This window comes from Gallinula chloropus (genome assembly GCF_964237585.1).
Source record: "Gallinula chloropus genome assembly, contig: HAP1_SCAFFOLD_104, whole genome shotgun sequence".
NCBI classification, from domain to species: Eukaryota; Metazoa; Chordata; class Aves; order Gruiformes; family Rallidae; genus Gallinula; species Gallinula chloropus.
The window spans coordinates 376,448-447,550 of NW_028168341.1; the positions used below are offsets into that span (position 1 = coordinate 376,448).

Consider the following 71,103-nt stretch of genomic DNA (forward strand, 5'->3'; position numbering starts at 1 on the left):
CTTAACTGTTCCTCACAGTACTGAGAGCTCAGCTCGTGCATCTGGTCACATCCTGGTGATGTTCCCTGCCCGGTCATCGTTTGTCCGAGGACTTGGCTGTTTTCTGTTCTGCTTTTTGCTCCAGAGAGGAGCTCGTCAGTGAATGTGTGGGGCCAATTCAGCATCTTCGATAGCTTCCAGAAAACGTGGTCGCATTTTGGCCATGATTTGACTGCTTTTTCATGAAAAAACCCCAGCCAGCCCCCCCAGCACTGCCCATTCTTCAGTGTGCTCTGTGCCTGCCCTCCCTCCGCAGCAGGGCCGTGCCCAGCCCCTAACCGCAGCGCTTGGGAATAAAAATCCCAGGAGGCTAAATCCAGTAAGTCTCTTCCCATTGCTCTTGTGGTTCAGGCAGGAGAATGAGTTCCTTCTCCGTGACATTGGCAGAGAGAAATGTCATTCCAATAGGTTTAAGATGAAAATGGTGTCTGGGAGCAGACAAGGCGCAGCGCTGCCTTTTCCTGCGGCGATGGACGTTGTGCTCTGCTGTGCTCCAGGGACAGAGAGGGTCGGTCTGGGATTAGATCCCTCTAGGAGTGTCCCCACCCAGCTCGGAAAGCTCGGGAGATGATCCTCCAAGGCAGAGCGCTCAGCGATCCCCTGTGGTACCCATACACTACAGGGAGGTGTGGGGATGCACAAAGACCACCCGAGGTTCTGAAATTAGGGCGGAGGTGTAGGAAAAGGGGGGAAGGGAGGTGCTGAGTGTACCTGGGATTTTTCAGTGCAGTCTGGGATGCTTTGTCCTGAGGGACTGGGTTTGCTGGGATGGTTACGCTGCTTGACTTTGGCTGTTCTACTGCTGCCACAAAGTAGCATGTGCAAAGGTTAAGCCTTTGGGTTTGGTGGGGTTTTCCCTGCTGTAGGTCTGGGTGGACAGGGTGGGGCATTTCAGTCCCCAGTAACTTTGCTGTCTGCCTTGGGGCTGGAGGTAGCTTTTAATGAACTAGGTTCTCCCCAACTCAACTGGTTTTAGGATGCCAATTAAGGCAGCAGTAGACCAAAGAAAGCTTGGCTGTTAGAAGATGAAGGTAGCCCGGGACTCGCAGTATAGTGCAGCCTCCTTGCACGCTGTGTTTACTGAGCATGTGGCTGCAGCAGAGAAGCCAACGTGGTGCTTTGAGGGCCTGTGTCACAGACTTGCCAGCTTCTTTCACTTGTCAGCTGCCTTTCTGCATTATGTCAGGAGTATGATGGCCCTTGGTATCCTCGTGGGACATAACTTGAGCCCACTTCTGTCAAGATGGGGAAGCTTGACCCCTGGTGAGAGTAAGCAAGCCCTAAATACCAAGGTAGATAATTATCAGAGTGCTTACAGGTCTAGTGTTGCTCTCTTGCTGAAGGGCCATAATGGGCAAGATTTCAGCAGGTCCTGGTGTGAAGGAGTCTCCTGGGTTGGTGTGCCTAGATGAGGTTATAGGAGTTGGGGACTGCAAGGTGCTGCTGGGAGATCAGGCCCTGCGAAACTTCAGACATTGTGCAACAAAGCAAGCGGACAGCTGGATGTAGTAAAAGCATGCCAGAAGAAAAGGAGCTATTAACCCCCCTCCAAACCTTCTCTCCTGTCTTTCAGGAGTAGCAGGTTTATAGGTGGCAGAAAAAAACCGGATGTCCCAGGGACATCAGGGTCAAGCTGTGCATGCAAACACCTCTTACCTGCTCTGGGCTCTTCAAAACCCATTCTCTGATGGTATGGTCCAGACTGGAGCCTGGCTGCAGAATCTGGGGGGGATGAAGTCATTTCATACTCTCTGGACTTCGGAGAGCGAGGGTAGCCAGCCGTGTTTCTGACCCCCTGTGTTCTGGGTTGCTGCTGCCAGCTGCTTGTTTGCTCCTCACACAAGCGAGCTGCCGGGAACTAGACTGCAAAAGAGCCCCCAGAGCTCCCACCACAGTCCTGATGAGTGTGTGTGTCTCTGTTGCAGCCCTTTCTCTGTCGATCGCTCCAGCGGTACGCTCGGCATCGGTGAGGCCATGCAAGTAAGAGTGGACTTCCACCCGCTGAAGTCTGGGGATTATTGCGGTTCCCTGATAGTTCACTACGACACAGGTGAGTGTCCTATCTGCAGGTCTGCGTCCTTCAAAGCAGAACAAGGCTGAACTTCCTTTGCAATCTACTTGTAAACCCTTTTGTTTCAAAACCTCTGTGTATTTTGGTGCTTAGAAGGGCAAAGGCTGAGTCTGTCCTTATTCTGTCTGTCTGGTGTCCTGGCCCATCCCCGGGTGTTCCCTGCTGTCAGCACAGTAGCCAGCACCCCACACCCCTGTGACAGTCATCTGCCATCATTGCCTATTGTCCCAAGCACCCAAATTCCCTTGCTGGGTGCTATCCCCCAGCTTTACCTCCAAGAAAAGTGAAAACCAGCTGGTGTTTGGGGGCTGTTAGAGTGCATCCCCCTCAACAGGAAGGAGAATGCTTTGGGAATCTGTTTTCCTGGGAGCTGCTGGGTGGAGGAAGGATGAACCTTGAATCTGGGTGACCGCGTGCGTACGCGCGTGTGATGTTCCATTCCGAACCAGTGCTGGATTTGGTCCTGTAAGCGTAACGTGTGTGGGGGGGTGTGTGTCTCTATGGGATGCTGTCACATGCCCACTGTCCCTTACACACCTCTGTCCCATATGCCGCTTCCCCGTGGTCTTGCTCCAGCCCCTTTTTCTACGCCGCCCTCTAAATCCCACTCTTGACAACATCAGGACTAAAGCAGCCAGGACATGGGGGCTCCTGGGATTTGTCAGGAAGAGACAGGTAGGAAATCTTTACGAGGGTCCGAGGTGCCACCGAAGTGCCATCAGCTTCATAAGTGGCTTTAAGAACAAGTTGAGGGGGGGAAAACTCAAGGAGAAGGTGAGATGTGAAACAGCTTCTGTCAGGATCTTCGTGGCTTTCTTGAAAAACCTGAGTCTTGTTCTCACTGAAGCAGCTGGTTCCTCCCCAGCTTACATGGGGTTGGGTTTCTGCAGTGAAGCTTAATGTTTGCTGCAACTGGGACAAGCCTGTCCCTGTCCCTGCTTGAGCAAATGTAGAGGAAGTCACAGTTCTCCCTCTGCCCGATATTGGGTGGATTGAAGTGGCAGCTCTTCAGACTGTCCTGATCCAGGAGTACGGGCACTGCTTCTACAACACAGGGAAGCTCTTGTCTGCATCCCATCCTGCCATGGGCTGTCGCTTTGCTCCTTGCTCTGCCACCTTCTTTTCTGGCCCACACGCTGCAGGCATCTTTTGGGGGGGATCAGTGAGAGACTGGGAGAGACTTGACACTTGTGGTGGGCCTGGAGGAGATGCTGTGTGAGCTGTGGCTGAGGTGGGACTCCCCTGGGAATGAGGGGTAATAAAAGCTGTAGCCCTTTCTTCTGTGAGCTGAGGCTCGCTGCGTTCCTCGTACTTCCATCGGCAAGTGAGAGGAGTAAAGAGTCCCCTTTGCTTTCTTCCAGGTGAAGACATGAACACACACCTTCATGGAGTGGCTGTAGACGTCAACATCTGTCTGGATGAGGAGCCTGTGACCATTGAGAAGACCTACCTCACGCTGTCGAAGCGCAGATGCGTGGCCATCCACAACCGCAGTGACATCATCGCCCGCTTCCAGTGGAAGGCTTGTGGCACGCAGGAGGAGGAGGATCAGCGGGAGAGAAGGTCCGTTTCAAAGATGCCTTTGGTTAGGTACCCTGCCCAAGGGGAACGCTACCGTCTGGCCTCGAGGTGGGTTGGTGCTTTTAGGACAAGTCAGCCATCCACAGCATCAGGGTGGGTGTCCCTGGGCTTTAGGGTAATGGAGCTGGGTGCTTCCCATCCCAGTTCCATCCACCCTCTGGCTGAGGGTGATGTTTTGGGGAGGAAAGCTTGATTGCAGTGAGTGGATTTCCTCTGAGAGCGAGCTCTGGTGTTTGTGGGAGCTGCAGACTGCTGAGAGCCAGTGTCTCCCGGGCTGCAGAGAGTCTGTGAAGCTTCATTGGCCCAGGAGGATGAGGCCATCTCCTGAATAGGTTTGGGCTGTCCAGGTTTCCAGCACGGGGTGTTTCTGCCTTTCCTTCGAGCCTGGGGAGAGTTTGTAGGTGGAAGGGTCTGCAGGGAAGGAAGGTAGGGCAGCATGGGACTTGGAAGTGCATTTGGGCTTCAGAACCCCCTGTCTTCATGGTGGTGAGAGATGGGGCTGGATCTTCAAAGGACGTCTTTGGGGAAGCTTTGAAAGGCCTCTCTCAGGTGGCAGAGACACACTCGGAGCCCGGGAGGTGGAATGAGGAATGGGAGATTGCACTTCAAAGCTTGGGTGATTTGGGAATCCTTTCTCAGAGTGGGGTGGATGTAGGAGTTAGCGTGACCGTGGAGCTGATGAGGAACCTGCCACAAACTGGAGGCTTTGTGAGGGCTTCTGAGCAAATAAAGGTGAAGGGAATTAGGTGAGAAATGCCTTGAAGGCCAAAAGTAGTTTTCCACTGTTACCTCTTTTTAATTGCACAGTGTGTGACTTGTGTGTGAGCTCAGTGTGTTAAAAGAAAACCTCATGACCTCCTCTTGGTAAAGGAATAGTCCAGGGAAGTGCCCCCTCTCCCCACCTGCCTGTCTCAGACTGGGCCCTGAGTGATGCTCTGCCCCTCAGAAGCCATCTTTTTCCCCAATTAGATTTGATCTCCTGCCAGCTTGTCCCCTAGACACTTCCCAGGATGTTTGGGGATGGTCGTAGCTCCAGGGCCGCTGACCTGCTGTCAGAGGAGCTGTTGAGGTCTTGGATCAGGGAGGATGTTTTCATGGGAGAAAGCAACACAGGACCCCAGTTTGTGCCCCAAGAAGACCTGGGTCATTGGAAGCTCTATCCAGAGGTTTGTCCTGCAGGACTCTCTGGGATGTAAGGGTGGAATTCCTGTCTGCTGATGGAGGTTGAGTTGAGGGTCGCTCATCTCGGGCTGGCAGCCCCCGCTAAACGCGCAGCGTTGCAGGTCAGCCGTGGAGGAACGTCTGCCCTTGCGCTCTACGGGGAGCTGGCCAACGCAAGGAGTTTTGGTGCTGGTGAGGGCACTCGCCCCAGGCTCTGTCTGTGTGCAGCCAGGAACGGCCAGGACTGTGTTTCCTTTCCAGTTGTGTTTGAATTGAGCCGGGTGACGATTGCCGTGTGGTTTCTACCCCGCGGCCTCGATGTGCTGCATACAGAGCCGTCTGCTTCCCCCCTCCCTGAGTTGTCAGCTGCTGGTTCCTCGTGGCTGTGGGACTGGAGCGTGAAGGGGGACAGCAGTGCACCCGCTCGGAAGTTCTGCTCCCTTCCCATCTCTGGCTTGTCATCCTTCAAGTCCGGGATGATTTTGGCAACTACTCCCAAGTGAGGATTAACTGTGTCAGAGCTCTGAGGAGAAGGGGAAAAGGAAAAAAGCAGGTGGTTTAGGGCCAGGCTGAAGGGTTTGGGCTCAGAGGTGCCAGTCCTGACGTCTTCATCAGGTGATGTTAGGCTTCCTTTCTCACAGCCTCTGTATTTCTGCACCTACCCACTGATTTCACTGGGATGCTGTGGTGCCTGAATGCCGGAGCCCTGGGATCCTCTGGTGGAGGCGGGGTGGGGAGCAGAGGGGCTGTGGTTGTTCCTTACACCTGCGGGTCTGAAAGGGAAGAGAAGACAGTGATGCTGGGAACCTGCAGCCCAGAGCAGGGGTCTGATGCCCTGCCTGGTGATACGCTGCCCTGGTGCTCCTCATCCTCCTCTGCCTCCCCTGAGCATCCTGGGGGTAGGAGAAGCCAGTTTGAGGATGGAGATGGATTCCCCATTGGTTGTGGCAGCAGCTTTGAGCTAGGTCGCTCTCCTGAGGGCTGCTCACTTGTGTAAGACCCCAGGACGCAAGATCACCTTTCCCGCCTCCTCTTCTGCAGCATCCCCGACCAGAGTGCCAAGGTGCAAGGAGAATCCCTGCTTTCCTCCGACGGGATCTTCAGCATTGAGCCAGCGGTAAGTGAGAGCTTTGAAAGCTCCCTTTCTCTTCTTCCTCCTCCTCTTCCTCCCTGAATGAGGTCACTCAGCAGATCCCTGCTTGATGTGCTGGGAGGAAACATTGGGTTTCTGGTGGGGCCGGGAGAGCTGGTGGCAAAAAGCGTTTCCCAACTCGTGATGGGCACCGGGAGCCTAAAGCTGGGCTTTGCTCCCAGGGCTATAAATGAAGAGCTGCCCAAGTGTCCTGACCACGTTCAGAGGGATGGAGCCTTACATGTAAAGGCACACCTTCCACAGGGCTAACGCAGGGTGTGGGACCATGTCAGTTGAGATGCTGACCCGAAGAGCGAAGCGCTCCTCTGTGGGAAGGAGGGCAAATTCAGCCCCCGGAACTTTGTCACTGTGAGGGTGATGGAGCCCTGGAACAGGCTGCCCAGAGAGGCTGGGGAGTCTCCTTCTCTGGAGACATTGAAGCCCCCCTGGATGCATTCCTGTAGGATTTACCATGTGTGACCCTGCTCTGGCAGGGGGTGGGACTGGATGAGCTTTGGAGGTCCCTTTCAGCTCCTAACGGTCTGTGAGTCCGTGACTGGCCAGCACCTCTGAAGCGATCCTGCTGGACTCGCTGGAGTGTGAGCTGGGCTGGTTGCTCCGCTATAGCCCTAATTTAAGAAAATGCCTCTCCCAGGTGCCAGTAAAGGTCAGGGACTGGGAAAGTTTTTCGTAGCTGCTTCCAAACTCCCTTATAAATATTGTTGATCAGTGTTACTGGCTCTTTCCTCTTCCCTGGTGCTCTAAATATCGGCTCATGGGGCCACGGTTGGAACGAAGGGATGTGACGTTTGAAGATAAATGGTTTGCTGTCTGCTTCTGTTTTAGGAGGGAGAGATTTGGCCAAATTGTTCAGCTGAAATTAGTGTGACCTTTAAGCCTGAAGAAGCCAGAGTGTATCAACAAAAGTTCTACTGCGACATCTCAGGTACGGCTCCTGTCCCCTCCTGCTCTTGCCCGTGGTGGGGAGGAGCCTGGCTGAGGTATTATGGTGGGAATTTGGGGAGTTGCTTCTCCCTAGACATCCTAAAGCCCTGTGGTGGTTAGATGCTGCTGCAGGTGGCGAGCCCTGGAGCACCCAGGTGTGGAGCTGTATGTTGGGTGCAGGTGGTGCTGAGCTGCATCAGTATAAACAGCAGATTTTTGTCTTGGGTTGTGTTTTCCTGAGCTTTACACCTTCCTTGAGTGGATTTCAAAGCTCATCTTAGCACATGGGAAGAGATTCAGAGGTGGCGTTGGAAACTCAGCATCACCCCAAATCCTGTGTTCAGTTTGGGCACCTGACTCCAAGAAGGACATGGAGGTCCTGGAGCGTGTCTAGAGAAGGGCAGTGGGGCTGGGGAAGGGGCTGGAGGGCAAATCCTCTGAGGAGCGGCTGAGGGAGCTGGGGGCGTTCAGCCTGGAGAAGAGGAGGCGGAGGGGAGACGTTATTGCTCTCTCTAGCTCCCTGAAAGGAGGCTGTGGGGAGCTGGGGCTCAGCCTCTTCTCACAGCTAAGTAGCGAGAGGACGAGAGGGAATGGCTGCAAGTTGTGCCAGGGGAGGTTCGGGTTAGAAAGGAGGAGAAATTTCTTCTCCAAAAGAGCCATTGGGCATTGGAAGGGGCTGCCCAGGGAGGTGGTGGAGTCACCGTCCCTCAGGAAAGGTTGGATGAGGTACTTAGGGACATGGTTTAGTGAGTAATAGAGGTGGTGGGGGGATGGTTGGGCTGGATGATCTTGGAGGTCTTTTCCAGCCTTAATGATTGTGTGATTGTTTCAGGCTGCAAAGTGATGGCTCAATTAGAAAGCAGCCCAAGGGTTTGGTCAGAAAGGAGAAAGCAGCCCAAAGGCATATCTGCCAAGGGAAGGGTCCTGTACCTTTCCCTGGATCTTCCTGGGCTGATCTCTGCCAGCCCCAAGTCGGAGGCTAGAGCCTGGAAAATGCGGGATCAGAGGGAATTGCTGTTCTGACATTGAATTCTCTCCCCAGGCCGTGAGACCAGGCTGCCCCTGTGCATCCAAGGGGAAGGCATAGGGCCTCAGCTGCGCTCCAGCTTTGAGCGTCTGGACATCGGGGATGTCTTCATGGGAGCAGCACACAAGTACGAGGTGAGCTGTGAGAGCTAGCAGGGCTTGGGCTGGAGCCTGGTGGCTCCTTGTGGGATTTCTGGCAGCTCAGGAGTTGTGAGCAGGGCAGTTCTGTGCCAGCTGGACAAAGGCAGAGGTTCTATGGAGTTATCACTGCTTTGCCTGGAAAAAACCCAAAGGCAGAACTTGTCCCGTTGTATTTCCTTTGCCTTCTGCCTTGCAGGTGTTCATTGTTGAATTAGAAAGCAAATGGGTCTTCTCTAAAGGAAATGTCCTTCTGTGTTTGCATTTTGCCTTCCTGCTGCAGGTGGTGCTGTTTAACAAAGGACTCATCCAAGCTGCCTTCAGCTTGGTTTCTCCAGCTACAGCTCTGGGCTCCTGCTTCACCTTTCTCCCCAGCGAGGGGGAGATTTTGCCAGACGATCTCCAGGTCATCCAGATCTCCTTCAGTTCCACCATCCTGGGGAAGTTCACAGAAGAATTCAAGTTCAATGTGAATGGATCCCCTGAGCCCGTGACCTTGTCTATCAGGTGAGTGGGGAGGTTACAGGAGCTTGGTGGGCACCTCTGGAGTTATCTCTGGGTAGTGATCTCCCACCTGCCTCATTTTCTGGTGAAGCAGAGAGAAAAAGGTGTTGTGGGAGGTCTTGGCATGGGGATGCTAGGTTAAGAGCTGAGAGCCTTTAACCTTGGCTCCAGTTTGAACCTTGCAACCCAGGGGTGATGACCTTCCTTCCTTCCTACGCCCTCAATATACCCTGTTTAACTCTGAAAGACTTGGGTGCCTGTGGGAAGTACCTTGGCCTTCTTGGTGGAGCTTTCCAGGACACTCTTGGCACGGAGTTTGGCAGCGACAGGTTCCTATCGTGAGCCTTTGACACCCCAGTGTGATGATCCTGGGTCTGGAAGTGACTACCCATGCTGGGAAAAGTTTAACTGGAAAGGTGTGGAGATGCCTGCTGCCCAGGGTGGGTACCAGGAGCTGGTAGCTCCTTCCCCCTTTGGGTTGCGGCAGGCGTGTGATGGGCTGTAGATGGGTCTGTGATGTCCCACGTGAAGGCACAGCGAGGCCAAAAGCACTTTGGAGACCCTTGAGCAACAGGCCAGCCTGGGTGATTTTGTGTTTTATAATCGTCTGTTAAGAATCCACCCAACCTGGGTAGCAGCAGGCTCAGTGTCATCCCTCGCACTCCTGTGTTGGGACAAGGTGTCCTCCCAGCTCCTGTGCAGCGAGTGCTGTGCTGCCTCCTTCCTGCAGCTGGAAAAGCGCCGATGCAGGAGCCTGGGAGCTCTCTGCAGCAAGAACTCGGGCATCATCCTGTGGGCCGGTGCTGGTGCAGAAGACAATGTGCACCGAGCCGAGGGGGGAAAGAGAAAAGGCTGCTAAGAGAGTCAAAGCTCCTTTCTCAGGCTCTCAGCAGCGGATAAACTTGTCCCAGTGGGTCATAACCATGGGCTGTTGGGATAGTGTGGTGTAGGCAGGCAAGCTGTGGGGCTGGCTGTGCCTCCTCGGCCAGCAGCCTCCTGCTAGATCAAGGTAGCCAAGAAATGAAAGGAATCTGCAGTGGGTTTTGCTGGTGAGGCAAGAGAAACCGGTAAAAACAGAACAAGAAGTTTATTGCTTGAAGAGAGAGCGGGGAGTCGGTGTGACCAACTGGAGCTTCAAGACACCCACCCACCCGCTCGAGCTGAGCGCCCCGCTCCTCGGGAGGCTTTGAATGCTGGATTGAGTCCCGTGCGGAGAACAACTCCCATTTGGATGTGAGCTGGCTGGTGGGACACTGGGCTATGAAGAAGGGAACGAGGATGAGTGTTTGAGCAGTTCTTTGTTATCCTTCCCACTCAGCAAGAACCCCCGAGTCCACTAATGCTGCCATAGATGTGATCGTTCCCAAAACATCCGCGTTTCCCCCCCAGGTGGAGCTGGGCTCGGGTGGCATCAGCCATGAGGTGAATTCATGAATGGTGTGTGGCTCCAAGGGCCGATTTCAGGCAGTGATGGCGAGTTTCAGAGTTTGGAGCTGATTTTAGGGACAGGAGAGGAGGTGTGGTGGGTTCAGGGCCCCGTGTTTGGTTTAAGATGTGTTGTTCTTGGCTGTGTCAGCAGTGAGAAGCTGATACATTCCTGTGTAGAATTGTTGGTGATCTTGTTGTGGTTGGTGGGTGTCTGTGCGCTCCCTAGGATTCTGATAATTGTGTGGATCCAGATCTCCTGAGAAGACGCTCAGCCACTCAATGGAAACGCTGGCTCCATCTGAGAAGAAGGGAACCTGAGGAGGGTTACTCCATTGAGTCCGCTTTTGTGTGGGCATCTCTACCCATGCGTTAGAGATGGGGAAACTGAGTCACGGAGCCATCGCTTGTTTGGGGCCCCTCATTGAGCCAACTTGGGGGCATAGCTTTGCCCTATCCTGCCTGACACTGTGCCCTAAGCCCCATCTGATAGCTGCTGGCCACCTCCTGTCCCCTTGAATGAGGGCAAGGGTGTGAGGGGCTGGTTTGAAACCCGCCGTGGTTCTGACACCGGCTCTTACCCGCCCGAGCAGCAGGGAGAGCTGAAAGCTCTGCAGTTCTCTAACTCAGCCAGTGCCTTGTCTGTCTGTCCTCACAGTGGCTGCGTCATTGGACCAACGCTCCACTTCGATGTGCCTGCCCTCTGCTTCGGTGACGTCTCCTTCGGTGAGTGCGCCCTGGGCTTGGACCGCGGGCCGAGAGGTCCATGCGTTACCGAAACAGGGCGCTTGGAACCTCAGAGCACCCAGAATGTGTGTTCCTCTGCAGCAGCAGCCTTCAGGGTGTTAAAAGCAGGACTGATACCCTTGGCAGCAGAATGGCCGCGAGGGTATCAGTCCCTGAAATGCCCCGGGAATGGGAGATGGGGAAAAAAGGGTGATGCTGGCGGGGGAAAGAAGGGCGGTGCCTGGGAGGGGGAGAAGGGCGACACTGGGGTTGGGGGAAAAGGGAGACGTTGGAGGGGGAGAAGGGTGATGGAGCTGTGAACCAGCCTGAAGCTGCTCTGGATAAATGTTGGGAGGACAGGAGCCATTCAGTCCCCTGAGCCTTAGTGTGAAATGTTAATTAGTGCTGGGAGGGCACCTTGTTATCACCTACCCCATAATATGCCCAAGCCATAGCTCTGCGCAGAGCTCCTTCCCTGTGTCCCCCCACCCCGAAAGCCCAGTTCTGCTGAGCCAGCAGTGCTGGTGGCTGAGCATCCAGAGCTCCATTGAAATGCAGGTTCTGGTTCTCCATCTCTGCCTCACAAAAGGCTTTTTACTGAGATGAGGTGAAGTTTTTAATGGGAAATCAGTTGTGGATTGATGGAAGGGCCATTATCGAGATGGGCCAGCCAAACCAGATGTCTTCTCCTGGGCTGGTCTCCTGCCTCTGCAGAACATCCCCACTGAGTGGGGTTATGCCACTGGTGCGGCAGGGAAAGCTGGTGTCAGAGCTTTTTGAGCAGTAATGAGACGTCGCCGTTCGTTAGGGAAGGTGAGACACGGCTTCTGCTGATTTCTCAGCCAGTGTCAGGCTCAGCTCCTGCCAAGTGGGCTGCAAACCTTCACGTGCTCCATCTGGTCACCCTGAAACAGGAGATGCCGTAAGGCTCCAGCTAACAAAACTGCATCAGAGGGCTTTGCATCGGGCTGTAGCTCCCCATTTCATCCATCCCTGCTTTTACTGCAGCTTCTCCTTGGTGCCAACCTGCTCTTCCGTATTGCAAACCACGGGGGGTGTTCATGGGGAGTTTTACGGATCCGATTCTGGGAGTAAATGCTCTGTCTGGCTGCTCACTCTTACGTGAGACGTAACCGGTGCTGGTGTCGGGGCAGCTGAGAGAGAAAAACTGATGGCTTTGGGCATCAGAGCTGCCAAGGAGGGATCTCCATCACCAGCCTGGCACAGAGCTTCCATGGCAATTAATTCCTTGCTGGGCTTCTCAATTAGCTGCAGTTGAGATTGAAGAGAGCCAAAGTCCAGGCGCAGTTTTACCGTGAGAGGCTGTTCAGCCCAGGAATGGTGGGATAACGGGGGCATAAATCCCTCTGTGTGTCTCTTCCCCAGGCTTCCCTCACACCTTGTCGTGTCGCCTCAAAAACACCTCCTTGGTGCCCATGACTTTCCACCTTCGCATCCCCGGGGACGGCTCGGGAGGGCCCAGCGTTACCAGTGCTGCTTGGCTGTCGAACAACGATCCTGAGCCCTGGAGATGGGGAGTTGAAGGTTCCATCAGGCCGTCCGAATTTACCATCGAGCCTTGCAGCGGGACCATCCGCGCCCTGGGATCCAGGAATATCAAGGTGTGGGGAGAATCCGTCCGGCCGTGCTTCAGCAGATGGAGCTGAAGCTTCACTGGTGGGGAGGGTCCGGGGGGGCTTTAGTGATGGGAGGCAGATAGATGCACTTGTGTTGTCTGGGTTGGTCCGGGATGTTTGTGAAGGGGCATCGGTTTGTTTCCAGAACCATCCGCTGAGCATCCTGTGCCCTATGGTCAGGTGCGGAAGCCACGTGTGTGCTTGAGCGCTGCGTGGAGCTGTGGCTTTGGCTTAACCGTGGGCAGAGGAAGGATGAGGACAGCGGGTGGCCATTAGAGAGATGCCCTTGTGTAAAGCAGTTTGCTTTTCTTCCCGGACTTGTTTTCCCTCTCCCAGTGAGCAGAGGAGCTGCATTCACTGCAGCCATCCCTAGGGGGGGCTGAAGCAGCTCTGCCAGGTGTGACCTGCACCCAACTTCTGGGGCCCTTGGCATTTGGCCCTGGCTGTAAAGCTGAACTCGCTGGGTTTGAGGCAATGCATTGCCCCGGGATTTACGCTGTTGTAGCTGAGATTAGAACTGAGATTAATTTTAATACAGTGGTGAGCAGAGCAGTTGTCTGATTAGGCTTTAATTCAGCTTACACACACCCTGTTAACCACACAGGGTGTTGAACCAAGCAGATGCTGTCAGGAGACCTTTATTGCTCTCAGACTCTGCTCTACACATGGAGCAGCAGAAGGATTAGGGGAAAATCCTTCTCCTTACCATGGAAGGAGAATCAGGGGACGCCACACACGGAACGATAGTTTTTGGGGGTGGTGAAGGTCTTTGATGCTCTTCTCTGTCACCAGGTCACCCTGTGCTCCAACACCGTGAAGAAGTACAAGCTGGCGCTGGTGGTGGATGTGGACGGTGTCGGCAAGGAGGTGCTGGGGCTGCTCCTCACAGCCAGGTATCGGCGCTTTCCTTTGCGGCGTGTCCTCTCTCCTGGTGCATCGTCTCTCCTCCCCTCACACAAAGGCCAGCTCCAAACGAGAAGTATTACTTAATGAGCTCGTTAAGCAGGGCTTTGAAAGCAGCCAGTGTTGAGGAGCATCTGTGCTCACCAGACAGGCACAGCCCCCAGCCTTTTCCTAATTATATTAATTAGATTAATTATAGACCTATTTCTTTGGTGGGTGAGGTGTAACAGACTTTCAAAGGGCTGTCTCTCTCCTCCTTCCTGCAAGCAGTCAGTGGGGGAACTGTGTCTGTGTTGCCACCAAAGCACAGTTTTCCTTTGGGATGTGGGAAGCAGCCTGGTGTCTGTCTGGCTTAACAAAGGCACGTGCTAATGGGGAAGGGGCTTAGGGCAGGACTGGTGCAGGAAAAATAACAGTAAGATCTTCCGAAGGAGAAACAGAGTCCTTGATGCTGAGGAGAGCTCAGGTTTTGCTGCTTCCCTCTGGTCCTTTTGAGCATGAATGTTCTCACACTTAAGCTGGAAGTCATCCCTGCTGCAGCCAGGCTGGATCCCGCTGTGCTGTGGGTGTTGGTGTCATTACCAGTAGGATGCAGCTCACTGGTGCTTTTCCACCGTCTGGTCAGTGTCTGGGCTGTGATTTTCTTTTTAACAACCACCCACTGCGTAAGGCAGGGGCTGGCTCGGACCTTCCATCGCCACAGCAAGCAGTTGAGGCTCTTCAGGCCCCTTTTCTGGAGAGGAGGGAGTAGTTTCTGCTGAGATACTGGGCCATACTGCACCAATCCTTGGTGGGAAGGTTCCTCCAGAGCTCAGGGCTTGCTGTGGGAATCAAAGGGAATACAGGAAGCTGAAGGCGATTTATTGCTGTCGGGGTAATACATGTCTGTCTGACAGTGACAAATGTGTTCCGCTCCTCTGTGCCCTATTCAAGGAGGAAACAAATTCTACGTTCTCTCAGTATCTCTAATTCCCTTTGGGACATCTCTTTGCCTAGATGCATCGCTCCTGAGCTGGAAGTGCGGGACCCCACTGTGACATTTGGCCGGTGCTTCCTAAACTTCCAGTACGAGCGGCCGCTGACCCTGGTGAACAAGAGCCGCGTTCCAGCCTGCTACAGGCTCCTTCCTCAGGTTTGGCATCGCATCTGCCCTCAAGAGTTATCCAGGGGTTTATTAAGGGGATGAAAAATAATAACAAAGGGGTGGGGTAAGACCTTGCTGGTTTATATTCAGATGGGTTCTTGTTTTCAGCAAAGCTTTGGGTGTAGAAGAACCGCGCCCCTCCCCCCCCCCCCCCCCCCCCCCCGACTATATACTTTGGGAAGAGGTTTGTATTCTAGTCTTTAGGTTGATTTTATGCAGGGTGGTGAAAAGCTGCTGTGAGGAGGCTGCTGGCATGGGTGTGTATGCCTGTGGGTGCAGCAGCTTTTGGACCCCCTTGGGATTCAAAGCCCATCCCACTCTCCTAGCTGGGTTCCAATGGTAGATGTTAAGGAGTGCAGGTTTCTTCGGAGGTCGCTCTGAATTTGGGTTTGATTCTGTCTCTTACAGAAGCACAAGCAGGGTGATGCTGTGCTGTACTCCAGCCCCGTGTTCTCTGGGGTCATCAAGCCTTACAGCACTGTCAGGGTCCCGTTGGTGCTGGAAGCCCAGAAGTTGGGACATCAGTCTGCTTCTGCTGTGCTCGCTGTGCTTGGGAACAAGAAATCCCCATTGGTGAGTCCTCGAGGTTCCTAATTCCAGGGATCCTTCCCGGGGCTGCAGTACGCAGCCAGGGTGGACAAGGAAAGGGGTTCGTGGTACAAGCAACAGTCAAGGTCTAGAGGAGAGGAAGGCTGGTGGGACTTCTTGGGCAGGTGACAGTCTGAGAGTCCGATGTGGCACAATTATAGATAGGGGAGACAGGATAACGAGCGCAGTCTGCAACCCAGCATGGTCCCTGGAGCTGAGACTCTGCTGCGTGATTAGGTGAGCAGGAGCTGCTGCTTCAGAGCAGGAACTTTTGTTCAGGAGGGCACTGGGACAGCCTGTGTGAGAAACCACGCTGAGAGCTTGGCCCATCACGTCGAGAAGTATCTGTCTTATCTCTGCGTAAAGCCCTGTGCATCTCCACACCCCTGGCATCTGCAAGGCAGGGACTCTTCCTTTTTCCAGCACAGGCTTGGAAATGGTGAAGCATTCCTGACGATGTTTCTGGAGCCTCCTGAAAGATGCTGTTAGCGTTCAGGCATGCACAGCAGCAGCAGTGACAGCAAGATGTAGGCAGGAGAATGCCTTGTGTAGTGTCCTGGCTTCATCTAGCTGAAATCTAGAACAAATGTAGTTAATTAAATTTAAGTTTAGAATGATATTAACTTTGGAAGCGGCTGTTTCAGGATGTCTTGCCATCTCTCTGAGCATGAAGTAGGATGCTACAGGAACCTTAAGCTTTCTGTACCCGAAAGGGAGGCTGGCCTTTTGAAAGCAGGCTGGGGATTGAAACTGTCATTAAAAGAGATGGAAACAATGCTGCTCAATCCCTGGATGCCAGGGAACATCTCAAGCCTGGCCTTTGTGGCTGTGCTGGTAGGAGAGACAGGCAAGCCTGAAGTGGGACAAACCAGTTGCTTGGGCGTAGACGGGGTGTTTCCCTGGAAAAGGGGGATTTCTGCCCTCTAGAACCAGCCTGCTGTTTAACTGCAGGTTCCTTGCAAAGCTTTTCTCCTTGAGCTAACAGCTTCTGGGTTCAAAGCTTCACCTTGCCTAAAGTATTTGCCTTTGGAAGTGAACGTCATCTTCATTTTCCTTGTGCTTCAGCTGGAGGATCCCAGCTCTCCCTGGCAGGGGGTTGAGTGGCTCCACAAGCCCGTGAAGTCGGTCTTTAACATGCAGCATTTACGCTCCCTTGCCGCGAGCGCCGGTAGAGGCTTCCCTGGGTGTACTGAGCGCAGGGATGGGAGTTTCTGGCCGTGGGGCGGCATTCTCCCTGTTTCCTATAGTCTAAGCAGAGTAGTGGATTCATCTGAAGTTTTCTGGGCTAGCAGAGCATCAACTTGCACATGCTGCACTGGTGGCAAATCCTCCCCATAGGGATCCTGTGACCTCAGCCTGACCCCGGGGGAATGGCTGCAGTGCGTCACGATGGAGCAGAGCGCGAGCTGGCTCTGAAGTCACCCCGTCAGCGCGGATACCGAGTCTGCGGCCGCACCTTGCATTGCGTTGAGTCCCTCTGGGTGTCTGTCGCTTGGTGTTGGGCTTGCAGTGGCTGCGTGCCAGCTTTGGTGTGGTGTATTCTGTCATCCTCTGTGGGAAGGAGCTGGTAAAACCCAGACCTGGGGTTACTGGTGGTCACTTGGACCACGGCTGTCTGCCAGGGACAGATGCTCTTCTTTCCTAAAGGATCTACCGTGACGTTATGGTACCCAGAAGCAAAGCCAGAGTGGTGCTGGGGTTTGTATGTGCAGCAGTATTACCCAGAGCAAAACTCCCATCTCTTTTCACGGGTGTCACATTGCCCGTCACGCTGTTGAACAGGGTTTTTCTTTCCCCCTTTAAGAAGACAGCAGATGAAGAGTTTCGTTGGCTTTTTAATAAGCCTTGGTGAGGATTCATTGTGTTAGTGCACGTTCCCTTGTTAAAACCAGCTAGCCTGAGCATCTTCCAGATGTTATTGTGTCCACCTCCAGAGGGCTCTGCCCTGCCTTTGCTGCTTCCACCCCACTGCCACTGGGAAGCCAAGGCAGCTGGTGAGACACAGCTCTTCCCTCCAGCTCCTTCTTCCTGGCAGCTCTGGGCAAGCATCAGTAAGACCTCAGCTCTCCCTACCTCCCTCCTCCCGGAGCGATGAAACATCTATCATCACACAGCTTTAGCTTCCTATTTTTGAGGTACCAGCCTTGGTACGTGGCTTGTTGGGGGTTTTTTGGCTCTTGCACAGTGCGCTGTCAAGAGATGAGTGTTTACAGATGCTGCTCCTTCTGCCTGAACTGGACTAGTGATTCTGACAGCTGTCAGTGCCTTTTCCTCGAGTGGGCCATCGTTAAAGGTTTTCCATCACAGAGGCTGATTTGTCCTGAGGTTAAATCCCACTCCGTGTCCTCTGGTGAATCGCACAGTGATTGTCAGTGCTGGGAGTTCTGTGTGTTCGGGTTCTGTTGAAAGGTTGAAGTGTTCTTAGGAGCTGGGCTTGTTCAGCCTGGAGAAGAGAAGGCTTTGAGGGGACCTCATTGCAGCCTTCCTGTCCCTGAAGGGAGCAGAGGAACAGGAGGGAATCAGCTGTTCCAAAGGGCAGACACTGGCAGGACAAGGGGGATGGAGTGAAACTGAAGGAGGGAAGGGTTAGATGAGATATCGGGGGAAGTTCTTTCCAGAGAGAGTGGTGAGGGGCTGGAAGGAGCTGCCCAGAGAAGGGGTGGGTGCCCCATCCTTGGGAGTGTTCAAGGGAGTGTTGGATGGGGCCCTGGGCAACCTTGTGTAGCTCCAGTCATGGAGGTTGTTGGCCCTGCCTGTGGCAGGGTGTTGGAGCTCTCTGGTCCTTGAGGTCCCTTCCAAGCCAGACCGTTCTATGATTCGGAACTGGTGAAGTCCAACCAGAGCAGATGAAGTTCCCTGGTTTTTAGCACTGTGAGAAGGTGGCTCAGCACAGGAACCCGTCTTCCTCCTCCTACCATGGCCTTTACAAGAAGAAAACTTGGAGGGTCTCAGGCTCTGGAGAGAAAAGCAATCCTGCTTGAGGGACAGAATGAATAATGAATCTCTTGTTCCTGTAGTACTGGGAGTGCCCAGAGGCAGCACCGAGAGGCAGCCAACGGACGTGATCTCTGCTGCCAAGAGCCTGCTTTGCTGGGGGCTCGCGCTGGTTTTCAGGGGGCAGCTTTGTGGGGGATGCGGAAGAAGTTACCGGCCAAGTGTGGCTGTCTGGAAGTCCTAGAGGACAGTTTGGGGCAAGATCCAGCGGGAAAAGGAGCGGGAGCAAGAAAAGGGGCAGGAGCAGGCATGGGGTAGAGGAAGGAGAGCTGAGCAAGGGGGAAAATACAAGTGTGGGGAGCTGGTTTTCTTTATCCCCCAGTAACAGGGGCCTGTGGCTTCCTGATGGGATCACTGTAGATCCCACACTTGCTCCAGGCCTTCTGCATCAGTGTTACAACACCTCAAACGACCGACAGCCGTAATCACCCTCCAGTCTAGGGGTGCCCTGAGAGCCATCTCTTCTTTAAACTTTCCCTTGCCTTTGTTTTTTTAATCTTCCCTACCTGGACAGGACATCAGCTTGAAGGCCGTTGGAGAGGGACCAGTTGTCCACGTGTATCCCAGCAAGATCGATTTTGGCGATATCCAAGTTCTGGCGGACGCTTCTCGCACTCTCTACCTCTCCAACCAGAGTGTTATCCCTGCGTCCTTCCGGGCAGAGGTGGTAAGTATCTGTGGGGATATTTCCCTACAGAAATGATGGCTCCATAGCAGCCTGGGACTTGATTTTTGCACGTGATGTTTCCATGTCGCTATCTGAGAGAGCAGCAAGGTATTCCACCGCAGCGCAGCAAGAGAAGCCCAGCACTGGGGGACCCCTCAGGGAGGCAGGGAGTTTTCCTGGATGGTTGAGCAGAAATTGATGCCAGGTCCTTTCCACAAGTTCTGGCTTTACATTGTGGGAGGTGTTTTGCTCTGAGCTGTGTATTTGGAGCTCTGAGATGAAGAGAAGCCCGTAGCCTTTTTCTCCTGAAAGGAGCATGGGTTTCCTGATCATCTCCCTGCTCTCTCTGCGTCTGTTTCAAGCTCCTCCTGGTGATGGAGACCATTGCTCTGCTGCCAGCTTGCTCCCTGTGAATGTGACTTTAGAAGGACTGGGGGGTCCAGTGCCCTGATCGCCCCATCTGTAAAGGGCAATCTGGAATAAACAAGAGGAAGAGAGAGGAAGCTGGGGCCGTGCCCACAGGGCACAGCTGGCAGGTTTCTTCCTGCTTGTTTCTTCATTGCCCCTCTGTAAACATTCAGAGCTGGATTTCCCGAAGCAGAGAGTGCCAGGGCACCTCACTGCGGCTGATGATCAGTGGGAACGGAGTGCTTCAGTCCTGGGGGGGCTGTTGGGAAGCACTGCCCAACTCTTGGGGAAAGAAGACTTTGGGCATCAGGATTTTGCTCAATCCGTTTGGCAGAGTTTATCCTTCAGGCTCTCGGCCGTATCCCCCGGCTGCGTGGCTGCTGCAGTGGGGTTTGAGCAGTCCTGGCCTTGAGCCTTTGTGCAAACCCATCTGTGGGGAAGCCAGGAGAGATGCAGCTTGCCTTGGTGTGCTCTCCCAAGGGGAGGCTGGAGGGGAATAAAGCTTCTCCCGAGGATGAGCATCCCTTGGGCTGGGCAAAACAGGGTTAAAGAAGTGGGTCCGTTAAAGGAGGGTGCAATACAAGCTCCAGCATAGTTGCTGTTTCCAGACGCTTGGATTTAGGGAAACGAAGCCTTTATGGATTTACCCTCATGTCTTTAGTCCTTTCTCCTGCACCCCAGAAGAGAGCAGGGTCCGTGGTGTCCGTGCTCACTTAGCGTCTGCCGTGTCTTACAGGCTGGCAAACGCTCGCGCTGCAGGATTGAGCCCAGTAAAGGAGTGATCCCCCCTGAGACCAAGGTGGCTGTGACTGTCATAGCAAACTTGGATGACATTGAACAATTCAAGGACAAGGTGATCGTGTCCATAGAGAACAGCCACAGCTACAACGTCCTGATCCGGGCTTTCGGCATTGGCACCACCATCGTCACGGACAAACCACTTGCTCCGGAGCTCAACTTGGGCCCCCACTTCAGGTAAGTTATCTCTCTGCTCCGGGCTCTGCCGTGGGCCCAGCAAGGAGGAGTTCTGCTGAAATCCTTGGGGCCGGTTCTCCTCCAGCACTCCAAGTTCTGGCTCGGTGCCACTGAAGCCCCAGGAACTCCTTTAGAAATGTTTTCTGGGCGGTTTTCAAGTTGTTAGATTCCCTCAGAAAGCCACTGAGCCAGACACCAGTTGGGAAATGGTTCCCGACTTGCCCTGGGTCAGAATCCATGTATTTTCTGGCTTGATGGAGTAAAGATTTGGAAGAAAACAGCAGGTTCCAGAAGCCTCCAGCAGGGAAACGTGACATTACAAGTAGAAACACAGTACTTTTGCAGTAGCCTTGCTGGCTTCTTCACTGGCTGTGGAGTATCGTCTGGCAGCGGGAGAGAACCTTGGCAGTAGCTTGTTAGCAACTCCTTGGCTAAGTTACCAGCACTGTTTGGTTTCCCTTCTGCCCCAGGGAGTCCGGGAGGAGCAGCAGAATTTGTCTTTGCCCTGTATCATCTCTGAGCTTGCTGTCTCTCTCCTGTCCCCTGCCAGGCTGCTCTCTATCAGATGTAGATACTCTTTCCTCCCTTCTCCTGCCTGTTTTCCTTGCTGTCTCTTCCGCCAGCTGCCACAGCACGGAGCAGCCATGGTGGCTGCAGGACCGGCCCTGAATGGAGGAGAAGTCTCCTGAGGTTGGGTGGGTTGGTCTGCGCAAACAGACCGGCTGCTGGATGCTGATAAACTTAGGGGCAACCAGGGTCTGGCTCTTGGTGTAACTTTGAGCTGGGTCAGTGTTTTTGGAGGTGGATTTGTTGCTGGGTGAGTGGTCAGATAAGGCCAGCGGGGCACTGAAGCCAGGTGGGTGCTGGGAAGAGGCAGTTCCTGAGCCATTTTCCATCTCTGCTTCTCTTCTAGCCTACGTCCCTGTTGTTACCGCTTCAAGATAACAAACGCAGGACGACGCATCCATCAGCTCTATTGGAGAATGGAAGGTTCCCCCCCATCTCCCCGTCGTGATTGTCTCCCTGCCATCCAAACCAAGGGCAAAGGTTCCTCCAGACCTGCCAGTCCCGTGTTTAAGATTCAACCTCTGACAGTGGAGCTGATGCCAGGCCAGACTGTGGAGATGACTCTGGAAGGCTCCTCCAGCACTCCTCAGGTGAGGTCCCCCCCGGGTGCTGAGCTTTCCCCATCGCATCACCTCCACTGGGGCTTCTCCTGCAGCCCCTTGACTTCTCCCTGGGAAGATGAACAAGTGCTTTCAAGAAAATATCTCAACGCCCCGAGTGACCATGTCAGCACCAGTTGCACTCCTTGCTGGCCACCATCAGTTCCCAAGGGGTTTTTTTGGGGTGTTTCTATAGCTACCATCAAGCCAACTTGCCCATACCAAAATAGGGGCTGAAGGAACAGGGGCAAACGGTGGGTTACAGGGAAGGAAGGGCAGAGAAAATAAGTTAGGCTTAGCCTAGGAGCAGAGGCAGGGAGTGGATTGAGAAACCGCGAGGTAATTTCTCTGGGGGAAGCAGGGAGTAAAACAAAGGCCCTGGGAAGGGAGGGGAGCGTCTGGGAGCAGCGTTTTTTTCCCTCTGCAGACAAACATGGGCAGAGGGCTTGCTTAGAGCCCAGTCCTGGAGGAGAAAAACGAGCCCAGCGCAGCAGCCAGAATGGTGGGAGTGATGTTCTCCATGGGGGAAGCTGCTCCCAGGGATCATTAGAAGTGACAGTTCCACTTGTATCAGTATTCCCAGAACAGCTCACCCCAGGCTCTCGGCCGGCCCCGTGTCCCAAGGGCGGTCAGGTCCGGCAGCGCCCTTGGATGGCAGCTCAGAGCGGGGGTAGCTCAGCGGGATCGCTGTGTCGTCTTCTTCCTGGCCCCTTCTTTCCAGGGGAAGCTCTGCAGAGGAGCTGCCAGCTAAGCCTGGGGCGCATTCCCTTGCTCCAGGCTCACTGGGCACAGATGTTTAGGCGAAGGTGGAATAAATCTGCATGAAGCTCCTGCTGTGTTTTGAAAGGTGTTTTGAAAGGGTTGCCTCGGCGGAGGCTCCAAGATGTGATTCCCGGCTCAGTTGGTTGTGGTGGGACTGTCCCCGTGCAGTTGTGAGTCCCGAGGTTTTGCTGAGGTGGAGAAAAAGGTCCAAGAAAGAAACTAAAATGCTTAGGGCATTGGAGAGGGTGTCTTGCCTGGAAATCTTGAGAAGGGCACTGGGAAGCCCTGTGAAGGGCACCTGTGAGGCAAGAGCATGGGGAGCAGATGTAGCTTTGGGTCTTGAGAAGTTGGTACTCTTGAGGTTGGTCAGAAGCCCAACTCCCTGCGGTGCACGTAGAACCCAAGAGTTGTGAAGGCTGTAGGCTCCCGGGAGGAGCTGGCTTGTGGAGCTGTACCAGAGGGGGAAGAGTGCAGAGAAGGGCAACCAGGCTAGTGAAGGGGCTGGAGGGCAAATCATACGAGGAATGGCTGAGGGAGCTGGGGATGTTTAGCCTGGAGAAGAGGAGGCTGAGGGGAGACCTTATCACCACCTACAACTACCTGAAGGGAGGTTGTAGAGAGGTGTGCAATGGTCTCTTCAGCCAGGTGACAGAAGATAGAACAAGGGGAAATGACATGAAGCTGTGCCAGGGCAGGTTTAGATTGGATATTAGAAAAAAATATTTTACTGAAAGAGTTGTCAGGGCCTGCAACAGGCTGCCCAGGGAGGTGGTTGAGTCACCATCCCTGGATGTGTTCAAAAAAAGGGTAGATGAGGTACTTAGGGATATGGTTTAGCATAGGATGGGAATGGTTGGACTCGATGATCTTCAAAGGTCTCTTCCAACCTTGAGATTCTTGTGATTCTTGTGAAGAGTGGAGGGGGAGGAACCTGGGGAAGTAGAACCATGAGAAATCAAGGGAATGGGTTACCCAGCAAGGCTGTGTAAGCCCCTGGATCCCTGGCAGGGTTCAAGGCCAGGTTGGATGGGGCTTTGGCCTGCCTGGTCTAGGGAGGGTGTCCCTGCCCATGGCAGCGGCTTGGACCTAGATGATGTTTTTCAGCATGATGATCATGCTGAGCAGCAGGGCACATCGTGGCGATAACAGTTTGCGGGAGGGGGGGGATTATTCCAGTTCCACCTGACTTTGTGGGTGCCTTTTGTGGACGTTGGGGTGTAGCACTAAGGATTTTGGGAGAGCAGAATAAGTAGGATGGAGCATGAAGAGAGGACTAGCAAGGAGACCAGTGACTGTAGCTTTATGGCAGTGTAATAGTTGTGGAGGGTTGATGGCCAAGATCCCATGGCATGGGTTTATCCAGGCTATCAAATTCCTTCTGTGTCCACGGCTTGCAAATTCCATGGTGTTTTCTGGGCTCCCTGCTGGCACTTGGTGGGTGACGTGTGACTCTTGCCCACAGGTAGTGAAGGAGCGGCTGGTGTGTCATGCCATCGTGGGGAACCAGTTTGGGAAGAGACGGATAATGCAAGTGGCTGTCACGTGCGAGTTCATTGCTCCCACCCTGCAAGTGTCGCCCAGAGCAATGTCTTTCCGGGTGGAGAAGGTAGGTCTCTGGGTTGGGTCCTGGTGTTTAGTAGCATGGCTGAGGACTGAAAGCCCACGGAGGGGTGTGATGGCCTTCAGGGAAGGAAGTTAAACATCTTCTCCAAGTCCTCAGGGCTTTGCCATTGGTTTGAGCAGGACCAAGCTATTGCCATCAACACTGAGATCATCATTTCTCCCCTGTGGGGTTGGGTCCATCTCTCCAGCTCTATTTTGCCTTTCTTGAGCTGGAGGCAGAATCGAGCTGCTGAGCCCATGGCCAGGTGTGTGGGACCCACAAGAACAGCATGGGCCTCTCACAGCCATCCTCCTGTGTAGGGACTGGGGCGGGAGAGCAGGTCGCTGTGGCCGAGCGATGCCAAGCGCCCTCCTCACCCCCCAACCCCCCCATGAGGGGGTCTGTGAGCAAAGCAACCATGTTTTTAGAGGTGGGACTGCTTAACTTCACCGAAGGGCGGTGAGTCACCCCCCTCCCTGTTTTTTCCCCTTGTCTTTAGCAACCCAGCGATGTCCTGAGCCTTCAGTACAAGCCTCTCTCTTTAAAAAACACCTCCTCCCTGCCGCTCAGCATCGTCCTGATGGTAGAGCAACCCTTCTGGGTCTGCAGTGCGTCCCAGCAGCCCCTGCCAGACCAGGTGAGCAGCCCCAGACCTTCCCGCTGGTGGGGTTTGAAGAAGGAGGGGGATGGGGATGCGTTTCCTTTGGGAAGCCCTCCAGGAGAGGTGGTTATTCCTTTGAATTGGCAGTCAGTTGGCATGAACAGCATCAGGTTTGAAAAGGAGAGAAAAGACCACCTCAGTTGGGGAAATACCTCCTGGCTCTAAGACAACTCGGAGCAGGAACTGTCGCCGTTCACGGCGTGGCGACCTGGTTCAGTAACGGCACGGCAGCCACACTCTGGCCACTCGGGCCATCAGCATGCAGACACCAATGTGGTGGACAGCAAAATGGCGTTTAATGGTCGTTGCAACAGCCTTATATAGCTTACATTCATGACATCACTTCCTCCTGCTTACATCATAGGCTTAACACTATTGGCTACCTAAGAAATTCCTGAGAAGGTCCTAGCAGGGTTCTAGCAGTGTCCTAAAAGGTCCTAGATTTCCGTACAGCACGACATCTTCCGAACGCCAGACCCTAACTACCTACATCTCCCCCCCCCCTTTATGCTTACTTGATCTACTGAAAGTGCAAAGTGGCTTACAACACTAATAGCTTATAGTAATGACAGCTTATAACACTGATAGCTTATAACACTGACAGTATAAGGCACACTAGGTAAAGGATAGAGGTAATTTGGATAGTAGTTCATACTAAGTACAACTAGATAGTGCAAAATAGTAAAGATAGTAGTTATTAGTTCATACTAAAAACAGCTAGATAGTACAATATAGTAAAGATAGTAGTTATAAGTTCATTCTTAAAGCATCTGTTGGTTGTCTAGGAAGAAAATATTAACCTTCTCTAACCGACTCTTAACAAATGATGCGAGCTTGTTGAGTATACAGGGTCCAAAAATTAACGCTATTATGACCATTGTGATAGGCCCGATTAGAGTAGATATTAAAGTGGTCAGCCACGGTGAATAATTAAACCACGATTCTAACCATCCTTGTTGGGCCTCTCTTTCTCTTTTTCTCTGAGCCAACCTTTCTTTTAGCTGGGCCATCGAATCTCTAACCACCCCAGTGTGGTCAGCATAAAAGCAACATTCCTCTTTCAAGGTGGCACAAAGGCCTCCTTGTTGCATGAACAGGAGGTCTAAACCCCGTCTGTTCTGCAAAACAACCTCTGAGAGTGAGGAGACAGACTGTTCTAGAAAGGTTATAGATTGCTCGATTTTTTGCAGATCTTCATCGATGGCGTTTTGTAGTTGAGACAGGTCTCGCTGTCTCGTCACCAGAGAGGCCACTCCCGTGGCTGTGCCGGCTGCTCCCAGGCCGAGCAGTGTTGCTATTGTCACAGCTGTCAGTACTTCTCTCTTTTGGAGTCTGTCGTCAGGTTCTCCCCAATGATAGTACATTTCTTCATCCGAGTGATATAGGACCCTGGGAACAATCAAAATTTGTACACAAAAGTCAGTTGCAGGGTTGAAACGCTCAAGGGACACACAGGGGGTCAGACCTGTCTGATGACAGATCCACATCCCTGATGCGGACGGAATTGCCCACTTAGAGCTCTTATCGATTGCAACCGTTTCTGCACAAACTGCACTGTTCCAGCTCGCTAAGGTGGCATTGCCAAAGCATATGCCTTGGCCTCTAACCTGGTTCAAAGTGATTCCTCTCCGTGGTGTATCCCACTTGCACTGAGTCGGATTATCGTCCGACGAATAGCTAAAAGGAGTGTCGAGGGCAATACCCTCATAGAAAGGAGGATAGACATCATAACACAACCAACATGACTTTGTGAGATTTGGGTTGGATTGATTCAATGATCTAAAGGTAGCATCCAACACACCAAAGAATGGTTTGTCGGTCAGATGGTGAGAATGCATGACCGATTCACCTGAGAAGACCATTTGTTTAGGTGGTAGGGAACTGGTTGGGGCAGAGGTAGGACTTGGTAAATTGTCTTTTCCTTGTTGATTATTGCTTTTGATTACGACATTGGGACCGATTGCTGAAACGCTTTTTAACTCCTGTTTTTTAATAAAAAACAGTCCCCCTCTATCCTTGCCAGATTCCCAATACCTAAATCCCCAGGTCTTACCGATAGTCCATCCCAGGTCATTTTCATTGGTTACATTCAACACAAGATATTCACATAACTCTCTATCCTTAGGTTTTATTGCTAACTGAATTCTCGAAGTTCTCACCCATGTTTGATCTTTGTACCTAAGGCATTTGTGAGGTCCAAATTGAACCTTTAGGTACTTATCCGGTCCTGCTCCTGGTTTCCAATCAGAGGCTATGGACTCACATCCCCAAGAAGGACAGTAGTAGTGACTTGGGGAGTTGCAATGAGATTTGCCAGGATTAAAGCTAGGACACAAATAGTACCTCACATCGCTTAAGCAAGGCTTCACTGGGACTAGATCACAGGGGGACACCTCAAAGCTCGGGGGCCCTGAGGTGACGATCTTTTGTAATATTTTCTGATCCTCCCATCTTCCTAGCACCCATTCCCATGGTTGATGTTCATACAGACCCATAGTTGGTGCGACAAACCCAAAAAGTAAAAGCACAGAGAACCATCTCTGCACTTCCCTACGGAGGTTGCTTCGCCGTTGTTTTGATTCTGCCAGCGTGGAACCTCCAAGTGCGAGCAGGGTGTTTGCCGACTTGTTGTCCTCCTTTGTCACCAGGGTGCATGGGTCACAAGGGCATCCGATGATCTGATCCTGTGGATAAAAACTCACAGTTTTCATTAGTTTTATTCCGGAGGTCTGGCTTAATGGATTTAAGTGGACACCATTTAACTCTACCATCTTTTTTCACAGCAGCATAGCCTCGTCCCGTAAGGACCAACCTCCACCCTTGTTCCCATTCCCCTAGTTCATTCCTGATTATAACCAGTGGGCCTTCTTCTAACGCTCGCGTGGCCCAATGTTTTTGAGTGGGGCTATTCACTTCCTCTCCCCTGGGGAATTGGTTTAGTGCTAATAGAGCAGTTGCCAACAGGCGTGCTTGATCTCCTGAAGGAATGGTATTTGTAAATCCTTCTGCTTTTGCTAACACTTCTAACTTAGACTTTAGTGTTTGATTTGCTCGCTCGACTATGGCTTGACCTGTGCTGTTATACGGAATTCCGTATGTTAGGGTGATACCCCATTTGTGAGCGAATGCCTGAACTGATTTAGAGACAAAGTTTGAGCCATTGTCTGTCTTAATTTGACTAGGAATGCCGAGCCATGCCATGGCTGTTAGCCAATGCTGGATGGTCGCTTTGGAGTCGACCTTAGAGTGTTGTGTAGCTACAATTACTCCACTGTATGTGTCCACAGTTACCGCTAGCCACGCTCGAGGTTTCAGCAGCTGGCAGAGCGTAAAATCCGTCTGCCACACCTCAGAGGCTTTAAGGCCTCTGGGATTGACTCCACTGCACCACAGTGGTGATTTCTGGCAGTAAGGGCACGTGGCTACTACGTGTTTCGCGTCCGCCACTGAGATCCCGCATCTCCTCGCTAGTGCTTTAGCTCCAATATGGAGAGATTCATGTAGCTGGCGAGCGTCTCTTAGCGTCCATAGTCCTTTTGCAGCGGTGTCTGCTTTGTCATTGCCTGTTTGGAAGAACCCTTTTATCGGGCTGTGGCTGTTGATGTGGATGACTGATATGGTGCCCTCTCGGGAAGAAAGTGCTTCTTCTAGCATTAAAGCTATTGCAGACGTTGACACACCAGGTCCTGACATGGCTAAGCAAAGCTTGGCTGCAAACATTGAGTCAGTCACTATATTAAGGTGCTCTGTTGGAAACAGTCCGCATGCCAGTACGATGGCCATTGCTTCTAGCTGCTGTACTGAAAGTGCATAGTCAGTCATTTTAATGCAGTGCCATTTTTCTTCTACTTGCCATACCGCAGCTGCTGTTGAGGTTGCTGAGGATGCATCTGTAAAAACCGTTGGTCCCTGTTGGGGTCGGTCCAAGACTTTTTGTGGAAGATCAATGTCAACAATTTTCAGCATTTGAGTCCAAGGGGGCTTTGCGGCGTACCCGATTTCCCCACTGAATCCAACCAGGGCTATAGCTAGACACTCTGACATTGCCACTGATTGTGTTGAGAGCTGTTTGCGGAAGGGTAGGTATATCTTGGCTGGTTCGATGCCCAAGTGCCTTAGGGCGAGTTTTCTGCCTTTCATGATAAGGTTACCAAGGCACTCAACTCCTGGAGCGAATGCACGCGACGGCTTCCCCAGGACTACCCATTGTATCGGTTGGGCTTTTTCAGGGGGGCCTTGAGCTAATGCTCCTACACCCCCTCCCTCTGTGAAATGTACATACAGGTCGAGTGGTACCTCCGGGTTCCATCTGTTGAGCGTACTTGATGGTATCTGTTGCTCGATAAAGTCGAGAGAGTTACTTGCTTCTACTGTCAGACTTTTCTGCTCCCAAGGGTGTTTCCCTTTCAAGAGATCATACAAGGGATTCATGATTTCTGGAGGGATCAGGACGATATTGCGAAGCCATTGCAAAGATCCCACTAACTGTTGCATGTCATGGAGCGTTTTGATGTCCCGATGGATTTTTATTAGAGGCGGGGTTACATAAGAGCTTGTTATCCCCACCCCCAAGAAACTCACACATGGGCCTTTCTTAATTTTCGCGCTCGCGATTTCGAACCCGTTCAGTTTTAGGGTCTCAGAGACCGTTGTTACCAGCTGGTCCACTTGACTCCCTGTTGGTGCAGCGATCAAGATGTCATCCATGTACTGAATAATAGTCGCGGTTGGGTCGCTGCGTCGTACTGGTGCCAGCGCTCGATCCACAGTGATTTGGCAGATGGTAGGTGAGTTGATCATTCCCTGAGGCAGCACCTTCCACTGGAAGCGCAGGTTAGGGCGTTGGCTGTTTGGAAACACGACAGAAAAAGCAAACCGCTCCTTGTCCTCCTCGTGCAAAGGTATAGAGAAAAAACAGTCTTTAATGTCAAGAACAGCACAAGGTTGCCCTTTTGGTATCATAGAGTTCATGGGCAGCAGTGTTTGAACAGGGCCCATAGGCTGAATTCTTTTATTTACTTCACGTAGGTCATGCAGTAGGCGAAACCCTTGGCTGGTTCGTTTAGGTATTACAAAAACTGGAGTGTTCCATGGACTGGTGGAAGGCTCTATATGACCTCGCTGTAATTCACGGTCAAGTAGCTCAAGAAGAGCATCCATTCGAGGCTTTGACAGGGGCCACTGCTCAACCCACACGGGGTCAGATGACTTCCAAGTCAGTTTAATTGGTGGAAGCGGGTATGCAGCAGTGGCCCTCACGGTAAATTTGTCACCTTAGCATTCAATAGGGCCAAAGCGTCCCTTCCCAGCAAGGGTGGGACTCCTGATATGACATATGGAAAGAGGGCGATGGGTTTCTCTGGCCCTCCTTCAGTATGGAGTGTGATTACTATTAATTGAGCACTCTTCCGGGCTCGGGACACTCCTCCAACTCCACCCACCATGGGGGCATCTTCCAGTCTCCAGTGCGGGGGCCAATTTGTTTCAGGGATGACTGTAACGTCTGCTCCGGTATCAATCAAAAATGGGACACTGATGGTAGTGTCATCTAAAGAATAGTAAAGGGAGCAGACCCCCCACACCACTGGTGGACTATCACACCTCACGGCTAGGGCCACCCTGGGGTCCCGTCCGTGGGTTTTTGCTGTCCCTGAGGGAATGTCAAATTTGCTTGAATTGTCGGAGGCAAAGTCAGATTTGCTTGAAGTGTTGGTTGGGCCGTATAATTGGTCATACCTTGAGGGGGCAGCAAGTTCGGGGGTGCCCCACCCCATCTGGGGTTGACGTAATTGGGCCGCCTCGCATTCCAGGTGGGAGAAGGCTGTGTGCGGCCCGGGCGCCCTCTCCCCCTTCCGTTTCCCTGGGGTTTACACCTGCAATCCCTGGCAAAATGCCCCTTTTTCCCACAGGCCCAACACGGTCCCCTGGACCGGCATTGATGCGGGGGAATTGCTGCTGCTAAGTTTTTACATTGGGGGCAATACGCTGCATTGTGGCCAGTCAGACCACCTTTGAGACCCGCCACCGTGTCAGCTACTGCAGTGCGAACAGCTGTCTGGAGTGGAACTAGCTGTTCTTCCCTTGCAACATGCTTAATCATGTCTGCAAGGCTTGCCCCTGCTGGCAATGAGCGCAGAATTTCTCTGGTTGCCGAATTGCACTGCTGACGTAAGCATTCTGTCACGACCGGTCCTTTTGCTTCCGGAGGCAGTGACGACGAATCGACTGCTGCCTGGAGGCGATCCACAAATTGTGTGAAGCTTTCACTTTCGCTTTGCTTTATTGTAGCCCATGGCAATGGTTTGGCAAGCGTTTTAGCGACTGCACGAATAGCCTCCCTGGCTGCACGAGTAGTTGCCATAATCTCAGCATCTCTTAGTCTCTCAGCTTGTGCTTGGGGGGTAATCATGGTTGGATCTGAGCCCATTAATCGCTGCAAGCTAGAACCGTCTAAAGGATGATTATTGCCAGTTACTTGTGCCAGTAATCTTGTACAGTTATCCCTCCATTCTTGTTTAAAAACAATCAGCCCTGATCCACCAAAAATCATTCTACAAATTTGCATTATGTCAAAAGGGAGCAGGTCGTCTCCCCCAAACAGACTATCTATGAGGGTAAGGGTCATGGCCGAATTGAGTCCCTTCTCAGCGATCGCTTTAAGAATATTTTGCACAGTCTTAGGGTTTATTGGCGAGTAAGCTCTCTGTCCTCCGCTCGTCACCTGGACTGGGAATGCCAGCACAGATGGTGGGACCCAGTCGCCACATGTATTCTGAATTTCCTTCCAATCCGTGAGACCAAGTGTTACCTCTCGCGGCTCCTTTTTATTTTTGGTGGAGAAAGTCAGGTTTTTAATTTGATTGATCCCCGATTCCTCCTCCTCCGAGCTGGAATCGGTTATAAGCTGCTCGCCCTGACTCGTGTCTGACTCAGAGCCGGAACTCGACTGCCAAGCCACTTCCTGGTTCTTACTCCTTTTTGTTGGGCTCCGGCCCCGCCCATAACGTCTGTGATTGGTCCATTCTTGTTTCCTCCCCCTCGACCCGCCCCGCCTTCTAGGCGGGTCCCGATTGATTCTCCGCCTGTCACTCAAGTTGTTTTCTCTTTCCTGTCCACGTGAGCTAGCTAGCCGCGGTATTTCCTGCCTGTTCTCGCGAGAGGTGCCTTCGCTCCGCCCTTCTTTGCTGCCGGCGCCATCTTTAGGCACACGTGGCAGTGACCATATTTCCTGAGATTCTAAAATCTCGGCAGCACCTCCGGCTCCCTCAGCTAGCCCATCCTGCAAAGATCTTTCCTGCTCTTGTTCCTCAGAAAGCGGATCGAGGTTCAGGGGTTGAAGAGGTATGTCACCCTCAGATGAACCTTTAAGGTCTGTAGTCCCATTAAAATCTGGGAGCTGTGAAGTTTGTGTGGCAGCCCCGACTCCCAATTTCGGGGTGGCCAGCAAACACTTCCTTGCAGCTTTCCAGGTATCCTGTTCCTGAAAGGCTTTTTGCAAAGCCTGTACAACTTTTCCCCACGATAAAAGGTATTTCCCTTTGCCAGAAGACATAGCCTCCTCGGCCAGGACCTTGGTACATTTATCCCACACTGCAGGGTGGAGAATATCCACCGGCTGCTCAATAACCCCAGCTTGTAAAAGCCTCGTAATAACGAGGGTAAAATCTTTAGCTTTACAATCAATACCCCATTGCTTATGTAATTCTGATACGACCTTCGTAAGGGCTTCCATCCTCCTCACGGGTCCGAGGGCGTCCCCTCCGCCGGGCTGGTCCAGCCGCACCGGCCGCCGTTCCCCGAAGTCCAGGCGAGTTTCCCGAATTCCAGGTGGTTCCCGGGTTTCGGCACCAATTGTCGCCGTTCACGGCGTGGCGACCTGGTTCAGTAACGGCACGGCAGCCACACTCTGGCCACTCGGGCCATCAGCATGCAGACACCAATGTGGTGGACAGCAAAATGGCGTTTAATGGTCGTTGCAACAGCCTTATATAGCTTACATTCATGACATCACTTCCTCCTGCTTACATCATAGGCTTAACACTATTGGCTACCTAAGAAATTCCTGAGAAGGTCCTAGCAGGGTTCTAGCAGTGTCCCAAAAGGTCCTAGATTTCCGTACAGCACGACATCTTCCGAACGCCAGACCCTAACTACCTACAAGGAACCTAGGTGTGGGCCAACCGTGAGGTGAAGGTGTCTCTTGGAAGCCCTCCTTGGGTGACCTGAAGAGCTGCTTGCTCTCTTTGGGGGCAGCTCTGCCCTTGGGAAGGCTGAGGCGCTTGTCACCTGCGCTGCTGGCGGTGGGAGGTGTGAGACATGGGCTCTGCTAGAGACATGTTGGAAGCACGGCCACCGTTGCCATGCAGGTGATGAGCCCTCTCCAGGCTGAGGGCACAGTGCCCTAGGGCTCATGTTGAGTGTGAAGACAAAGGGGTTCCTCTAGAGTCAGGGCACGCCAGGATTTATTTCCCTCTTGCATTATGGGTGCAGAGCACAAGGGGGTGAGCCTGAGAGTCTCAGAGAAGAAAGTTGTGCTGCATGGTCAGGGGCACGTTATAAAGAAAATGAAGGCTGAAGCAAGAAGCCCATGTTGGGGTTGCACTTTGAACACTGAGGCATTTTGTGCCACCAGACCTCGGAACTTCATCACACCAGTGGTTAATACTCGTCATCTTCTTGCAGCCCATAAAGCTGGGGACCGGGAAGGAACTTAATCTCTCCATCGGGTTTAACCCTGCTTTTGAAGAGGGTTGGAATAGTTGGGAAGCAGAGAAAACTCTGAAGATACAGTTTCCTGAGCACCCTCATGAGGAACAAGTCACCATTCGGGGAGAAGTCTTCTTCCCAAATCTCCATATCCAGACCACAACCTTGGACTTTGGCTGCGTCTTGAATGACACTGAACACCAGCGCCACATCCAGATGACCAACTGCAGCCCGCTGCCCGTCCAGTACCACTGGCTGTTCCTGATGGACGACTCCACAAGGCACCTGAGGTACGTGCACCTCTCCTTGAAGCTCTTCGTCCGCTGTCCCGTTTGTCCTTTGCAAAGCCTGAGATGGTTTGTGTAGCATCCGACAAATCCCTTTCACTTTCCCTTGTGGAAAAAGCACCTCCCAGCTTCAGGCAGGGAAGGTGCCCAGGGAGTGGGGCTTTTCCACAGCTTGAGGTGGGGATTTCCACGGCTCGAGGCAAGCGCCACCTTGAACTGAGTTCTCGTGTTCTGCTGCCCATGGCATTCACACAGCGGCTGTTGTGTGTGTTCCGGCGCTCGTTGTGTGTTGTGTGTTCCGGCGGGTTCTGCTGCGGCTTTGGGTGCAGCAGTAGGTGTCAGTAGGAGGACTTGTCCCAACGTCCCTGGGCACCAGGGCCACCCAGTACTGGCCTGTGCTTTCCAAGCCCAAGAGCAATCTCTCAGTTGTGCTGTAGCGCATCTCTAAAGGCGTTTTCGAGCGGTTCTTCCCGCTGTGGCCTCTCTTGCATAGGTCAGAAGTTGACTCTGGGCAGTTTAATTGCAGCAGCCAATGGTTTTTCCATACCGCCCCGGGAAACGGAGCGAAGTTACCCATTGAGGGGCAGCTCTTCCGAGTCCTAGAACAATTGGCTCTGCTGGACGCAAGCCCGCAGGTGCTGGTTCTTCCAGCAGATGCCGAGTCACCCAGCTCTGTTGCCTTAAGGGTCGTGAGTGTCCTTCTGGCAGGATCCTCTGCTCCAAAGGGTTTGGCATTGCCCCTTTGCTGGCTCGTTAGCGCTGCGGCCATTTAGGACAGCTCCCTCTTCTGCTCCGCATGTTAATTAAGCGGTAATGTGCTCTCTCAGGGTCCCTCAGGAGACACCATGTGATCCTTGTGGCAGAGCTGGAAATGAAGACGGTCTCCAAGCTATTAACACCTCACATTGCTCATTAAGAGCCCGGCAGAAGGGCAGCATGTCAGATCTATTTTTCTGGTCCACGTTAAGCACTGTTGGTATTGTAAATTATCAGATGAAACTAACTGGGTCTGACATGGAAGGAATCAACCGTCAGGGCTGGTGACGGTGAGATGGATAGAATGGTGGTCAGACCGGTGTGTGGCTGGAGAGTCTCCAGGCGCTCCCGGTGCGTGTGTCCCATTGGCACAGGCACCTCCCTTCTCACCCAGAAGAAGTCAGGCTGCCCGAAGGCAGCTGAGGTACCTGGGTGTCCCATGCAGTGCTGGGCTCTGTCCAGTTGAGGCACAGCAGGCTGGAGGCTCCAACCCACCCCAGCCCCGGCTCCATTCCAGCTCTGGCTCCATCCTGCCTTGTTACACGTACAAAAAGCCACCAGCGTCGCTGCTTGCTCGTACCGACCCGCGGCTGTGGGTCACTCTTGGGGAGATGTTCTTCATCTATGTCTGGCTGAGCCACAGAACTTCTTGCCGTGGCTCTGCAGGTGGGGAAGGCATGGTCTGGGGTGGCAGGTGCTTTTGGGAGGGTGCTGCTGGGTCTGTACCAGCCCATGGCTGCCTGGCTCTGTCCCTTTGCCCTCCAGTCTGGGCTTGTTGCAGGGTTCGTGTGTGTCTCCCTTTGCTGCCACGCTCCCCACCCCGGTGAGGTGTTCACCCCTGTCCCCATCTGCTGCTCCTTGCACCCGGCTGCCGGCACCGCCGCTATACCGGCATCGTTCCCAAGCACTGACCTGCTCTGACCCACTTATGGAGCTGCTGAGCTCCCACCTTGGTGCCGGATCCTGCCAAGGAGCTGCTCCTGCTGCCCTCCCTCCTTCCCACTGCAGCTCCACCATCAAAGCTTTGTTGTTTTCCAGGTTAACTCCTCCAACACCAAATTCTTTCACAAAAGCCAAACCACCAAAGGAGGAGGGAGCTCAGCTGGAGTGCCCAGCACCTTCAGAGAGCATCCTCGGGAATGGGAGTGTGGAGGAGCCACTTGAAGCCCTGGCAGGGGTGGGGGATTCTGTCCCACAGCCACCAGATGCAGATGACACCCTGGAAACAGAGGTAGGTGATTTTCTACACCTCCCACCAGCGTTGCCTCCCCCAGCTTACGCATTCATTACTGAGTATGGGAGAAGATTTTCCCCATGGTCTTTCCACTTTTAGGCAGGGTGGCTGCAGGATGAGACTGGGTTTGAGGAAGAGGCCCTCCAGCCATGTCTGTCCTTTGCTGCAAGCAGTGGCTCCCTCCTCTCCTGCACCCATTTCCACACCTGATGTCTCAGTGTCTCTTCCCCTTCCTCCAGGTTTTCCACATCCTGCCGCTGTACGGCGTGCTGCAGCCGGGCGAGAGCGAGCGGGTCAGGGTCACCTTCTCTGGCCATGCAGACATCATTGCCCGCGTCACGGCGCTGTGCCGCGTGGAGGGAGGCCCGACCTATGAGGTTGCGCTGCGTGGGGAGGCCTCGCTCATCCACTACCTCCTGGACAGCACGGAGATGGACTGCGGGCTGCAGGTACCAGGCACTTCTCTTGGCAGGAATCCTTGAGACCATCCCTGGCAGGTGGCTGCCCACCGAGGTCCAGGACTCTCACTGGCTTCTTTGGTTGTTTGGCTTGGAGGTGCAGCTTTGGGGTGACAGGTCCTGTGTCCAAGCTGGTTTTAATGGTCATCTCCATTGCCCTTCCTGAAGCTGGGAATCCCTCCTCTTCAATGAACTCTGGCTCCCAGGGCAGGCGGTGATCTCCAGGGAGTTGTGCCCTGAGACATCCATCTGCAGATCCGCTCCCGGATCCTGGGGTCCAAGGAGATGGTCTCTTTCAGTGCTCTCCATAGACCAACAAAAGGAACCAGGAACAATGTTACTGTGGGCTTCAGTCACCGTGTGAGAGAATGTCCCAGAACAATCCCCATTTTACCTCTTTTCAGTCAGCCCCCCCAACATTGCCAGCTGTTGGCCCTGTACATCTTGCCCTGTGTCCTTGGTTTGCTGTCCCTGGAAGCTCTGCAAATCCCTTTCCTTCTGAAATGCCTCCTTAGTGCCTCTCTGTCAGTGCCAGCAGAATCCAGGCATCCCAGCAAGTACGTGGCTGCCTCGTAAAGACAAGTGATGCCCTACAAGTGGGTCAAGGGATGGTGACTGAGAGCACGGTGGGCTGGCCATGCTGGATGGGGCAGTTGCCTTGATCTGTCCTGAATTTCCTTGGAGCCTTTGCAGAGGCTCTGCTCCATCCAGGGCTCCATCCAGGGCTCCATCAATCCGAGAAGCGGGGGAAGTCCGAGGGAACTAAGCTCACTGGAGATGGATCAGAGACTGAATAGGGGCTCGGCCAAGAAGGTCCTTGGCACTAGTTAAGGCTTGCTGTCCAGACCACTGAGCACCCCCAGCTCAAGGGGGCTGGTAACAGAAGAAGCTTCCTGGTGGGAGCCATGGTCCTCCTTTGTGTTTCAGCTGGCTGTCAGATGACGCCTTAAAGTGCTGAGGACTTGTATCTTAAAATCCTAGAACAGTTTGGGTTGGAAGGGACCTTAGAGGTCATCTTGTCCACCTTCACTGAGCAGGGACATCTTCCACTAGGTCAGGCTGCTCAGAGCCTCATCCAGCCTGACCAGATGTTTCCAGCAGTGGGGCATCCCCCAGTTTATTACTGAGCTTTTTGTGGTGGTTGCTGCACCTCTGCGCGCTGCCATAAATACCTGCGTGGGTTCCTCAGGTTGGCCTGGGAGAGTCAGGTGCCCGTCCCTCCTCTTCCTCTGCCTCTCTCTTGTGTTGTGTCCATCGGCTCTCATCCCAGTGTCAGCAGGAGGAGATTGCCAACATCCAGATGTGTGTCCTCAGTTTCCCGTCCCTCTGTCTTCTCTCCAGCTGTTTACCGAAGTCACCAAATCAGAGGTCACCCTGCGGAACAGCGGGAAGATGGGATTCACCTACGTGGTGCTGAGCCCCAGCACGGCCACCGCGGACAGTCCTCAGCCTGGCGTGCCCCTGGTCCTGCCCAGCACCGTGAGTAGCACGAGGGGTTGACGCTGGCTCCACATCAGGCTGCCCAGGAGGGGGTTATAGGGGAGGAACAAAAGGTTGGGCAAGCAGAGTCCTAGTTGTACCAGGTGAAGTTGTGCTGGTAGCGGCAGTGGATCAGGATGGTGCAAGGTCTCCTGAGCGTCTCCTTCCCCTCAGGGTTGGGTGGTGGGACAGGACTTCCTCCAGGTCCCTGCCTGCCTCCTGTCAGCACTAAGGACGTAAATAGTCCCTCTCTTGGGCACGCAGCTCCTGTGTCGGAACTCGCGCCGGCCCCTCGCTCCTCCAGCTCGTAGCATCCCCTGTCCCAGTGCCTGGGTTCTGCCTGGATCCCTCAGCTGAAGCAGCATTCCTATCCGTGTCCCTCCTGGCAATGGGAAGAGGAGGCCAAATGGCTTTCATATGTCCTCGTGCCAGTCTCCAGGGGTGTCACTGCTCCAGAGGACACGGCTCTGCTTGGCCCTGGGCAGTTGCTGCTGTGCAAGCAGCTTGGCAGGACTTGCTTTTGCAGATGCCGTGTTGGGAGCTGGAGTCCGGGGCTCCGGGGACCAAGAGGCAGGATGTGTCCTGCTCAGCAGCTTCTCCCTGCGGCGTGGGGGGGCGAGCAGGGAGCTGAAGGTCCAGCCCAGTGAGCTGAGAAGAGCTGTGGCTGTGCCCTGTCCCCTGAGCAGTGTTGCCACCTGTTTGTATTGGCTCTCAACCTGCTTGGCATGAGCCCAACTCCAGGCTCAGACAGCTCTTCTCTAGGAGCCCAGTGAGGAGGGGATTTGTGGGGAACCCCTTCATCCCTGGAGCTCGTCCGAGCCTCTGCCTCTGCTTTTCCAGGGGTGTAAGTTTGCAGGTCACTGTGAGTCTAGATCGTGCCATGTACCCTCGGTGTAACCACCCAGGCAGGAGCTGTTGGTTGGGCTCATGAGTAAGAAGTCAGGCTCTTGGACACCAGCCTGGGAGCCACTGCAGTGCCGTGACAGGAGCTGCTGGCCCTGCTGAGAGTTTGGGCACGCCGCTCCTCCTCCACAGCAGCTGGCAGAAGGGCTTTTCTTTGCTGCTTGGCTCTGGCAGAGGGTGGGCAGTGTTGGCAGGAGGACAAACCACAGCCTGGTGTAGGAGACTTGAGCTTTTGGATGCAGGGAAGCTGGAAGGCGATGTGTTGTGTGAGAACCTGCAAGGTGCCTTCTCATCTCAGCTTACCGGTGGTCTGAGCCACCCCTCCGCCAAGCCCTCTGGTTGAATTCCCCTCCTCTTCTTCCACACCTCCAGGGTTACATTGGACCTGGCAGAGAGCAAGTGCTCACTGTCTATCACCTGCCGGGAGTGCCTGGAGTCTTCTGCCGGACCTTCCAGATCCAAGTGGGTCACCTGGAGCCAGAAGAGATCAGGCTGAAAGGAGAGGGGAATTTTCCCAGGATTTATTTGGACCTTCCGAGGAGAATCAAAGGTGAGCACTGTCTGACTGCTCCTCGGGGAGGTCCCCTGGGGGTCTTTTTCTGTCCCCCTGTGTCGTCATGCTCATAGGGCAGCTCACACCCACCTCCACCAAGCCTGGAGGTTTCAGGGCTGTTGTTCTTCTGGTTGCTTTCTAGAAGCACATGGGCTTTGCTCCAGAGAGCCATCCTGGCCAGTGTCATCTGTTGGTGGCCTGGATAAAGGGGACAGCTAGAAAGCAGTGTTGGGGAAAGCTGTAATGTGGGCTGGCAGGGATTTGGGCAGGGGTGGGGGGGATGAGATGCTCCCTTGTGTGGAGGAAGATGGGTGGGAGAGAACATAGAAGAAAAGCAGCATCCTCTTTCCATGCGTTGCTGGAGGAATGTGTTTGTGGGAAGGGCCAACGCTGGGGGTGTGGAGCTTCCCAGCTTTAACGGGGACGCCGCTGCGCCCACACTTCTATTTGTGGCTGTTTTCTTCCTTCAGGAAATGAGAACTATGAGCACATCCTCAAAGAGGCAAAAGAAAAGCTTGGAGGAGGCAGCCAGAGAGACGACGCGGTGGTTGTCGGGGAGGCCACGGCCAGCGAGCCACCCATGGACGACTCTGGCACTGTGGTGAGACCGGCTGCTGCCCTGTTTGGCAGGGGCCACCCTCTCCCTGTGTCACTTGTCCCCCTTGCAGCTGGCTCCCCTGGGCTGGCCACAAACATGGGGCTCCTCTGGTAGTAGTCCTTCCCGTGGGTGCCTGAGCTTCCTGAGTGCCCGAGTGGGAGGTCCTGAAGACTGTGCTCAAGCAACTGAGATGTGTCTCCAAGAGCTGTCAGCGCTGATGTGGTTCCCTCATGGAGAGAGCTTTTGTCTGAGCTGCCCTGACAGCAGCTGGGGACAGGCAGCTAGTTGGAGCTCTGGCAGGTCCTTGACTTGTTTGGTCAGATCAGCTTGCATAAGGGTGGCTGAGCAGGCGAAGGTGCTGGAGTTCATCTCCCTTCAGATATGGTCCTGGCAGATTCTGAGCAGCTGGACAGAAGGACCCCATCATAGACTGTATTGGCAGGGACATCCAGAGGCCATCTACCCCCTGCAGCGAGTAGGGACACCTTTAAGTAAATCAGGTTGCTCAAAGCTTCATCCTTGAACGTCTTCAGGCATGAAGCCTCCACCACCTCCTTGGGCAAGCTGTGCCAGGGTCTCACCACCCTCAGAGTGAAGGACTTCTTCCTGCTTCTTACCAAGAGCAGGGTGGGATTAACTTGCCTTTGCTAACCAGCCACTGTCTTTGTTTTCCTCAGCTGGACGTTGGGCTGCAGATGGAGATGGAGAACATGCTGATGGAGCAGCACGCCCTGGAGCAGCAGAAAGCTCTCTCCTCCGGTTCCCCAGAGGACGCTGCCTTTGACCAGTGTGCTCGTCGGAGGCTTCTCAAGTTAGTAGGGCCCCTGTGCTCTGATGGTAGCGCACAGTGGTGCGCCCCTGCTCCTGGGAGCTCCTTGTCTCTGGGAATAGCTGGGGACTTGAGAAGGGGGTTGGTCCTGATAGTTTGGACGTGCTACCAGTGAGCAGCCTGAGGACTTTTTTCCAGTGGCTTTTCACAGCAGAGGAGTTGTGCCCAGTGTCTGTTTAAACTCATTTTATTCTAAGAACCTGTTAGTAGCTGATAAAAGCTTGGACCTGGGTGCCCCGTGACGTACCAAAGTCTTCTTAGCAGAAGATCAGACCTTGGGCTTCATGGGCTGGAGTTTCTGCAGCAGTGACTACAGAAGCACCTGCTTTGTTTGCATCCTCCTCCACCTTAAGGACTCTCCTTGCTTCTCCTTCCAGAGTGGAGCTGCCCGAGTACATCCTGGACTTTGGCCACGTCGTTCTTGGTGACATCCACAGGCACGTCGTGAAGATCACCAACCCCGGGCAGCTCCCCGCGTCCTTCTGCGCCGATGGACGGGCTCTGTGTGGCACCGGTAACCCATGCTGGAGAGACTTCCCGCGGGCTTGAAGGACCTGTCTCTGACAGATGAGCTGGGGCCACGGGGAAGGGTTTTGAGTGCTCTTTTGCATCGTTTTCTCTTCCTTCCTCCCCCTGCTCGGTGCTCTGCAGCCGGAACTCTCCTGGCCCGCAGTGTCCAGCCACCTGGGCTGCCCTGACGCTTCATTGCGGGGGCTCCATGGGCTGATCACCTTGGTCACCTCTCAGCATCTTCTGCTCTTGGCTACCAGGAGCATCTCCTGAGTGTCTTTGTGCGCTCCATGAGCTTGTGTTGGGAGCAGATGGGACCCTTGGTGCTTTGGAAGTGCTTTGTTTAGAGTTCGTAATGGCACAGTGCTGCTTTAGCCTCTCTTGAGACAACAGCCTGTGAGGTCAAAACAGGCTTTCAAAACAGGTCCTTGAGGACCATCAGATGGTGACTTGCTGCGTCTGAAGGGTGGTCAGGTGTCTCCTCTAAATTGTCTTCCAAGCAGCACCACAGCACAGGGGAATCTTCCCTGGAAGTTCTTTGGAGAGATCTGCGCATCCTTCCTGGGGGCCTGGTGAAGGAATTGCTGGTGCTCCTCAGCTGATGGGTTTCCGTTTTACCCTGCGGGTCTTGAATTCAGGCTGTGAAATTCCTTTCTCTTTGAGCGGTGACAAGAGAGAAGGAGTGGCAGTCTTCTCTGGAGACACAAAGGGTCCTTCTGCCTGACAGTCCTGTGGACACCCATACGGTCTGAAGATACTTGTGACCAATTTCACGATGCTGGTGTATCTCAGCTGCTTTATTTTCACCCATTCAAGGTTTTAGTGTGGATCTGGGCTGCGTGAAGAACCTGCCCTTCTGTGAGACCGAGACCTTTGAAGTGCGCTTTGACCCGCAGAGTGCCAACCTGCCGGTGGGAGAAGTGAATGTTGTCCTGCCCATCAAGGTACTGTATCCTTCCTCACCTCCCTGTGCCAGCACAGCCTTTTGAGGCAGCTGTCAGGTTGGGGGCAGCAGCAGATGTTGCCTGGACCTTCAGCTGGATGCTCTGCCCCTCACTAGGCAGAAGAAGGCCCCACATTTCCCATCCGTCTGCGTGCCAGTGTGGCTGAGCCATCCGTCTGCGTGTCCAGGGACAGACTGGAGTTTGCTGCTGTCCAGTGTGGACAGAGTCAGGAAGCAACCATCCAGCTCCACAAACAACTCCAGGTCCCCTGTAAAGGGTCCATCACCATGAATGAGCCTGTTGTGAAGGGGAGGAAGAGACGACGCGGGACACGTAACTTCTCGGTTGGGTTTTCTGTGCCTCTCGTGCCTTTTCTGCCACTGTGGGTGCCTCACCGCGTGGGGATGGCTCGTGGGAGGGAGATTGGAGGGTATGGAGCACGGCTGGTTCACCTGGACTTGTTGAGCAGCTGATGCTTCACTTCTCTGCCACCTTCACCCATTCGTCCTCCTCCAGGGACGGTGCCTGCCCATGTGCCTGCCCTGCCCACAGGTTTTCCCTCCAGTTCTAGGCTGTAGTGGCCACATCTGGTCTGGATGTGGGTGCTCTTGGCGCCGTGACGGTGTCTCAGAGCACTGTGGGAACTTGAGGGTCTGTCCTCACAGACCAAAGAGACCTCACAAGGTTCCTTCCTGTGCCCAGGTGGACAAGTATTTGCCACTGTACATTAAACAAAAGCTGCTTCGGCAGTGGAAGAACAAGCGCTGTGTCTTCCAGGTGCTGCCCTCGGCCGGGACCCTGACTCCGGGACAGCGCTACAACGTGCGAGTCAGGTTTACACCCAGGAAAGAGGTGAGATTGACGTGCGGAAAATAGACTCTCTAACTTGCTGAGAAGTATAAGCTGCATCCGAGTCCTCATCCTGTTCCTGCAGCCGAGGGGGAGGCTTAAAACTATCGTTCAGATCCTGTTCTGGTACCTGGTAAATTTTATCGGGTCTGGTACACCTCTGCCCTATACTGCACGTCGAGCAACACCCCCTCAGTTTACCTTTGTGTTTTTTATTCTCCCTCTCGAGTGCTAGTACCATAGGATCTTGTGGTGGGACTAATCCACACTCCCTTTGCCACTCTGGATGGTGTTGGAGGGTATAAAACATACCCAGATATGTAACTTCATCCCATTTTCCTTCTCTTCTTAGAAATAACATCAATTGTAATAAGGTGTTATAATCTAATGTTCCGTTTAGTGGCCATTTAGCCCCATCTTCTAATTTATCCCAAGGCCACTACTGATTACAATATTTCATAAGTGTTTTCTTATTTTCAGTGCCTCCTGATCCCACCAATTCCTTCCAATGGGCTAGCACACACCCTAGGGGATTCTTCTTAGAGGCTCCACTTTGATTGTTACCCATCATTTTAGGATTAGACTGCGACGGTTACAGTTTGAACCTTCCCTTTCTAGTACTTTCTGTGGGGACGTAGGGGGAAAACTGCGCCTGCGCGTGTCCAAAAACACAGTTAGGTGAACACGCAGTCAAGCAGCAGAGCAGTACAAAGTGGCCGGCACTGGTGAGGGTGAGACCCCAATTCCCTTGCCTGAATCACAGGATGCGCCTACAACTCCACGAGTGGTAAATGTTCCTTTCTACAGCACTACAGCCAGGCAGTAGGGACAATGTCCTTGCTATGGCTGTAGTGGTATATTGTTCCCTTGCCCTTAGACTTTCAGGTTGTCATCGCCTTCCAAACGAGTGCGGCTTTACCCACCGGAACAACCAGACAGGTGGGTGTTACTGAGACTAAAAGGTCTCTTCAAGCTCAGATAATTTAGAAAAAATCTAAATTTTCCTTTTCTGTTGTTTTAATTCTAGGCAGAGGACCCAGGCTTCTGCTCCAGCTGATGCGGATATGTGGGAGCGACGCTTTAAAATGGAATGTTTTGTATTGTCAGCACTTATTATTATTTTTATTATTTTTCTTATTGTGTCTTTTTTATTGTTGTTATAGTTGTGCATAGTAATAAAGTTTTGTTTTCAGTTATACAGTTCTGTGCACTGAAAAAGATTAGTTTTGTTTAGTTAATCAAGAGTTTCTATCTGTATCTCTATTGGACATCAGGGGGAGAAAGTTGCTACACCATGTGACTCATAACTTTACAGTAGACAAAGAAGGGATATGGTTCACAGTAACTTTGCATGCGATTCACCACATCTTGGATCAATTAGATTAGACACGGTGGAAATATTTCATTTCCCACATATTCCTTTCTCTTAGTTTTATTGCTCTTCGAGATCTGTATTAAGTTTTTGATCTCAACCTTCATCTAATATCTACCACAAGTTCCAACCAATCTCTTCACAGGGATTCGGGACTACAAATTGGGGCCCTTTACTTAGTTTACAGTAACTTGATTTCACAATCACTCACTCATGCACACCACAGCAAACACCAAGATTTACGCCAGACAGCAAGTTTTACGACAAACAGTTGACATTCTATTAATTAATTGTCTGTTAAACTCTATCTATATCCATCCCCTCAGCATTACTGCATGTCACTGAATCACTGGTACCAGCAAGCAGCCCCAGCCCAGGCCCCTTCCCGGGCTCAGCGGGGCTGTCGCCCATCGTGGTTCACCGCCCGTGGTCCCTGTGGTGCCGGCACGTTCCGGGCAAACTGGGAATCCGCTTCAATGGTGGAGCGTTCCCAAAGGTGGTTTGAACGTGGCCACTGGGACTTGGAAACCGGTGGCTTGTGGACACGAGAGCTCTGGCTCCCAGTCCCGGGGTGTTGCTGTTGCTGGCCAAAGGCGGAGTGGAGATGACACCCCTGATTGCGAGCGGTCGGGAGCTCCTCGCCCCTCTGATGGAGCGATACAGAGCGGATGTTTGCCCGAGGTGGCAGTGCCAGGACTGTCTGGGCAGTGTAACCCTGAAGGAGGAGGAGAAGCAGCCCCTGAGCCCACCCATGGGGCCCTGCACTCCCCCAGGGCGAGCTGAAACCCCTGTCAGTCCATTTAAATCCATGGGATACCCAGTTCCACCTGATGCCAGGAACCATCCTGGTTCCTGGGAGCCAGCATGCCAGGGCCCCAGCCCCTGCTGCACATCAATAGCCGTGGGTGGGACCCCACAGTGCAGCAGTGGGAGGGTGTGGAATAAATGCCGTGGGGTCCCAACCACAGCAGACAGTCCTCCACAAAGTTCTCCAATGTGAGTCCTTTCCCACAGGGCTTTACCTGTTCATCAGCTGCCCCGCCGTGGATCACAGCTATGGCGGGCAGTAATAAATCCCAATGTCTCTCCAGTCCTCCATGGGGTCACCAGCCTCCCCCCCAGCAAATCTCTCTCTCGCTCATCTCTGTGGGCTGCAAGTACTGGCAGAGGCTTGCTCCAACGTAGGGTCACAGCATCTTCTTCTATGCGTCTCCACCTGTTCCATCCAGCGTGGAGCCTCTCCACTGGCCACAGGTGGGGTCTTGGCCTTTTCCATGGACTCTGTGGGGAGGGGGGGAGGGGAAACACCCTCTCCACAGTGGGTTTCTCCACAGGGTGCAGGGGCATCTTTCTCCAACACCCGGGGTGCCTCCTCCCCAACCCTCCCCAGCCTGCGTGTCTACGCAGCTCGTTACATCTCCTCACTCCCTTCTCTGGTGGCAAAATGCAGCTGCCAGCAGGGGTTTTTTTCTCCTATATGTGATTCACAGAGGCGCTTTGGCCCAATATTTACACTTTGGGGCCACAGAGAATTCCAGCAGCTCCTCACAACAACCATTTTCTACAGCCCCATGTCTCTCCCAGCACCCAGCTACACAAAACTGTGACACCGGGGGAGCGGCGCGCTAATGACCCGGCGTTCATTAAAGTTCTTTTCATTAGGCGCTGGGGTGTGGTGGTGACAGCAGCGACCTCCGCGCCACTGACGCCTGGCGTGGTGCGGGCGCAGCATGACAAGGGGCCATTGTCAGGGCACCGGCACGGCCCTGGTGCAGGCATTGCCCAGGGTGACCTTGTCAGGCTGGGGAGGGGCACAGTGCCCGGGCATGAGGGGCCCCCGGGTGCCACCCATGTCCCTGTCCCACCGGTGACCGGAGCGCCTCTCCGAAGCCGGGGCTGCCCTGGGCCAGCAATGGTGCCGGGAGCCCCTTGCAGAGCCCAGCCTGCCCGCGGGCACACGCTGGGTGCAATAAATCCCTGGCAGGCGTTAATTGGCGAGCACCTAATTGGGAGTGGCATCCTCTCTTGCAATGCTCTTGGGGCCAGACTGCTCCATGCCAGGCCCTGACCATGGTAATGGACATGAGGGTCCTGCTGGACCACAGTCAGGGCAGCACCCATGCCCATCGTTGGAGAGAAGCTGCAAAAGCAAGAGAAAAAGTAGAAAAGAGGGTCGTGTAGAGATGTGATTTGTGCGTCACGGTAAGGAAGGTGCAGACAGAAGGACGCCCCTGGGACAACCTTTTGTATAGGAATGTTGTGGTTCTTGTATTAATGAAAAGTCCAGAAACCTGACTGGAGGCTGCTGCCTCAGCCATGAGAGGGGATAAAAGCTTGCTCAGTTGTTATTAAAGGTGTCTTCGATCCACCGCGATCGCAGTCCGGGCCTTTCAATACGCCACCAATGGCGCCCAGTGCGGGGCACTGACACGACTCGCTGCGATCCGGTGCCGCGGCTCAGCTGAACTCAGGGCAGAACGCTGACAGGAAGCGCTACCGGCGCCCCAGTGCCTCTCGCAGGAGGAAGGTGAGCGGCTGAGAACTGTGGGGATGAATGTAATCAACAGGATTGTGAAGGAACATGGGAAGAAAAGGGATAGTGGAGAGTTACAGCAAATTTTTCTTTGGACTTTTAAAAGTGATCCTTCCACAAACAGTCACAATATTTCTCATGCAGAAATCTGGGATGAAGTTGGGGTCAGATTTGGGACGGTGCCACTAAAATGGCTTTGCCAAAAACGTTATCATTTCCTCCAAGTGGAATTGAGCCATGAAGGTGAATTCATGTTTTAAGGAAATGTGGGTGGAACAGGAGGCTGAAGAACAAGCAAAAAATGTGTGTAGAAGAGTAAAACCTATTACCAGGTTTATTTTTTTTTTCTTCTCCATCCAAAATACTCGGAGGTGGGATGGTCCAGGTGAAAATGAAGCTCTTTTGATTTCAGCAGTGCCTCTCTGGAACCATCACCGCTGTGTACATCTAACTTTCCCTGAGGGGTTGATACCCATTGCAAGGAAATCCCTTTGTGCTAGGATGCAGCTAGGCTGGCTTGGGTTATCAGCTTCCAGCAGGTGTGCTGCTATGTTCTGAGGGACATGATCTGCTTCAGCTGGGTAATACTACTTAAGCTTATCCAAGTGTGGCTGGTGAGGAAATAAGCACACCTTGTTCCCTTCTAGCTGCAACAGCAGCATGTGCTAACTGTACCTGTTTCTAAACCAGAGTACCTCTTCCCATATTCAAGTGAGAATCAATTGTCTTGTCTGCCAAAGCCAATCACCCCTGCAATATTTCCAGGGCACAGGGGAGCTGCCTCAGTCCCCCTGTCTCCTGTGGTGTTTGATTGATGTGCGAGAGCCAGGTGCCACAAGCAGCCCATCCTCCCTGAAAGGGCAGCTGTGGAGCCCCTGCAGCCCCCTCACTCGCCCAGCCCTTACCGCTTTGGTGACAGAGATGAGCTGGTTGAAGCTGATAAGAACGATGTTGAAGACAGAGGCAGTGCACACCAAGTAGTCCACCACCAGCCACAGCTTGCACAAGCCCCGGCCAAGTCTCCTCCACTCACTGGGCACCACGAGGTCCACTACTTGAACCAGCATTACATTCTCCACTTGGATCTGAAGGTCAGTAGCTCATACTCTCTGCTGGTTAGCGATGGTGGTTTGGACCACCATGGAGTCTCTAATTAAAAGAGTTACTTCTCATTAACATGGCCTTAGGTCATAAGGAAATAGACTTATTTAGTTGGGCAGCCGCAATGAGTGGGGAACTCCAGAGATTCGTTACACTTTTTTCAGTGTCTATTTGGTCGTTTGCTCAGAACAGCGAACAGGATTCTGGGCTTTTGCTTCTCAAACCAGAAACTTCTCAGCCTCTGTGGTACTAAGCAGTGTCCTTTGGGCGGCAGTGGGAAACCCACCCCCAAACCCCTCTTTGGCGAGAAATGCCTGCAGTCTTCCCTCCACTTCCCCCTGCCCCTGGCAGCTGTGTTCCAATCCCTATTCAGCCACCTTTCTATTCTTTGTACTTGTTACTTCCTACCTGGAGCTGAACTGCAGTAAAATGACACTGTTTTCCTAAAGGAAACACTAAGTTTCCTTACTTTTTTTAAAACTTGGAAGTTCTTCTCACGGTCTGTGAGACTGCAGCCCTTAATTTTGTAAGTTATAGGTTGAGGGCTTTTTTATTCCTCCTGACAACTTTCCTGAAGGCTGAGAAGTTGATATGGTGTGACATGCAAAATAGGTGTTGATGCTGTTCAGTAGCAGGGAGACGGTGTGTTGCCAGACTGCCTTTAACCCAGTTAGGAGGTGGAAGCCCTTTTTGCCCCCTCACTTTGCTCTTTAACATTCTACATTTTCTTCATGCTACTAGCTTATTTTGTATTTAAAACTTTTCCCTGATGTATAAAGAGTTTGGAGCCACTTACAATCTCTCAGCTAAAAGCAGAACATTATTTATTAAAGCTGTGGTTTCCTTTCTTCCTCTTCTAGATTCTGCAAAACTCAGCATGAGCTGGATAGACTCTTAGGAAACACAGAATCCAGCACTACTCTAACTAGCTTGGCAGCAAAGGCATCAAACCACGGCGAAGCTGTCTTTGACTTTATGGACTTTCACATCCCTTGATTTAGCAAAAGTGTTGGCTGCTAATAAAGAGGTTGTAAGCCTGGCTTACACTAGTCTAGTCATCTTTTCCAGTTACGCTTCTCCCTTTCCATAGTCCTGAATTCTGGACTTCCACAGCATTTCCAGGATCGAAAGGGAGAAGAAGAATTAAAATCAAACGTAATAACCTTGACAACGTCTCACCTCCTGTGAAGGCCCACTTTTGTTCATGTTTTCCTTCCACAGTGGTTCTGCCTGCTAAATGGTATTTTATTAATGGGTCTGCCTATTTCTGAATGAATACTAATAGAGTCCATTAAAATGCAATAAGCCTATTTCTCAGCTCTGGTTTAAATCCCTGCACCAACCCACCTCAAAGCATCTCTGAGTAGGTCTCAACAACATAATGCTAATGTACGAGGCTGGGTCCTCTCCCACCCTGAGAGCCCTCTGCTATGTATTAGACTGGGCTTTAAAGGGCAGGCACTTGTTGCAGCTCTTACTCTGCATGGGTTAATTATCCAGCACTTTCTCTGCGCATCAAGCGTTAGTGTTCAAGTCCACTCCACAGTTACAGCTCCGTTTCAGAACTTGCATCTGCAATGAGATTAGCTCCTGCTAATTAAGTTGGCTTCAAATGATTTCCTTTTTTATGTTTTGGGAGGAGAAGTGACAGGAAAATGGCCAGAAGGTTTAATTTTCCAGCTAACGGGTGCTATTCCCTCTTCTGGTTTTGTAAGAGGCTGACACATGGATGCTCACTGGTGTCTTGGACATGTTTCCTCTCCATCTTCTCCAAGGAGAAGGTGCATCTGGCCAGCAGGATTGCTCTTTTGCTCCTAATAGAGTCCCTTCCCCTTTGGCAGCCATCACGCAGCTCTGGGGTCCAGTGAAGCTGACCTCTGCAGCCTTACAGGGTGTTTCACTGTGTCCTGTGAAGTTTGTTTTCAGCTCTGCAAAGTGCTGAAAGGCCAAACCTCGGGTGACCTGCAAGTCAGTAAGTGTGACAGAAAGACCCAGCGCCACACGCTGGCATCTAAAGCAGGTAATGGTGTCGACTACTGTGATCCTGGTGCCATTGGTGTCACCCTGGTAAGCAGGGAGCATGCACAGCAGTGAGGCATTTGGCAAGCCCTTAATGTACTGCTGAGAAGCTCAGCCAGGGACAGCGTTTCCAATCGAAATGCTCAGATGTCAGATACCTTACTTTTGGTTCATAGGGACACTTGGGGCCTTCTGGGTTGTTTTGAAGTGAGGGGTCATAAAAGTTAACTTCTTTTGCACATCCAGAGCAGAAGACATAAGAGACATGTAGTTACACTACAGTGTAACTGTACAGCAGTGTTGTACTGCTAAAAAAAAAAAAAAAAAAAAAATTAAAAAAATCAGTCTTAATTCCTCTGCTGGTTTTGCAGTTCAATGAGGGACCGTTAGTGTGCCCCCCCCCCCCCCCTCTTTTTTTCACAGACTACTCCTAGCCAGGGGCCCAAGAGCATAAAGATTACAGTTTCTTTACTCTTAACACATTATTCTTCTTGCAGCAAGAGGATGAAGCTATTCTGTGTCATGCCCCAGCTGCTCAGGTACCAGCCTGGGGAACGGTCAGACAAGCTTTTGTAAAATCACCTCAATTACGGTGTAATTTACTTCAAGTAACTTCTGAAATCCTTAAACAGCTAATAAATAAAAACAGCTAGCTACCAGGTAGCTGTCCTTCCTATGCTACAGGAACTCTTCTTAGAGCAGAGGGAGAGTTAAAATGATGAGCAAGCAGCAGTTGTACTACTAGGTGGCACTGCAGAGACTCCTACTTGTCTCTTGTGCCTTAGCAGCATTTTCCAGGATCTTCTTTTTCCACTCTTCATAGTCTTGCTCTGTTTCAGTCTTTAGCCATTTATGTGGCATCTCATCATTGTCTTCAGGTCCTGTGAGAGAAGAAGGAAGCCCATGACCGTGGCCAGTGGAGAGGCACCATGCTGGATGGAGCAGGTGGAGACATAGAGAAGATCCTATGACCAGTGTTGGATCAAGCCCCTGCCAGCACTTGCAGCCCATGAAGAGAAGCAGAAACACAGAGATGAGCGAGAGAGAGATTTGGGGGGGGGGAGGCTGGTGACCCCACAGAGGACTGGAGAGACATTGGGATTTATGACTGCCCGTCATAAATCAGTGACCCACGGCGGGGCAGCTGATGAACAGATAAAGCCCTGTGGGGAAGGACTCACATTGGAGTAGTTCATGGAGGACTGTCTGCTGTGGGTGAGACCCTACAGTGCAGCAGGGGGAGGGTGTGGAATGAATGTCGTACCCCCCCCCCCCCCCCCCCCCCCCCCCCCCGGCCGAGAAGGAAACCAACTTGCAAGGAACTGACCAAAGCCCCCACCTCCCAGTCCCTGCCCCTCCCCCTGCTACGATGTGGGGGGGAAGAAGGGAGTGAAATCATGACTAGGGTGAAGTCTGCTAAGAAGGGAAGGGTGGGAGGGGAGGTAGAGGTGTTATAAGATCTGGAAAAGGAAAACAGCTCATGAAGAAGTGACCGAGAACCCCATTTTCCCAGTCCCTGCACCCCTGTACCCCCACTGGGGCGAAGAAGGGAGCAAAATCATGGCTAAAGGGAAGTCTGCTTAGAATGGCGGGGAGGGGGAAGGTGCTACCGAGAACCCCATCTTCCCCAGTCCCTGCCCTCCCTGTGCCACAACGGGAGGGAAGAAGGGAGCATAATCCTGACTAAAGTCTGCTAAGAAGGGAGTGGTGGGGGGGAAAGTGTTTTAAGATCTGCTCACGTTGCTTTAAGATCTGGTCGCTCCCCACTCCAGTTTCGCTGTTTCTGTAGCGTAATAAATTAGAGAGTTTTCTGTCCTTCACTCTGTGCTGAGTGTGATTTGCCCATGTTGTTGTTGACAGGATGATCTCTCTGTCCTTACACTGATTCCTAAACCTCTCAATGTACATTTTCTCCCCTGTCCAACTACAAAGGGGGGGTCATAGACCAACTTTGGTGGGCGTCTGGCCTCCAGCCAGGCCTAAACCACCACAGACATTCAAACCTCGATGGGGAGTCAAACAGGGAGCCTGCAAGCTGGAAGGGGACAGGAACAATGGGTCTCCCAAGGGCTCTGCTCATGCCCAGAGCTGTGCAACCATGAGTCTAAACTGAGAAAAAAATGTTTTTTACGATCTTATGAGAGGAGACAGTGAGAGAAGAGCAAATGGACCTGAAGTGCCGATGGAGAAACTGAGAGGTCAGGAACCCAAACAGCTTTCTGAGGGGGATGTGGGGAAAGAGTGATAGGAACAGGCCACTGCTTAAAAATGCAGATGAAAAGAATAAAGCCAACGATTAAATGGAAAGACCTGGATGAGCTGTCAGAGGTACACTGTGAAACAGTGAGAGACGCCTTCACTTAAATGTAGGGACCAATGACAGACTGTGCTTAAAGTAGCACTGATACTCTTCCAGTGCAATCTCTCCCTTTTTATCTGCTTTCTAACCACCGTGATTACGAGCATCCTACCTCTTCTTCAGGCCCATAATCCCAATGTTACTGATGACTAAAGTATGATTAACCTTCTAGCAATGTCTTCAACAAGTCTAGCAGTTTCCTGTTGGGTAATACCTTTAACATACACCTTTTCCATTCTCTCACGTAGCCAGATATTTTTTGGTGGTGCTCATTGTCTTAAATCTCACAAAGTCCTTTACTTTGATCTTGACAAATGCTTCCTTGGCCTGTTTGTACCCCTTCAAAAAGTGCGGCATTTACCCAGTTTATCATTTTGTCTGGCTCTTGGATTTCCTCAGTGTTCCCTCATCCGTCTCCAATGAAAGTTTCTTTTAATTTCTTTTAATCTCCAAAAACCTGAGCAATCTTCTGTTTCATTTAATTCTTAGAGATTGACCAAAGGTGTTAGCTTGCATTGTGTTATGTTTTCAAGAGAATAGCTTATCATACTTACAAATATGGTAGGTTTGCTGTTTCTTTGCATTCCCCGATCCGTTAGTATCTGTCTGATCCATCTGTATCTTGTAAACATTATTTGATGGGTCTAGGATTTTTCTTCCATTTTTATACATAGTGTTTAGTACTTGGCAGTGCTCATCTGTGTCTGAAGTTCTTAATCAGCATGTTACTATAATTATAATATCCATACGGTAAAATAAAGTATCATACAGTACCACGGTATAACAACATTGAGCTCACCGGCGTAACACCAAAGCAGGAAAACGAAAGCAGGAAGGGGAAAATCTGCAGGAGGAGCTGTCAGTGGTCAGAGGCACTCTGGAGATGGAGATTAAAAGAAATCTGAGATGAGGGAAGGAATCGAATTGTGTATGTGGGCATCCTGGCTTAAGGTGGATAAATAGAAGATGTTGCCTTTAGAGGTTCCCCACATACCAAACACCCTTTAGCAATAAATCTGCAAGATTTCGTTTTCTACATCAGATTTTAAGAGCTGAGGTAGCAGAATATATGGTAGAAGCCAGAACCTACTTGAAGACAGATTGTTCTCAGAATGTGCTAGCTTTTCTATAGTGCTCTTTTAGTAACACTTCTCTAATTTTGGTGCTTTCTTTTTGGCCTATAAATAGCACTATCTTTATGCCTCTGAAGGAAGCATGATGTGGACCAGATTACCTAGATTCATTAATAGTTTTACAGCGGTTTGCAAGCAGATATTCTGCACTTATGACTCTAGATACATTAGTCCTGATGGATCTGAATGCATCTGATACCAGATGATGTTTTGAATCATGCTGTTTTCATAGAAGTCTCATCCTAAAATGCCAGTCTTGAACAAGCTAAGGAGTTTGATGATAACGCTGAATGTCCCCGAGCTGCCCAGTACCTAAAACAGAGCACCTCTGAATTTGCTTATTCTTTTAAAATAAATTTTTCTACACAGTCATATAAGATCATCTTCCCAGCCAAGTTCAGATACTGGACCAAATGAGAAGCTGGGAGTAAAACACTGTTCCGTGTGCATGGATATGGGGGAATCTACAATGTTGTGAGCATGGAACATCCACTTTTATATCTATGACCAGAAATATCAAAACACTTTATACATTAGACTTCTAGTATTTCTTGTGAGGTATTGGGATTCTCATTCTGAAGACAGAAAAATTAAGAGATTGGCATGCCGAATAAGTGCATGTCTTAAGTAGACACAAGTCTGGGAGGGGTTCACTCTCTCATATAGGCAAATACATTTTGAGCCAACCCCACAGACAGTGTTCATGGACCCATACCCAATGTATCTCTAAAAGTTAGGCTGAGTTCACAAATCTCAGGGAAACGTTTGCAAATTTTATTCTAAGAACAGCTGGAATCTAGTATCTCTCTACAGCACCCTACCCCAAGGTTAATTCTCTGGCTCTAACTTGAGAGCTGTTATCCCACATCAAAAGAGGACAAAATGAAAGAAATAACCCAAGAGGTCAAATGTCTCAGTGCTCTTGTTATTACTGGAATGTGTGCATCAAGCCACCAGTGTATGTTCCTTTCCCTGACCTCATTCTGCATCACAACTCTACACATCTTTTCAAAACCTGTGGGTTTTTTTTTCTGTTTGGAAAACAGCAAAACCTGTGTGAAGAGGAATGTGAGGCGCTGTCTTCAGACGAGGTTTAAATTCATAGTTGGCCTAATTTTAGCTTATAAAAATCCTTTGAGAAACTAAAATTTAATACAGGAAGGTGTGTACAAGGTAACTATTACAAAGAAATTCAGACATTACTTCGATATCCTAGAAGACAGGTTTTTAATTAAGTGGAATGCATGCAATAAAAATGTTACCAAAATGATTAGCATAAGTAACTGAAAAAATCTGATTATAAGAAAGCAAAGTAGTTTAACACATGACCACATTCCTAAGTATGAAATATTATAATTCTATTGTCTATTCTTTCTGTGAAGAGTTAGCTCCTTCAGGAATGTCTTAATGAATAATAAAACTGACTTGATTTTCCCACTGCAGTCAACTTTGCTGTCAGGCTATTAATGATTCATAATGACTGTATGCTTAATAGTTTTATGCCAGATAAAAGCCGTCCAACAGAAGCAAGTAGCCAGTGTCACTTCTGCAACTGCTCTCTTGATATTTTCAGTAATATTGGTAAAAATAATCTCCAAAAACGCAGAACAGCTGAGTTACAATGGGAAAATGGCTTTAAATCACTCAATAACATCAGTGCTGAAGTCATATAAAATTCTTTATTATATTGCCTCTGCTGTAGAAGAAAACACAGAGGACTAGATTGCATGCTGTTTGTAAAAAATGGCATATTTTCCTATTCATATCATTTCATATTCTTGGATATTTTATTTTCATAATGCAGTGATTTGGATAACACAACTAGCCAATGCTTAAATGAGAATACAATGTGTACTCTGAGAATAGCTGAGCAGAATAACACTCAAATCAGTCCTGCAGAAGATGATAAACACCCAGACTGCTCTGAAGCTGTAGGAGTTTATCTACTGTATATGTAAATGTTTTTCTTTGCTTTGAGGAAAGCCTTTGCAAGAACAATGTCCTTTAACAAAGGTCTAAAAATGCATGTGAAAGCCAAACATAATAACATTGTTATTCTGCCACTTATTAACAGAACAACGGGTCTTACAACAATTAGATATGAATATTGCAAACTGAATTTAATATTAAGCTGTCTTTGAAATGCCACTTTGCAGCAGGTTTTCAAATGCTTAAAGCACAGCAGGAGACTAACTCCATCTTCAAATATTAAATCAAAACCTTTTTTTAACCTGATAAATCTTTCTGAAAGCAAGTTCTATTCAAGAGAGAATTATTAAACTATCAGGCAAGAAAACTAAACCTCACAGCCTATTCTTGGCACATAGTATGTACCCACAATGATTAAAAACAATAATGAAAAGGATTAATAACATTTTAGAATCGTATCTGAGAACATTCTTAACCAAACACAGGGTATAAACTGCTAATAAGTTCAGTGAATTGGAAACAGCACATACTCAAACATGGTCCCACTCTCTCAGCTAGAAATCTCACGTTAAATACAAGTCAGTTGGAAATGTTGCGTTTGCTGATCCCTACAGCCAGTTACATGCCATTCAAAAGATCAAAGATCTCTAGGAAATGGTAAATGCAAGGGCACCTCACTGTAGAACATCATAGAAGAATGAGAGAGACACATTCTGTGCTTGAATACCTGCTCCTAATAACAGCAGGAACTGTATGCTGTCTTGATATATTTGGCCCATATTAGTGACAGAAACCACTTATTAAGCTATATAAAACAATACATCTCACAGAATTCTGTCCAATCCACATTTTAACATCCCAAGAGAAAAAAGCTTCCCTTGGAAGATAGCCTAATAGAGACAATTGGCAGGAAATATAACCGGTTGTTTCGCCTGCATTTATCTTTTGTTTTTTCTCCCCCTCTCTCAGCCTTAGCTCAGTTGCGCCAGGATTTGTATCAGCCAATTCTTTTCCATCTCTGGCAGTTCCAGGACATTTTTAATGTGTTATGTTCTTCCTTTAAACATTGCTACCTAAGTCTCCAAATTTAGCTTACTAATTGCCACCCCCGCCACCCTGTGTCAACAATTTCTTGTTTCCTAATTACTTTGGCTTTTCCCAAACTGTAATTCTGGTAATGAGATACCCAGGAAGGAATGCAGTACTGTGGTTGGGATCACACCAGACTCCTAGCCAAAAGGAGTACACTCTTCATACTCTGTAGTGAGGTGGTTCTTTCCAAAATGAATGGCATTTTTTGGCTATCGCATCGTATCATGGTTTGATATCACATTTAATGCCCGTCTTCGACCCACATAACATCCTTTTGGTTTCTGTCCTCTGTATGGTGTTGGTATTTCAGATTATTCTGCTTTTGTTAATTCACACCAGCTCAGCATGTAACTGATTTTGCTGTTTTCTACCCCAATCTCTCTGGGATGCCTTTTATTACTCTTCTGTCCTTGTCATTAATCCTCTCAATGAATTTACCGTCTCTTCCAAATTATTAATGTAGAGGTCAGATAGAAGGCTGAACCTAAAACACACCAATATTCTACGATATTTCTCCATATCTGAAAAAAATGACATAAATTAATTGTCACATGCATAATTTTCATGCAGCTTGTAATTCACATGATAATGGCCCTGGCTGAAAAACTTTTCTATGCTGTTTTTTGTATATGAAACCAAAATTTGCGTATGTTTCATCTACTGTTCTCTTTTCTTTCCTTTGGACTATTTCCATAGCACCACAATATATCTCTGTGATCACTCCGCATGTGTAACCTCAAGCAACCTACTACTGTTGTTTCCAGATTAGGATACACGTAGGCACATGTCTCAGAGTAAGGCAGCAGGCTCTGGATCTGCCTCTCAGCTGGTAGCTCCTACCTCCCAGGTGAGAATGGCTCCAGCCAAGATGTTTTTGTTTTGTTCCAGAGAAGATTTTTGGGCAGGGAGGCACAGTCTCAGTTGCATGGCTGTGCTTTTGGTGGCCACATACTAGCCGAGCCTGCTGTGCAGTTATGTGAGGGCTCCACGTCTGCTCACCTGCCTGATTTTATGTTGAAGCAGAGATGTTTGAGCAGCCAGCAGTGATCTCATCTGGGGGAAGTGGAAATAACAGCAGCATGTTTTATAATCCTATTCATACTAAATAAATACCAATATACAATTCAGCTCATTTTCACATGATAGAGATCTTTTGAATGTGGGGACCCAAGAGCACTCAGGATCCTAGGAAAGGAAGATTATTCCCAGGATTTAGGACTGTCCTTGTTGCTCATATACACAAATACAGACTTATGCAGTACCAGTGGCCTAACAATCTTCAGAATCTATAAACTTCAGCAAGTTGCCTCTACTCCTAGTGTCAGTGCTAACAGGAACAGCTGTCTGTACAAATATTTAATGTCATTTGGTTACAGTATTTTATGCTCACGAATCGGTCAGGATGCTGTTTGGATATAAGTATCTTCCCCTCAGGTATCCCCCTACGATATCTATAGTGTCTCTCTGTAATGTACTTTATAAACCCTTTTTATTGCCTTTGAAATTCCCTGACTTGTATGAACATATTGTGTTTATTTGTTTTCACCTCTCCTTTTTATGTTCTTCTAAGTGTCATGGACTGTCTCTAAGAGCTAAGATAGCAGTTTTAAGTTCTTTGTCTCCTCCTGTGTGGTAGTCTGCAGTGAATAATTATCATTATTGCATTTACCCATTATTTGCAAATAACTTTATGAAAAAAAACCCCTTGCTGTCACAGCAGTCTTCCCGTCTAAAACTGTGGCACTGGCACTTTGTTTTGACATATGATGTTACTCTGCAATATCAGAGAATCATAGTCATGGAATGGTCTGGGTTGGAAGGGACCCCAAGGATCATGGAGTTCCAACCCCCCTTCCACAGCCTCCAGGCCTGGATCTACACAAGGCTGCCCAGGGCCCCATCCAACCTGGCCTTGAACACCTCCAGGGATGGGGCATCCACCACCTCTCTGGGCAGCCTGTTCCAGCACCTTACCACTCTCTCTGTAAAGAACTTCTCCCTAATATCTAAGATAAAGCTTCCCTCCCTTAGCTTTAAACCATTCCCCCTTGTCCTGCCATTGTCTACCCTTTTAAAAATTTGATTCCCCTCCTGTTTGTATGCTCCCTTCAGGTACTGAAAGGCTGCAATGAGGTCCCCCCGCAGCCTTTCCTTGTTCTCCAGGCTGAACAAGCCCATCTCCCTCAGCTTCTCTTTGTAGGGGAGATGCTCCAGACCTCTAATCATCTTTGTGGCCTCCTCTGAACCCTCTCCAACAGTTCCACAACTTTCTTGTATTGTGGGTCCCAGATCTGGACACAGTACTCCAGATGGGGCCTCACGAGGGCAGAGAGGGACAATGACTTCCCCGTCCCTGCTGGCCACCCCTCTTCTGCTGGAGCCCAGGATACCATTGGCCTTCTGAGCTGCAAGAGCACACTGCTGGCTCATGTTAAGTTTCTCACCCACCAGAACATCCAGGTCCTTCTCAGCAGGGCTAGTCTCAAGGACCTCTTCTCCCAGTCTGTATCTATGTCTGGGCTTCCTCTGGCCCAAGTGCAACACCTTACACTTTGCCGTGTTGAACCTCATTAGGTTCACCTGGGCCCACCTTTCAAGCCTGTCAAGATCCATCTGGATGGCATCTTCTTTTTTCACCTCTACACTTGAAAGGACACCTTGGATTTTTATTTCACTTACAAGATTCACTCCAGTCTGTTTCATCTGTGCCAACCATTTCAGAATTAATAAACGCACTTCATTTGTCTCATCTGTTTCTTACAGAATTTATAAACATTTTACATGTTTCTGTGTAATTTCATCTTCCTCCATACTTTCTTTTGTGAGAGTCTTCTACTGGATGCAATAGGATTCCCTGCAAATGTCAGATCTGATTTTAGGACTACCGCCCCACTTTATTCCTATATATTTTTAACCACACAAAAACAAACCAAATGAAACCAAACCAAAGAACATTATTAGAAACCTCAAACTAGCACCAGTTTCTTTTCTTATCATTTGCTTAAGTTGAAGCCTAAATAAAGCAAACGGTTTCTTACTCATCCATAGATTTGTTACATTTTCAGTGACAAAATGCTTATTAGAGTTACCAATTTTAAAATGTTCTATATGTGATACCTTAATTTTCCCTTTTTTACATCTCTTTATTTCTTGACTCACTACCTGTGCCTCTTGGTCATCATCATGACATTTGCCTGGTTTGGCTTCCTTTGTCTTTCCTTCATACTTCAACTGTCTTACAGGTCTGAATCACTCTACTCTCAAAGGAAACTGAACAACAGATAGAGGTGAGGTTAATATCCATGCCATTTAACTTCATCTCAGGAAAAAGTTAGATATTTAGCCTAACTAAACTGTCTTACTTACCTCTGTCATTAACACAAAGAGAATGACACTTCCAGCCTGTAATATAATCTACACAAGTTTCTAACCTAGGTAGAATAAATCAGATTCTGAGGAGATTTTCTCTGGAGATCTTCAGCTCTTTCCTTTATTCTTGTGAGAGAATGGATACTGACTTTAACTAGATGCCTCCCATACAGATATCTGAATTTAGAAGAGGCAACACTTATGCTTCCCATTTTCCCTAAAATCTGACACTCAACAAAACTCACCCTATATAACAAGACACAAATACGTTCTTTCATGCATTTGAAATCTACTGCCTGTTGTTTGACAAAGGTTTTTAAAAAAGGTAGATGTTTGTGATGCCGTCTGCCAGCTGAACATCACCATTCATTAATTCACCTTTGGAGTTCTCATTCTTTTCCTCACTTCCAACCTCCCTCGCCTGTCTCTTGAAAACAGGGTATCTGGCAACAGAGTGCAAACATGAAATCTTGAAGAAGTCATGAAATAACATAGTGGGTGAACCAAAGTATGGAACAGAAAGGTACATAATGCACATTCTGCTTTCTTTTGTTAGGGATAAATCACAGTTACTGAGTTTTGCATCATTTGTGGTTATGGTAATATTATGTAGACTTGAAAAAACAACGGCTTTAGACAGCATGTGGAGCCACAGTTCCTGGCAGTTTGGGGTTTGATTGCTCTTAGATGCTAGCTGTGATGGATTAGATATGGACAGCAATGGTGTAATTTACCTGAGTGGGAGAAATGAGTTTCAGCATCTTGGAACAGAGAGGTCTTAAAGCACTCTACGTTCTGAACAACTGTTTTAACAGTCTGCTTATATGTGGGTAACAGTTTTTAAATGAAAATTGCAATTCAGTTGTCCATAGGTGCTTTTCAATGTGTATAACCATCTGGGAGTTAGACCCTACCAGCAACCATGAACCACATAAAGGAAAAAATTCACAGTGATCAAGCGTCACAGACATGGGAAAGAAAGTCCTCACTTGTCATGGTCACAGGCCTTACAGAGGTTACAGAATGAACAGCAGCAGATATGGACACAAATTCTTCGCTCTTTCTCTTTACAGTGGATCTCCTCTAGAGCACTAAACATGGTGCCACTGGTGGAGCAATGCAGGTGTTTAAGAAAGGACTGTATGGTAATGCAGACATCTGTTTGGTTGGGTCTCATGAAGATCCATATAAGCTGCTTGGAACGCACAGCCAAGCCTTGAGCAAACATTACCCTGATGCAGGCAAGTGACATCTAGAGATTCAGTACATTGGACTGAGAAATATCCTTACCTCAGCAGCATTTTTTTATAACTCAGGCATAATGTATGATGCAGTTTCTGAGCCGTGTGATTTATCCAAACATCTAAAAGAAAGACATAACTTTGCCAGAAGCTTATTCTGGGGTGTCAAAGCAGATTCTTTTTTTTTTTTTCATCAATGGCTGACAATCCTGGCTCCTTTGCTGAAGAGGCTGTCAGTGCTTTTCAGAACATGTGCTTAAAAAAAATAAAAATCTCTGCACTAGGGGAAATATCTTAAAAGCAGTTGTGGAGAATTTTCTCAGAGTCTTGAAAATAACATATATTGTGAAACACTGTTCACAAGGGCATTGAAAATCAGTGCTGCTCTGTATAGTGTTTCTTGCAGAAAATCACACAATGTGATTACATACCTCTTGATAGGAGGTGTCAGCTCCTGTGTTACGGCCAAATTCTAACCTGGATAACTACCTTGTGCTTATCTAAATTCCCCTCACAATTTCAACTGAATAAGATCTATTGTTTTAGTTCACACCCTAAAATGCTGAAGTGCAGCATTACTGTACTTCTAACCAGAGAGGGCTGCATTTTGGTCATTACTTTTGTAAGAATTTTCACTTTCAGAGAGTGTTGGGCAAATTGTCATTGCATAGAAACTTGTCCTAGAATTTTTTCTAACATCAGAAATGGGAAGACTTGTAGCTAAAGGAAGCCACTATTAGGTAGAAAGCCTAAAAGGTTTGATGTCACTGAAGAAAAAAGAATTACATGCACACACACATCTAAGTCATAATTAATGTAATATATATCAGCATATATTCCATACACACTCAGAATTGATCTTATTAAAAAATCTTCTTTTCTGAAGCAGAGTAAAAAGTATGAAAGAAATGTCCATGATTTCTCCCTCTCTCCATATTTACAGTTTATGTTTGAATAATTTGCAAAGCCCTTCAGAGCCTTCTGCTGCTATACAATTGGCTAAATCAGAGCTGAACAGACAAAACAGGCAAGACCTATGCTTCATCAGCAGTCACGTCAATTAAAGCTTATATACTGTTGGGCTTAATCTAGAACTTCCTAAACTCAGCAGACATTTATGTTTATTAACTTGAATGCCAAGGCTACTGAGACACGTTTGTTTTCCTTCACCTTTATTTTTTAAAGAGAAAATATACTTCACAGAAGCTCCATTTGTGGTCATCACTTCAGTAAATGTAAGCATAAATCCTTCAGGCAAATGAGAAAGTTGATTTCTGAATGCAATTATTTTACTCTCATTAGGAAAAAAAAAAGGAAAAATGAGAAACAAAATCAGATAGTAAGCAACCTTATTTTTTCTAGTCACATCATGTACCCCGTGTTACGTCTTTTTCAGTCGGCCTGGTCTTCTGATATCTGGCAATAAATTCCCATTTATACATACTTCTGTGCTTTATCCCCTATCTTACAAATTCACAGTTAGTTTTCCTGTTCCAGTTCAGAAAGACCAGAGGTTAACAGATGAAAAAGATGTAGGGTAAAAAAGGCCATCAATCATGTAAATGAAAATCCTTATGGAAAAGGGTGGGCTTAAGGATGCAGAAGTAGCCTTTGCCTTGGCATTTCAGTGCTCTACTTTGGTTTTAGCCACTGCTTTCACATATTTTTGAACTATTGCTGTCTAGAGTCCTAGCTCTTAACCATTTTAATACAACCAGCTATTGAACCGATTTTAGTATCAAGCACAACATTTAAAGCATAAGAACAGGTGGGACATAGCACCAAGAATGTTCTAGAGAGTACAGTTTTCAGCTCAACAACTCATGTAAATGAAAAAGGGGGGGGAAAAGCATAAAAACACCACCTAGGCTTTCATTTAAGGCAAGTAGTCCAGATCTGGGCACCAAAAATTCTGGAAATTAAAGTCATGTTCTATCTGCTAGAAGGTACTAATTATAAAACAGATAACTTTAGTAATTTTAACACAATAGGAACAAATCCCAGAATTATGAGCTTAACCTGTAAAAGGACTGCTTCAGAGTTCAAAACACATGAACTTTCATCCTCACATAAGTTGTGGACACCACTGTTCTGGGACAGAATTTATGTTATGTGAACTTCATTTAGCTTAAGTACATTACCCAAATCAAATTAAGTCAAGTCCCCAAAGACAAATTTAAAATTTTACACATATTCCTCACTTGACTTTGTTACACAGTTGAGTTTGTTAGTAATTAAATGCTGACAGGAACATCCAATTTAAACGCAAAGGATCAGAGTGTAAGTAACTACTGAATATGCAAAAAGAGGAAAACAAAGGGGGAAAAATACTATTTGGATAAATTTTTATACATCAATGTAGTAACAAATGAGCTAATCTATGAAGGCCATAGCCCTTTGACTCTTGCATAAATTAATAAACCTTTAATGATGTTTTGTGATCTCATATCACAAGCCCCCTTGTTTCTACCGAAAAAAGCCAACTGCGAGTGGTAGGTTTAGTTTCCAGGACACTTCTCCCTGAGATCATAGAATCATAGAATTGTAGGGGTTGGAAGGGACCTTGAGAGATCACCGGGTCCAACCCCCCTGCCAAAGCAGGTTCCCTATCTCATATCACTCAGATAGGCATCCAGACGAGACTTGAATACCTCCAGAGCAGGAGACTCCACCACCTCCCTGGGCAGCCTGTCCCAGGGCTCTGTCACCCTCACTGTGAAAAAGTTTTTCCGCATGTTGGTGCGGAACTTCCTGTGCTCCAATTTGCAGCCATTGCCCCTTGTCCTATCTCCACAGATGACATGGCAATGCAACCATGGAAAGGAACTTCTTGTCTATATGTAGTTTATTCTTAAAGGCTAATACAGAAGAGAGAAAGCAAAATGTCTTTCCAAAATACATGCCTACAGAGATTGTTCACAATCTGAATTGACCTATTTGTTTTTCCAGTACTAAAGGTCTTTTGTACATTTTCTGACCAAAGTGTAAATTTCTACAACAGAGTTTTGTTCCTCAAATCCTTTAAAAATAACAAAAATAACCCCCCCTGCTAGTGCCAATATTCCTATCTGGTCATTGGTTAGGTTCCAGACTCTGACTTTTCCTTCACACACCTGACTGTGTGTAAAGAGACAAAGTTAACGATATTGCTACTAGGCCAAGTCAGGCGAATAATTTTATCTACATTCAGTTCGCCAGCTGTAACATATTTCTTTACCTTACTGGGAATATTATAAGGATAAATTAATTTAAAATCTGGAGATGCTGAGAATGCACAGCAATGAGTTCCAAAGAGAAAACAATTAAATAAAGCAGCTGAGTGTGTAAACCACCGCTGACCAGTGTTTCTTACACCACTCCACTACTGCCCCCGGACAGAAAATACAACTGGACAACAGGCAAAGAATTATATGTGCTATATACCCTTTGCTGCGCTTTACATTAAAACTCTTAAGCAAGTGTTCTCATTCCCACAGTCTCCATACGGTCAAAATGGTTTTGCGCAATTCTTAATAACAGTTTCCTAAACAATGCAACCTGCTTGTCTATCCCAGAATGATGGGTGGGTTGTGATTTAGTAGTTATGGGTTTCAGCAGCACCTAAGTAAAAGACTGTTGGTTGTTTATAGTTACTTTTCTGTTAAATGGAAAATTACACTCTCCAAAAAAAAGACTAAGTTATTGGCATTATTCCAACATGGTACTGACTGACAAATGCCAATTTACTTGTCATCATATTCAGCATGCCAGTATTAACATTTTCCTAACTGATTTAGAGTTTTTCTCACATACCAAATTTTAATAGCACCTCCTTAGGGTTATGAACATGTATTTACTATGTGATAGGTTGAAAAAATAAAAGAAAATCCACATTTATTCATTATCGTATATATAATTTACGTTGGGTAAACTGGAAAATGCTTTCAAGAATCAACTAACATGAAAAGCATATTTGATAAACATGAATCTTTTTTATAATTTATATGCTGTTTTTCCAGGTTTCTGCAATATGTTCTGACTTATATCAGGGTACATTATGATTTAAATATAAAGATTTTTTTAAAAATTAATCATAAATACTACACAAAGTGAGATCTAAAAGATCCTAAAAAGACAAGAGGACAATTAAATATATAACTGGAAAATGTGCAGAATCGTAGCTGTAAGCACAGAGAATCGAAAGCAGATATACTCTATTTCTGAGTTTCAGCAGTGGAAAAAAGGATTGTACGTGCACTCATATATTAACCTTTCTAACCTGTCAAAATCACACACTCAGTACACCAGACCCAGCAAGCAGTTACAGCCAAAACCTAACTGCCAATTTCTTTTGATTTAAGAATAGAAATTTAGAGGTCTCTTTTTAAATTTTATTTTTTCTTGAATGTGGAGAAATACACAACAGGTTTTAAAACTGAGGAAACCATAAAAGCAAAGGAAGAACAAAAGGACTTGCAGAAAGTGTATGCACTTGCATATTATCATTCTCTTGAGTGCTTCATAACTTGCAGTGGCTGAAATACTGATATTTGATTCATGCCTGGGAAGGGAATGAACACTTTCTTGTGTTTAGCTGGGTTTAGCAGTAATAACACACTGAGGTCTGTGGGCTTTACTTCAGCTTAGTGGAACACTTTGAATTAGCCACTGTCAAAACCACTTGACTGGCTGCTCAGTGTACCCTCATACACAGCAGTGTGCAACCAGCCAATCACAATGCAGAATATTAACAAGGTCATGGTAGTGTAAGACACTCCTATAACTCAGAGATTACAAAAGACATTAAAATTCTGATACCCCATTCATAAGGAAAAGATTGTAATGAGAACAGAGAATGGCACAACATTAATTCATTGTGTGACAAAGAATATAATGAGAATGGGAAATAGTACAAACATAACTCATTCTTGTTACAGCTTTAAGATTGTAATGTCATGGTTCATATCACATACTTAGGAAGAAAGGTATGGCAGGAGAAGAGTTGCAATATTAAGCATAGTTAATCTGAATGCACTACACATTATTATATATGCAATATAATAAAAATTTGAAACATTAGTTAGAAATGGTTTGTTAAAATTGTTATAATTTCTCCATAAATTTTTGTTAACATTTTATTAATGCTGTTGATATGAAGGGTTGCAGTGTATATGTATACTTATAAACAGAACTGTCCTCACAATGTTTTTACTCATGTATATCTTTAGAAATCAATTACAATTAAAAATAAACATATTGAGGACAGTATCTGTGCCTTTCCTGATACACATTATGAATCTGCCAAGACAGAGGCAGTGATGTTTAGTCATTTTTTCTGCCACAGTGAAATGAAATAAAATCATGAAAAAGTGATGCATTTACCTCCTGAAATTATGGAATAATTTTAGTTATTGCTCATCTACTACTCAGCAATGTGCCATATCCTACCTAATGTAACTGAAGCATTTAACTGATAAGACATTAAAAGTCTTTGACCAGCTCAGAGTCTGCCAAAGCCCAAAACAACCTCTTTTATTCATCAGGTTCTATGCAAGATCACCAAATCAATGCATTTTATTTTTGTTTTAAAGGTAAGTCATTAACTTTGTGGTCATTTCTGTTAAATAAAACCAGAACCATTCTCAAAGACACTCCCAGTGTATTGAATTTCAATAAAGCAATAGTATCAGATGTTATCTGCTTACTTGCTTTGACACTGTTGTCTGGTTCTATGTATTGTCTCTGACCTTTGACTGGGCACATCCAAGACCAGCAGCGAGGACTTCAGCACAACTTTTGTAAAGTTTGTTTGATCTAAATTGAGCTCCAAATGTTTGTAGGGTTTCAAAAGATCACTTTCAAAGATCCATACCTAGTGCAGGGAATGAAGAACAACCTGTAACTGCTGTATACTTTTGCAATGCTCAGGCTGTATTGAGTACATTCAAGATTAAATAACAACAATAATATTAACAACAATATTTCTTGGTTAGCCTTATATAAAGGTTTCTCAGAAGAAACTAAAAGAATTACCTTCTAGGTTATAGAGTAGATACTGCACTTGGAGCATCAGTGGGAAATCACTGCCATCTGAAGGATCTTGGTATCATAACCAAACACAGAACCTGAAAAGTATAGCAGAATTCCAGAAACTTTATCCAAGAGCATGCTTCATAAGAGACCTGACAAATCTTTAATAATCTAAGATCTCTTAAATTTTCCAACTCCACCCCTGTGTACAAGTGTGTTGCTCTTGCTTTGGTTCTGTATTGTCATGGGATATGTAACTCCTTGCATGTTTGCAGAGATTGCATTTTACCAATTCTTATTTGTCAGCATTCATACTCCAAACATCTTAGTTCTACATTCAAATACGGTTTTGACCCCTTGACTATCCAATGGAAACTTCCATTCCACTTATTTACATATGAATGTATAATGTCAAGGGAAAGGTAGATGATTATTTGGTTTTATCACATAAATCAACTGCCAACAGGCAACTGAAAAGCAGATTTGTAACTTAAAGATGATATTTACATCGAAGGTCAGACAGGCAGCATTTTTAAGTGGTTCTAGAGGTGCTCTAGAACAGCTCCACCCTTCTTCCTTAACAGAGAAACTCCATTTCCCCACTGCTTCTATACATCGCAGAACCAAAGACAAACAGATGTTGGAAGACGAATGTAGAGGAAATATCAAAAATAATTTAATCTTGAATTAGAAACAAAATGCAATGAAAAGAACAGGTCTTAAATTGAAAGAAAATCTACATGTTTTCTGCTAAAAAGATTTTGAAATTAATCAACATCTAAATAGGATTGTTCATTGTTCATTCAATATTCATAATATTTCAATTAGATTTATTGTGATGAAAACAAAAGCTGCTTTCTTTTTTCTGTCCTTCAATGTGAAAGCTATGATATTAACAATATTGTAAAATTATGGATTAGACTTAGACCATTGATTTGCCCAGAAGACAATTGTTTCTCAAGAATCATAGTTCTATTTTCAGAATATTGGTTAAAATGTAAAGGAAATTGCTTTTGTGTGGTTACTGCTTTTTCTAGTCGAGGTGGATTAATTTGATCCTATATTTGTATGAATAAGTACGTTCCAAAAAGTGGAAAATATGTTTTTATAGTGTTAGTTACATTTTAGTATCCGCATTACATCCGGGTGCATTGTCAAAACGAGACAGGTGTAAAGACCATGAGCAAAGGAAAAAATGTGATTGTCTGAAGGATGTTATGACAGTTCTGTATGCATAATACATGCATCCCAGGAGGCAATTCTGCATCTGTTACATATATTTATGTATTTTTACTTGTACTTTTGGAGATATTTAGTATTTATGTTGATAGATTCTTTCCCCTTAAAGACAATAAAGGAAAACATGTAACAAGGGTACAATTTTGTTAGGCAGTGAAGAGAGCAGGGTGTGAAAGTTGTACACGTGGTAGGCTCTGTGAAGGTTAAGAAATTTTTATTCTCAACATTTAGTAGCCTTTCTGTAGTGGCTTTCAAAATGCTTTCAAAACAAGCCTCTAATATATTTGATCTATGTGCAGCTAAAGTATGTTTCTGTTCATTAGAATGACTGAGGGTAAGAAAACAATTGCTAGATGTTAAAGACTAACACAGAAAGGATGAAGACATTTGTGAGTGAAAAGAAAAATCCTGAAGTCTCAGGGAATGAAGAAAGTGATGATAAATGAAAGCAACAACACAAGGGTAAAGAGACAGAAAAGATAAAATGGCTAAGGAGACAGTTTTATACAACTAACTGTTTGAAGAAACAACACACTACACACTGTGTTGCACTGTAATGACATCTCCTGACCATTGAATTTTGTATGAAGAGATAGATGAGCCTTCTACTAGCTTCCATTACACAGCAGGTATTTTTTAGTCTCTGATACACAGGAGATTTGAAAAACAACCTTCTTCAGAAAATTCTTAGATAAATTCAGAGGACAAAGGATATTTCTGCTGTTAAATTTTGACTCTTTGAAAGTAAGTTCTGTACAGCCTTCTTTCAATGTTAGAAGAGCATCTGCAGAAAGAAACAAATAGAAAGGTGTGCCTCAAGGCATAAACCAGAAAGAAGCTCCAACTTTCAGTTGTATGCAATTCTACAATTGTGTCTTATATGTTTTTTTGAAGTTTCTTTTAAAACATCTTCTATCAGTCACTGATGGAGAAAGGCTTTTACACCAGATGAACTGCTAATCTGCTATGTCAGTCATTACATATAAAGTTAAAAAAAAACCCTAACATGTTAAAGACAGAAATATGAAGCAATACTTGACAGTGAAAACATAAATTTAATGGATAATATATTCTACTTCCATCCATTTCAAAGCGATTCTCATTTAAGAAGAGCAGAAGAAATGGAGATCCTTTGAGGAATATAAGACACCCCACAAAAGTTGGTAAAAAAGTTATTGCTACTAACTAGGTGATAAAAGTATATTTTCATATATTATTGATAAAAAACCCTCTAACAATTCATATTTCCTTTAGCTGGAAAGAATAAGTCAGAAAGTTACCAAATTGTACCCCTGTTGACTAAATACAGTTCATAAAAGAGATCTACAGTACAGCATAAATCATAAATAATGTTATGCTGTCCCCATGAGACGAACCTTTGGGGAAGATGACTGACCTGGATAAAGAGGGAGCTTTTGATGGAACTCAGGAAAAAAAAAGGGAAGAGCTGGCAAAACAAGAAGAATACAGGGATCTTGTTAGGTCATGCAGATAGAAAATTAGAAAAGCAAAGCCCAGCTAGAAATCAGTCTGTCCACTGTTGTAAGAGATAACACAAAGTGTTTTTATAAATACATTAGCAACAAAAAGTGAGCTAAAGAGAACCTCCATCCCTTACAGGATGTGAAGGGGACCATGGCCACCAAGAATGAGGAAAAGGCTAAGGTACTTAATACCTTCTTTGCCTCAGTCTTTATTAGCCAGACCAGTTGTCCACAGGGCATTCAGCCCCCTAAGCTGAAAGACAGGGATGGAGAGCAGAATGAAACTACCATAATCCAGGAGGAAGCAGTCTACAGCCTACTATGCCACCGGGATACTCACAAATCCATGGGGATGGATGGGATACACCCGAGTACTGAGGGAGCTGGTGGAGGAACTTGCCAAGCTCTATCATTTATCAACAGTCCTGGTTAACAGGTGAAATCCCAGACAACTGGAGGTTTGCCAATGAGATGCCCATCTACAAGATGCACCTATTTATCAAATTTCTTTGCCCTTAGTAAAATCAGTTCTACTAGGATGCTCAGGCATGTTTTAGCACAAGACCCAGAAGCCAGAAAGCTGGGTATTCTTACACAAAGTATTTTCAGCTGGTTTCCTTTTTCATTGGAATAAGAGTTTAGGTCACCTTAAGGTAACTGACCAATAGAAAAAAATAGAGCTTTGTAACATTAAAGCTTTTCTGAACAGGTGGTTGGGTTTTGCTTTGGACATTCTACAGAAGAATAGTATTCTCTGAAGGTCCAACATATTTCATTGCAGGTAGGGCAAAAGATTAATTTTACCCATTAAAGTAGCTCCATAAGCAAATGCAAGTTACTTTGTGAATTCTGAAACTTTGATTTTTCTAGCATTCTTGCTAAAAATCTCTATTCATCAGTAGAAGATAAATTAATGGGTTGCAGATGAAGACATCAATTTACGATGTTTAAACTACACAATTAATTGGCATGTGAAAAGTTAAAGAGTGAGTCAACTATAGAACATAAAAATGTATAAGCACATAAACTATAGCACTCTTTTCCATGGCTTAAGAGGCATCATGCCATCCACTTCATTAATCAAGGGTATGCCCCAGGTTTCAACACTTGATGATTTACAGTCATTCTCCATACATGCTCAACTATAAGAAGATGAAGTTCTCTCTACGTTGGAGCGATCATAAGACACAGATCTCAAATTTGAAACGCCAATTTTAATAAGCCACCTTGCTTTTTTTAGTGGTTTCATGGATTCTAATTATCCTAATCAAGAATAGGGCTGGTACTGCTGACACAGTTCAAGCTGCAGTTGAGAAAGATAATTCTAGTACTCAGAACTTTCTTATCTGTATTGTAGCCAATAGTGTTGATTATGATGGTTCTTTATGAAGGAAGGCACCTATTTAGAAAATAGATTGACACCACACCTGATTAGTAATCACTGCAATGTCCAGGAGACAGTGAACAGAAATAAATGACTCTGGCTTCCTGGTTTGAAATCTACTAGTGCCTCAGGGGTAAAAGGCTGTTTGCAGGAAAAGCTGAACATAAGTAGAGAATTCTAGCAAGAAGGAGAGAAAAAGAACAGCAGAGAAGGGAAGAAGAAGGAAAAAGGATATAAAATCTTGCTCAAAAAAAAAGTTATTTTTTAATTAATGGGCCATGCATCACTTCCAAACTCTCACGTTCATGTTTGCACTGTAATGTGTTCAGAATACTTGAGGGGCAAAGTAAAGAAGTATTACTCATCCTCAGTGTCCATGGCAGGATAAGAACTGTGGCATACTATAATCAGGAGTAAGAGACCATGACATTGTGATACGCCATGGGTAGTTTCAATTTTGTTGTGTATAAAGTCCTA

General features: G+C 48.7%; 1 protein-coding gene across 1 annotated transcript; it reads left to right on the plus strand.

Moving 5' to 3' along the window:
- Window positions 1-32,616: 32,616 nt before the first annotated feature.
- LOC311204605 (hydrocephalus-inducing protein-like) lies at window positions 32,617-43,628 on the plus strand (the record flags this gene model as incomplete). The annotated part of the gene is made up of 14 exons (XM_084281007.1): window positions 32,617-32,622; window positions 32,939-33,252; window positions 35,044-35,236; window positions 35,479-35,688; window positions 37,039-37,176; window positions 38,452-38,629; window positions 39,103-39,233; window positions 39,908-40,041; window positions 40,437-40,573; window positions 41,386-41,513; window positions 41,630-41,857; window positions 42,291-42,365; window positions 43,240-43,301; window positions 43,390-43,628. The coding sequence occupies 14 exons, from the start codon at window positions 32,617-32,619 to the stop codon at window positions 43,523-43,525; spliced, it is 2,070 nt and encodes a 689-aa protein (XP_084137133.1). The 3' UTR covers window positions 43,526-43,628.
- Window positions 43,629-71,103: the final 27,475 nt, after the last annotated feature.